We start from the raw sequence: 72,089 nt of genomic DNA on the forward strand, positions 1-72,089 counted from the left end.
TCTGGCGCGAAGTATAACATTAAACTCTTCCGTAGATGGATCCACAGAATGGTTCCGTATGTACATCTACAGAACAAAATAAACTTAAAAAAAAAAAGTGCTTCCGGAGATCCATCTACGGAAGCACGAGGGCAAATTTGTCAATTCGGTGGTGCGCCTAAATGCTATGGAGTGAGATGAGATATTCTTACTCCAAGAGTAAGTGTAGGAGACTTACTCCAAATCTTAACCATTGATTTTTAATAATCTAACGGCTTTAATTGATTAATTAAACTAATTATTTATGGAAATATTTTTCTATGTAAAAATTTAATTAAAGCCGTTAGATTAATGAAAATCAATGGTTAGTATTTGAAGTAACTCTTCTACACTTACTCTTGGAGTAAGAATATTGTTAACCATTAAATTGAGCAAAATTAATGGTCAAGATATGGAGTAAGTCTTGATAACTTATTCTTGAAGTAAAAATATCCGTCATATATATATATATATATATATATATATATATATATATATATATATATATATATATATATATATATATAAAGAGATAAAAAAATTTATAATAAAATTCGATACACACATCGATTTATCTATCATAATCAATACTTCCTCCGTCCCACAATGAGTGACTCATTTAGAATAAAATGATGTCCCAAAAGGGATGACCCATTTCGATTTCTAATACATTTTTTCCAATTTTACCCTCTAATTAATAAAAATTTCATTATTTTCAATACATAATAAGGATACTATAATAAAAATAATATCTTGTCTCTTATTTTTAACAACTTTTTTTTAATCCGTATGAAATGGTGTGTGAGTCACTCATTGTAAAACGGAATGAGTCTTTTCTTCTAAAATTTTTGCTCCACGTTTTTTTTCTTCTCCAACTACTGTTTGTTTTTTTTTTTATATGTCACTGTTGTAGTAACTTTACATACTAAAGATTCCAATAATAATAATATGCATGCAGACTCCACTAAACAACACATCCAACTTTTTTTTGTTTTTATTTTAAACCTTTTCTTTAATTATTTACTTAAAGTGACCCACCCAAGGATATGATACAAGGCTTTCTATCTTATGAAATCTATCTACTAACTTTGCAACCAATAACTTCCACTTCCCATTGTACCTAGAGTTATGATTCACGATCTTGAGTATTACGTGTCTTTTTCCATCCTCAGTAATATATTATGTGTGTGAATTTATGTCGGCTATGATTTAGATATTTTATGTTTCAATTGTTTGTGAAACAATGATTTATGTACATAATATTAGTTTGTTTCAACTTTTAAAAACTAGCTTTTTATTTTTAAAAGTAATTTTTATGAAAAATAATTCTAAAATGGTAAAAATTAATTCAAATTATTTTTTAATAAAAAATTTCATTCAGTAATATAAATGTATACTTTAAAGATTAAAGCATAGTAAAAATTATCTAATTGGTTAAAAATAAATTAAAAGTTATATAATTTTTTTTAAAATTTAAGTGATATTTTAAAATTTTAAAATTTATAACAAAAGAATAAAATATCTAACATGATATTTTGTGGAAAAATATTTAAATTATTTTTTTATTTAAAGCTTTTAAAAAAGCATTTTTAATATTTTAAATAAAAAATATATATTATAAAAATCATTTAAAAAAAGTCAAAACCAACAAGCTCTTCATGAAGTGGTCTACCTTCCTTACAAGAGAAGAAAAATACTAGAATAAGGGTCAGTTTGTTATAATTTTAAAATTTATATTAAAAAAAATTACTCTTATGAAAAAAATATTTAAAAAATAGCAAAAATAAATTGAAATTCACATTGAATAATTTAAAAAACTAATTTTTTTATCGGGTTTATTTCATTGTGTATAAAGAGATAATTCAAAGGGAAATAAGACACTCAGACCCTGGACGAGGACCAAGGTCGCATCATATTGTCGCCTAAAGTTAGGCTCCTAGTCTTCCACTGTTCGAAACGCTCACTTGTTGACTACACCACTCCATTTATAAAAACGTGGGAAATACGTGTCCTTACATAATAATTGTATGAGAAGGGCATTCAAAGAAGGAAGTCACGAATAATAGGGGAAATAATGACTCAACATTCCACGTTCTAAGAGAAGAATAAGGAAACCACTCTCTGTATAATTACATCTGATTGACAAATTTTTGTTGTCAACATGTTAAGCTAGATGTTCTAACAAAGTGCAAGACATTCTGTCTTGATTTATTTTTGGCCTACATAGTTGATCTGTTTGAATATTTTTATTTATTTTTGGCCCATGTATCTAATTTGTTTGAATATCGCTACAATGTTTTCGCTACAATATTTGAATAATATTGCGCTTTTTAAAAAAATATTTTATTCGGAATGCGTTTATTAAAGATATTGGAATTCTTATTATGTCAGATAAAGATTTAATTAGATTTGATTTCTTCAAGATTCATAATTGGATTTATGAAGAAGATTCATCTTGCGCTTTTTGGAAACTATCTGTTTTTATGTCAAAACCCTACTGAGCTTTTCTATTGGATGATATTGCTCTTTAAGGAGAGGTTTCTCCTTGTTTGAATTTTCGAACCTTGAAGAATTTAGTTTGTCATTCTCTTGTTTCCACTGAGTCTTTTTTTTTTGTAATACTCTATTCTTAAGTATCATTCTTTTTTTTTTTTTTGATAACCAGACCATTCATTTAAAACAGCAAAGCCGAATGGCGAATACAAGACGGACCATCACTCAAAGAGGGGATGACACCCAACCAAGTTTTGTTACCCAGGTTTCTACCTACACCCACCATATGGTGTGCCTCTGAATTACAGTTCCTATTCCAAAATAACACAGATGCAGAATTAAAATTACACAGAAGTGATCTACAATCAATCACTATAGGTTCCAAGTCCGCCGAAAAAGCGCACCCATTGATACAGTCGACTACAAATTGTGCATCAGAGAAAAACACAATGTTGTCAAGAGAGAGATCCGCAGCCATCTTCATTGCCCACTTTAAGGCTAGAGCTTCTGCCGTCGACACCGAGACCTGGATGAAGTCCTTCTTGCAGGCAGCAACCAGAATATTATCCTTTCCCTTTCTGATGACACAGCCCATGGCAGCAAAACCTTCCTCAAAGCATCCAGCATCGGTGGCAATAGTTACCGTCTCCGTACTTAAGTTAGAAGGATAAAGTGTTTTTTTTTTGTAATTGTGATTTATCACGCCTCATATTATTGTAATAGTGCAAACACATGGAAAAATGTTTGAGTGAAAGTGAGAGGAGTCTCAAATTCAAGGGGATCCTGGAACGAGATTCATGGGTAGTCTTGAGAAAATGACAATGGATTGTGAGACTTCAAATGATATTGTCATGCACTATTCACTATTGAATATTGAATTTCCTTTCACTAATATAATGCCCTTCGGACGCCAGTGACTTTGCACTCAAATGGATTAATAATTATATGTGTTATTTATTTCTTATTTGTTTATTGATTTTACCGCATCACATTGTCTCACGTATTGTCTCAACATTGTATTTGACATATTGTTACTAATTGAACATAATTTCAATTAGCATCAGAGCAGGCATCCTCTTCTAGTTGGGGGAGCTCAAGGGTTTTCTCTACATTTTATTCAAGATGTAAAATTCCAAAGAAGAAGGACTTGTGAATAAACCACCAATTTTTAATGGTACGAACTATGATAATTAGAAGCCTCGTACGATTTCCTTTCTCAAGTCAATGGACAATAAGACTCGGAAAACAATCATAAAAGGATGGACTCCTCCAAAGATCACATATGAATATAACACTGAAACTATGAAGTCTGAAAAGGATTGGCCAACAACTAAAGATGAAGAAATACTTGGAAACTCTCGTGCTCTAGTGTTATTTACAATGGATTTGACAAGAATATTTTGAGAATTATTAATACTTGCACCAGTGCCAAAGAAGCTTGGGAGACTCTTGAAATTACTCATGAAAGTACATCTAAAGTTCGTATGTCAAGACTTTAACTTCTCACAACAAAATTTGAAAACCTAAATATGAAGGAGGACAAAACCATCTCTAAATTCAATGTTTGATTTGGTAACATTGCTAACAAGTCATTTGCCCTTGGCGAAAAGAAGTCTGAAAAAAAGTTGGTAAGGAAAATCCTTATATCTATCCTAAAGTGGTTTTATATGAAGGTCATATCCATTAAAGAAGCCCAAGATGTATCCAAAATGAAAGTTGATGAGAAGATTGGATCTCTTCTCACCTTTGAAATAACCATTGATGACAAATCAAAGAAAAATAGTAAAGAGTTAAAGGTGTGACTAAATCTCATCTGAGGGATAATATCTCAGAGTTGAAGGAAGAAGTTTTCCATCTTAATTTCAAAATTGAAGGTATGATTAAATCTGTTTGTATATTGAATTATGGAATTGCAACCCTTAAGGAATTCTAGGGGTGGGCAAGACCGTAAAAGACTTTAAAGGAATTGGATTTACTTATGAGTCATCAAACTCAAAACAAATGTTTGTTGCAAATAGAAGATTGTACTTAACGATTCCGAGTAAAGATTTTGTCAGGATACGATATGTATAATGTGTACAAGTCAAGGGATCCAGATAGAAAACTTTCATATTTTTCAGCATTATTTGGATATTGTGATTGTACTAAATATCGTGTAATTTGTCATAAACTATATTAGAAGACCAAATTTTTAAAATGAATTAGTCTTAGTGTGGATGAGCCCATGGATACAAAGGGTGCTTACACCTTCCCTTTGGATAACCTACCCCCCGAACTCAATCTCTTTCAAAAGTCTTTCCTGTTCTTTTAGCCTTTCCAATTGGAAAACCTTGACATACGCACTTTGAATGTGCCTTCATGAGAAGTCTTGAGAACCTCCCAAGCCTTTTTTAGCTTTATTACATGTGTTGATTAGTTTGAATATGTTCTTTTCAACACCATTGAATATAGCATTCAAGGCTTTGTTGTTTCCAAGAGCTTCATCATCTTCATCTTTGGACCAATAAGCTCCAGGCTTTAAGCTTGTCGAACCATCTTAAGAAGTGATCACAGGGTGTTTTCAACCTTTAACCACAACCTTCCAAGTTTTGTTGTCTATGGATTTAAGAAAGGCAACCATCTTAGCTTTTCAATAATCATAGTTAGTGCCATCCAAAATAGGTGGTCTATTGATTGACCCTTCATCCTTAGTGTTGTCCATTTGAACAGAAAATATATTCCTAGAGCTCACCCAAAGAGAACAGGATTCTTGCTCTGATGCCAATTGTAATTTTGTTCCTCATTAGACATATGTTGGACCATATGTTTGGGAAAAATTGTCCAACTTGTTAGATCAGATTTAACACAATATGACAGCGACAATGGTTCAAAGTAAAAATAGTAAATAACACTAGAGAATTGGTAACCTAGTTCGACGCAATCACGCTACATATGCAGGGCTTCCAATCCAAGCAAGGAAATCCACTCTTCAATAGAATTAGTACAAAGTATCTTAGATGAACAAGCCCCTTATTTAATGTCCCTCTTCTCAATTCTACCCTAGTGTCTTTTTATTTAGGACTCCCCCTAAATATGAGAGCCCATCTCACTTTCTCTCAATCACTAACCTTGTCCATCAACATCAATAATCAAAATGATGAATGTTGAACTATAACTCAACTAAAAAATCAACAATTATGCCTTATGATATGAATGTAGATGCTAGTGTGGTATACAAGCATAACAATAAACAAAGACTCGAAACTATAAATCCTAACACAAAAATCTTCAATTAAGCCTGTAGTCTTGAATGTTAGAATGAGTCTCTTTAAATAGAAACTCATAGCCAGGCTTTTCTCCAATGGGCATTTGAATTGCAATCACCATATATGGTGGAGGTTTTGTAAAGATTTGTTTTTCAAAAAAGCTCCACTAATAGATTTGATTTGAATTTTAAATTTCAATCTCCATAGTTTAAATTTGTTCTTATTAAATTACCAAACAAATCTAACTAATTAGATTGCTAAAAGATAGCAACAAATCCGACAAGGGCCAGATGTTGCACAGAGTCTGGAACATCGTGTCCCACATGTGTCTCTTCTTCACCATAACATCTTGTATACTCAATGTTGTTTTGCATAATGCAACCAATCATATAGAATAACAATGTTTTTTTAAAGAAAAATATGGTATTTTGTTGCATTTTTACCATATATTTTAGAAAGATCTGGTATTTTGTTGTAGTTTTACCGGTTTTTTCAATTATGTCTTTTTTAGGAATTAGTTGTGTATTTACCGCAGGTTTTAAAAAATTTGGTACATTTCTAATAGATATTTCAAAATATCCGGGAAATATTGAAAAGTTCTGGATTTTTGGAAAAATCTTGTATACCGGATATTTCGCATACTTTAAAAAAAATATGGTAGTTCAGAATGCTTCAATTTTGTAATCCAGATCCTGATGGTTCCCCTGCAGATTTTATACAATTTTTCACCACTGACGATGTATGTTTTACTTACATGTTTGATTTTTAACTTATTTTAAAATTAATAGGCTTACGATATCTCTAACATTAATAATTTATTTTGTATATGTTGTAAATAACTGATATTTTCCTCCCTGGATGACGTGTTAGCATGTGCATAATCTGTTGGTAAATAACATAGTATTATTGTTGTTACTATTCATTATGATACCACAAATGGGATCAGAGGGAGGAGAGATAAATTGATTATGGGTTGTGAGAGAGGAGGAAACTACAAAAAGAAGAATTATTCTGATGGAAGTTATAGTATGAAAGTTAAATGTCCATTTATGTTGAGATCTGTGCCAAGTGGTAGCAGTTTGAAGGTTAAGGTTAGGTGTGGGTTTCACAATCATATACTAGTTAAGGACTTATATGGCCATGGCGTATTAGGTCGTTTAAAAGAGAATGAAAGACAGTTTGTGAATGACATGATCAAATACAATATGGTTCCCAGATACATAATAGCTGCTTTGAAATATAGAGATCCAAAAAACTTAACGAGCGTTATCCAGGTGTATATTGCAAGATATACATACAAGACGAACAAGAGAGGTTCGTTGACTAAAATGCAACATCTACTGAATCTTATTCGTGTAGAAACATGGACGATTCAAATATTGTTGTTGATATTTTTTGGATGCATCCTGATTCAGTGAAATTGTTGATTATGTTTCATTTGGTGTTGATTTTTGATTGTACATACAAAACAAACAGGTACTGCATGCTCAAATTGCTTCTATTTTCATTTATTTGATTCTAGCTTGGAAGCTGTTGATTATTTATTGTATATACAAAACAAACAGGTACCTGCTACCGCTACTTGACATTGTTGGTGTTACATCCACAAAGTTGACGTTTTCGGTTGGATTTTCCTACATGGAACATAAAAGGAAGAGAAACTTCACGTGGGCACTAGACAAGTTGAAAACTTTATTCGCTTTTGAGTGTTGTGTTTTCAAACTCAAATTATATATTGTGTCTGCTCTATATTTCAAAAAATGCTAGTATTAAGTGTAAGGAGTGTGTCAAATCACATATGCATGAGCATGTTGTGGGTCTATGAGATGTTGTGAACACCATGTTGAATTTGCAATTAGGTTCAATCAGAGTATCATTTAAAAAAAGTATTACCAACATTGAGCATCAATATAACACTCCATTTTACTCCAGATTGCATGACTTCGCTTCAGGACAGTGTATGCAACACGTTAGAAAGGAGCTAAAATGGGTAAAAATTTGTTGATTGTGACAAAGATACATATGGTTGCTTCATTAGAACAACACATCGGTTACCTTGTGCATGTGAACTTACAGGTCTTCAAATACAAGGTGAGCCTATTCTGTTAGAATCGATTCATGTGTTTTGGAAGAAATTATACATTGGAGAGAATGAGGTCACTCAAGAAGATAGTGAAACACAATTGGATTTAGAAGAATAGTGTGAAGAGTTAAAGAGGTATTTCAGTACTTGGATATAGTAGGCCAGAGGGTGATAAAGAAAAAATTTCGGGAACTAACACATCCATCCACAACTTTCATGTGTCCACCACCAGTGAAGAACAAGCCAAATAAGGGAAATAAAAAGAGTAAAAAGGGTCAAGAGATATGCATTGTGATCCTTCGTAGTAGGAGTGTGTTGAGGGCTCGCAGGGAAGTCAGACTACGATAAGCACCTAAACAACCAACTAAAAGTCAACCGTATAGTCAATCTTACAAATATCTTGTCTCAGTTTCCTGTTTTCTTACATTAGTACATTGATGAAATTATTGATGTGGATAAATATGGAAATTGCGGTTTATGTGCTATTGTAGCTTTACTTGGATGGGGAAAAGAGGCTTGGCTTTTGGTTAGAATGTAGTTAGATACTGATGTTTATCAACACCATCAAATGTATTTCAATGTGTTCTATGACACGGTACCGGAAGTTAGGAGTGTGTTGTGGGTAGTTAGCTTGGGTGTGCAGGGTCGTTAGAAGTGGATAACGATTTCAGATATGGGTTACCCTATTGCTTCTAGATACAATGTCATATTGGTCTCGTTGTCTAGGAACCTTAACATCACGTTCTTCCCATTAGTGATAGCTCCATGCAGCTTCGAGTAGACACAAAATTATTGCAGTTGGTTTTGTTGACAAGGTGTAGCGGGGAAAATCTGAGATCGAAGCCATTAATTGACTTGACTCAATATTTCATTTGAAATCGCCACCGCGCTTTATTGTTTCCAAAGGAAAAGGGAAAAGAACGTAAAACCCAAAGTTAAAAAAAAAAGAAAGAGATCTCAGGTATGGGTGTTGATTATACAAGGGGAAGGTTTTAAGCACCCCTCATACCTGTGGTATTCCACAGGAACCTTTTTGAAAATCTGTGTCGTGTGTGCTAAAAAAAGGGGTTTGTTTTATTTTTAAAATAAGCTCGGCAAAGCATTAAGCTTTGTGCCTACATACCTCTTCGGTGCAATGGAGAAGCCAGAGCTAATGTAGTTCTGCTTAAAAGGGAAAAACGTTTAAAAAAACGAATAAGCACTTTATCGTCGTCGGAGAGAAATACCCAGCCATTGATCTTGATCATGAGAACAAATGGCTTCTTTGCATCACAAATGAAAGAAGTGCTCCAACTCGGATTAAAATCAACGAGTATGCCACTAGCTCTCTCACGTGGAAAAGATTCCATTATATCAATTAATCTCAAAATCGTGGGGTATCGCAACTCACTACAACAATTAATCGTGTCTAAACTTTTTGAAGAAAAGCCACTAAGGGCAAAAGATATTTTTAAAGAAAGATATAAAAAAGGTTTTACAAACATAAGAAGATTTTTGAAAAAGGGAGAAGATTTTGAAAATCTAAGAAGGGGAGGAGATGAAGAGGTTAACTTAGTGCATAAAAATAAAAGCTAAGGAAAGAAACGGTCTAACCGAAATAAGAAGCCAACACTTGACATTAAGAGTCAAGATAGATTTCCCATCCTTTGGAATATCAATACTAAACCAACACATCACTTGGGGATCCAGAGGAACTTATTATCTTAGCACCACTTTGCATTAAGCACATTAAAATTCTGACGAAAATCGGGCACAGTAACGGCTGTTTTCGGGTAAAATCCTTATATCAATGCCTTGGAATTAACCATCAAGGACTTTCAAGGAAATACCTGCATACACAAACAGACAACAATCCAATGCCAGACAGACAGAACAACAACAGAGTAACAATGTCATAAGGGTCCAGAGGTACTAAGTCCATAAGTCCGAATCTCCAAAATGCTCGGGATAGTAACCAATAGTCCGAAAGAGAGCCTTATGTGTTTTTTAGATTTTTGTTGTTTATTAGTGTTTTAGCATAAAAATAAAGTATGGTCCAAGTGGACAAAAAGAAAATAGCGGAAACATAAACAATACGTCCAAATGGACAAAAAGAAAATAGCGGAATATAAACGTCTAAATGGACAAAGAGAAAATGGCAGAAACATAAACATGATGAAATGATAAAATAAAGCAATAAAGCGAGAAATGTAAAGAGCAATATAATAAAATGTGGAAATTAAAGTCAATTGTTAGATGTTAAAGATAACCATCTTGAAACTTGTCAAGTATGTTATCAAAGCTAGTAATGAAGATCGATGGTGAGTGAAGGATGTTCTCGGATTTAAATTCAATGGAAATTTATCAGAAGCTTGATAAAATCATAGCAACTACACGATAAACTTCCATAAGTCTTAAATCAACCGCATACAATTCTCTTCCATGTTTGATCTTTTTTATTCGGGACGCGAAATATTGCGCTATGTTAAGCAGATCGCCAAGTGATTTATATAGAAATCACCCTACAACGAGGCCGGTCAAAACTTTATGTGCTAATGCATGCGAGAGAAGCGATATGTAGATCACTCTCCGAAAGCAATACCGCACGAAAAGAAAATAGGTAACGATATAGTCTTTACCAAGAATCCATAAGAATTCTCAAGGTATTAAGACACTCATCGATCAAAAGAAAAAAGAGAAGAAGAAGAATAAAATGCATAAAATAAATCAACTCACACTATCATTAATATCATTCATCTAATATTATGGATTTGGTCATTTCAAACCTATCAACATCCTAGATCCAATGATGTTAATGAAGTGGAGGAAGAAGGAAGCCAAAACAAGCAAAAAAAAAGCAAAAAACACATTCTGTCCCAGGGGAAATCGATTTACCTCAGGAGGAAATCGATTTACTGAGTGCAGGTTTTCAAATCTGGCGCAAAAAACAGAGTGGAAATTGATTTCCCTCTGGAGGAAATCGATTTCCTGCGCACAGTTTAAAAAAAACAGCATTATAAACTATGAAACTTGATTTAAACAAACATACAAACACCTTATGATCACATATCAATTGGAGCACGAAATTTCCATCAATTCACCGTCAAATAGGACCAATGTAGCATCAAAGATGCATCAAACACAAGCACAAAAGAATCACATTATGATAGATGAAAAAGTATGAAGAAAATTACCAAATCTTGAACAAAACTTAGATCTACTCAAGAATCACCAACACAAATCTTGATCTCTCAACAATTGAAGAAAACAGAGTGAAATGGATGGTGGTTTAGCTCAAAATTTGTGAGGTTCAAGATGTAACTCACAAACTTTATGAAAGAAAAAGAGCTTTGGTGAATTTGGTAGGGATGAAGAGAGAAATTGCAAGGGTTTTGTTGGCTTTCCAAGCTTGTGAAATGAGAGAGTAGAGACCTCTATTTATAGGATTGGAGCAAGAGTAGTGGCAATTTGGTCTTTTAGCATTTGGTAATTAACTTGTGTTTAATTGGTGTTTAAATGGTAAAATGAGGTTAAAAAAGGTTAATGAAGGTAATTAATTGGATTTTTGATCAAAGAAAATTGGTGCCAAAATGATGTCATGCTTCCCTCCTTATTTTTTTGAATTTCTCCCTAGGGAAATCGATTTCCCTCATGGGTAAATCGATTTCCATAGTGAAATTTTCAAAAATCCATTTTCTTGCACTGCTTTGATTTTTGCCCGATCTTTTACCTGTAAAATATGAACAAAAGAGACAAAATACATATTTTTGGATTTTGGTTAGTATAAAACAAATAAAAAGCTAAAAGTGCTTGATGATTCCCCTCAGAGATGATCACAGTATCAAAGATAGAACTTCACAATAGTGCTCTTGATTGATGATTAAAATGCAATCAATGTATGATCTTAGGGTCAAAAATTGGGGTATGACACAAGGGTCATTGGGTTCAGGTGAAGTTGAAACTCAATTGTTTGTTTTCTCCCATCAGTGACTAATGGAGACCGAACTGTATCAAAACCATGAGAATCAGCATATGCGAGACGTATTAGGCATTGAGAAAAAGTTAGGAAGTCAACATAATTTGTTTTGTATTGATATTGTAGAATTTTTTGTATTATATGTATATATTTTATCGGGTAAAGTTTGTTAAAAATATCAAAAACTTCTGATTTTTCTAAAACTCACAATGGTTACCGGATTTTTCAAAATTCTCAAAAAATTTGGTATGTATGGAATTTTTCAAAATATCTAGTACTTATTATAAGTTATCGGATTTTTCTAAAAGAACTAGTATTTCAAAAATCAAAAATATATGCACCGGATTTTTCAAATAACCAATATTCCGTCCACAATTTTGCATATTTCCATGATTTTTTATCGACAATTTCGTAAATGTACGATATTTCATCAATTATTTGTGAAACAGTCGATATTTTTTTAAAAAAATCTAGTATTTTCATCCAAATGGAAAAATTTGCAAAAAATCCGATACAATAATGAAAATTTTGGTAACACCATTTACGGCCAAAATAACCGAACTTTTTCAGTAATGGCATAACTGCAATAGCAGCTTTTATGTGAAAGTGCCAATTCAGTATGGGATGGCAGGATAAAATCTCCTGAAATTTCATGAGATTAAAATCATCTATATATCTTTATGTTTATGAAGTGTTTACATTTTGGCTTTATTTTAAACGAGATTTTTTATATTGCATTCTTTGGATTTACCTTGTCACATACCCCAGAGTAACTTTTGCTTTAGGTATTATTTCACTAAACTAATCTTTTTTTAAAAGACACTGAATTTGAATCTTAAGTAGACACTTATTATATATGAGATTATTTTTCCTGCTATTTGTTAACATTCGTGTAACGTGTTCAATGTTTTTTTCTATTTTCCTGCTATTAGTTGAAAAAATTTAAAGTATATTCCGAGTAAAATCTCATTTTGTTATTTTAATTAATAAGAACCAACATATATGTTACAGATTATTGCTTTACAGAAGTTTGACATGGCAAACAAATGCAAAGCTTTATGCAAAGGAGAAAATATCTCACAATGTGCAAAGCAAAGAATCACTAATCTATACCTTTTTCTTTTCACATCTTATAATGAAATAAATCAAGGGACTCAAAATATGCATTCCAAGGATATATATTTAATCAATAAGTTCTGTGTGGCAAATTGCATTCATACACAGTTGGAGCTCCATATAACAGTGATAACAAAGTGCTGTGCAGTACATACAAACCACTGAAAACAATATGAACTAAAGTGAGGCAGGTGAATACAGCAGAAACACTTATGAACAACATGATGCAGCCCTAGATCCTTCGGCGGGTCTATCAACAAGAACCATCCCTGCTGGATTTTGAGCTGGCTGAGCCCTTGGTAATCTCTTGGCTGTTAACACAAGCAATTGTAAGTTACGAAATGTAATCAAAGTTCAGAAGTTTATCAAAAAAAAAAAAGCTGTTTAAAAGCATGGTATGAATATGATCTTAAATGTAAGGTTAATTTGTATGTTTTCTAGAACAGGAGCTTTAACAGAAATCAGCAATATAGAAAGAGTAATAACTGAATAAATATCATTTGACACGCCACAAACATAAAGCGGAAGCCTGCTGCAAGGCACAGAAGAAAAACAATACAACAATGTTGTAATGAAATTTAATAAGGATGCAAGGGAAAATATTTGGCAACATTAAAGAGACCAAAAGGGTACATATAGTGGACCGGAGACAATTTTCATGAACAATGTGTCTCACGAGAAAGTTCAGACAACTGTGACATGGCCTATAACCAATTAGAAAAGAATTTATGAATTATGAGAAGGCTCAGACAACTGTGCCATGAACTATAGCTGATTAAAGAAGATTTTATAATTTAACTTTGCCCGGTAATGAATACCATAGCAGTGTCTCGGATGTAAAGTGGAGACAGATATTTTCTAAATGAGAAATACTAGCGACACACTCTTTTCACACTCTCTCTAACACTCATTTTTTTATTGGTTGAAACATGTGTGGGTCCTACCACTTTATGTGGGATCCATTTCCAAAGTGAGGGACCCACACATGTTTCAACCAATAAAAAAGTGAGTGTTGAAGAGAATGTTGAAAAGAGTGTTGCTAGCACTTCTCTTTCTAAATTCCCTTAGGCTATGTTTGGGAGTTTGGAGGGGAGGGGAAGGCTTCCAAAAACAAAATTTTAAAAAAATGTAGTATTAGAGTAGCATAGTGGTGTGTGTTATGGACTGCCACCTGTCCTTTAGTGGTGTGTGTTATGGACTGCCACCTGTCCTTTGTATCTTCTTATCACCTGCTATTGCAGGTCACCTGTTACTAGTATAAGTAACAGGTGCCTCTCTCTATCATTGTATCAAAAACTCATCATAACAGAATAATAACTAATTCAGTTACAGCACCATGAAGTGCTTCTCTCTCTTCACTTTCTCTCTTTCTAACATGGTATCAGATTAAGCCTTCGATCCATCGTTCCTCTTGCTCCGATGTCGCAACCTTCCTCTCCGGAGCGATCGGCATCTCGTACGACGGCGGCGTCACCGCTTCCAGTCGTTGACGATTCGGATCGTCTTCATTTTTCGCTTAAGATTTCGCAGAAGTTAGACGAAAAGAATTTTCATCTCTGGCGCCAACAGATTGAACCGTATATCAATGCTCACGGTCTCACGGAGTTTGTTGTGTGTTCGCGAATTCCGTTGCAGTTTGTTGATGATGAAGCGCGTGCGAACGGCACCGTCAACCTTGAGTACACGCGCTGGCTACAGAAGGATCAGATGTTGCTATCGTGGTTGCAATCGACGCTTTCCAGTGAGATCCTCTCGCGTGTTCTTGGTTGCACGCACGCTCACGAACTTTGGGATCGTCTTTTCAGTTACTTTCAGAAGCAAACACGCGCGAAAGCTCGTCAACTACGTGTTGAACTCCGTGCGATTTCGCTTGATACTCTGTCAGTTCAGGAGTATTTACTCAAGATTCGTACCACTGTAGATGCTCTGGCTTCCATTGGAGATCCTATACCTGCTTCTCATCACATTGATGTGATTCTTGAAGGTCTTCCTTCAGATTTTTCACCTGTGGTTTCTGTGATTGAGAGCAAGTTTGGTGTCATGGATCTTGATGAAGTTGAGATCCTGCTTCTTGCACATGAATTGCGTTTAAACAAGTTCAAGAAGACTGCACCTCCAGATTTGGTTTCTCTCAACCTTACACACACTGCCTCTCCAACCACCAAACCTGATGAGAGCACTCCTGCGTCTTCTGAGGCTTCTACACAGGTGTCTACTCAGCATACTGAATCTGAAACTCAGTTCAATCGTGGTGGTCGTGCCTTCAGAGGAGGACGTACTGGTAGAGGCAGAGGAGGCAGATTTGGTTCATCTATGGTTCAGTGTCAAGTTTGCTCCAAAACTGGACACACGGCTCTGAATTGTTGGCACAGGTTCAATCAACAATTTCAACCTACCTATGGTGCTCAGTACAATCAGGCATGGACGGCTTCTCCTATGCCTATGGTTGCTCAAGGTGCAAATGTTTGGTCCAGACCTACTGCTCCTTATAGGCCTGCTCAAGCTGCTCCTGCACCTGGTGCCTATGTTGTTCAGGCTGTACCTAGTGCCTATATTGCTCAGACTGCACCTGCAGCCAATGCTACCACTGCCTAGTATCCTGATTCTGGTGCCTCCTACCATGTAACGAATGACTCCAGGAACTTACAACAAGCTGCACCTTATGAGGGACATGATCAGATTCTAATTGGTAACGGTCAAGGTCTGGATATACTTTCCACTGGCTCTAGTGTTTTTCAGTCTCCATCCAAGGCTCATACAACTCTCACTCTTAATAAACTGTTGCTCATTCCCTCTATTACTAAGAATCTAATTAGTGTTAGTCAGTTTTGTCGTGATAATTCTGTCTATTTCTTATTCAATTCTAACTCATGTCTTGTCAAATCCCAGGCCTCACATGAAGTGCTGCTAGAAGGTTCAGTAGGCTCTGATGGTCTCTATGTCTTTCCTCCTCTTAATCTGGCTGGCTCCAGCTCTGTGGCTTCTTCCAGTTCAAGTGCTTCTTCCTTTGTTCCTAGTTTAAACTCTGCTATTGCAGCTCCTTCTAGTCTTAAGTCTGGAGCTATGTCTCCCAATGTAACTAGTTTTAATACTTCAAATAAGTGGCACTTAAGGTTAGGGCATCCTAATCAGCAGACACTTAAACTTGTTCTTCAAAATTGTAACATTCCATTCAATAATAAAGAGTATTTTTCTTTCTGTACAGCTTGTTGTATGGGAAAGTCTCACAGACTTCCCTCTTCACCTTCACACACTGTCTACACTAAACCTCTAGAGTTGATATATGGTGATCTTTGGGGTCCCTCTCCCAATGTGTCCACTCTTGGGTTTAGGTACTATATGTCCTTTGTAGATGCTTACTCCAAGTTTACTTGGATTTATTTTCTCAAGAACAAGTCAGAAGCCTTGTCTATTTTTCAGCAGTTTAAGGTCATGGCTGAGCTGCAACTTAATACCTCTATTAAGGCTTTCCAATCTGACTGGGGGGGTGAATTTAGGCCCTTTAATAAGCTGTTATCTGAACTTGGTATTGTCCACAGAGTTGCCTGTCCTCATACCCATCACCAGAATGGTGTTATTGAGAGAAAACATAGGCATATAGTGGACACAGGGCTGACATTACTTAGTCAGGCATCCCTTCCCCTTATCTATTGGGATTTTGCCTTTTCTACTGCTGTTTACTTGATTAATAGGCTGCCTTCTGCTTCTGTCCAATCTCAGATTCCTTACTCCTTGCTGTTTGGAGTCACTCCTGATTATCATTTTCTTAGGGTGTTTGGTTGTGCTTGCTTCCCATTACTTAGACCTTACTCCACACACAAATTCAACTTTAGGTCTCAAGAGTGTCTTTTTTTAGGGTATTCCACCTCTCATAGAGGTTATAGGTGTCTCTCCCCTTGTGGCAAACTGTACATTTCAAAAGATGTCCTGTTCAATGAGACTAGGTTTCCTTATTTAGATCTGTTTGCCTCCACCAAACCTAAACTCAATTCAAATGCTTCTTCCTCCCTCTCTCTCTCTCTCCTTTACCCATGTTCTCAGTCTCCACTAACCCTACTACTACTGAGCCAAATTCATCTTCAGCAGCTTCCATACTTCCTCATTCTTCCAGTTCAGTACCTCTGAACATCAATAGTTCTGCTCAGTCTACTAATTCTTCTCACTCTGAGCACTCTCAAAGTGTCACTAATTCTCCTTCTCAAAGTTCTTCTAGTGGTTCTTCTCAAAATGTCTCTAGTGGTTCATCCAGTCACTCTGTTCCCAGCATTGCTTCCAGTGCAGCTAATTCTGCTGAGTCTGCTAGTATTATCCCTAATAAGGCTGTCCCTGTAGATGTTGTCCCTGTCAATCATCACTCCATGACTACCAGGGCCAAAGCTGGTTTCAGGCAGCCTAGACTTGAACCTAGAATCTTACTTACAGTTGCTGAGCCTAAGTCTGTCAAACAAGCTCTTGCTAATCCTAAGTGGCTGGCTGCTATGCAAGCAGAATTTAATGCTCTGTTACATAACAAAACTTGGACCCTTGTTCCTCTGCCACCTAACAGGCAGGCCATTGGAAGTAAATGGGTATTCAGGGTTAAGGAGAATCCTGATGGGTCTGTGAATAAGTATAAGGCCAGGCTGGTTGCCAAGGGTTTTCACCAAAGAGAAGGCTTTGACTTCAATGAGACATTCTCTCCTGTGGTGAAACCTATTACCATCAGGATCATACTCTCCATTGCTCTCTCCTACAATTGGTCAATTCAGCAACTAGATGTCAATAATGCCTTCCTGAATGGCTTACTTGATGAAGAGGTTTACATGGTGCAACCTCAAGGCTTTGAGCAGTCTGATTCCTCCCTTGTTTGCAAGCTGAACAAGGCTATTTATGGTCTCAAACAAGCTCCCAGACAATGGTTTGAGAGGCTGCAAACAGCTCTGATCCAGCTCCATTTTCAACCAAGTAAATGTGATCCTTCCCTTTTCACTTACTTTGAAGATGGTCATACTGTTTATATCCTAGTCTATGTTGATGATATTATCATCACTGGCAGCTCTAGTTCTCTACTGCAGAATATTATTACTAAGCTTAATGTTGCCTTTTCCCTAAAACACTTGGGTGATTTGGATTATTTCCTTGGTATTCAAGTTACTAAGGTTGCTCCTCAGGCTCTGCTGCTTACACAGTCCAAGTATATCAAAGATCTACTGCATAGAACTAATATGCTGGACTGCACACCTGTCACTACCCCTATGCAATCTACATGCAAGCTCACCAAGGTTGGCTCTCCTCCTCTCAGTGACCCTTACATGTATAGGTCAGTGGTTGGTGCCCTACAGTATGCTACTCTGACTAGGCCAGACATTGCCTATGCAGTTAACAAAGTTTGTCAGTTTATGGCTCTGCCTCTTGAAACACATTGGGTAGCTGTCAAAAGGATCTTAAGGTACCTAAAAGGCACAATTTCTCATGGGCTGCACATCTCTGCCTTACCCTTATCCACTGCACCTTCCATTAGACTTTTTTGTGATGCTGACTGGGCATCTGACCCAGATGATAGGAGAAGTACATCTGGGGCTGCTATCTACTTTGGGCCTAACTTGGTATCTTGGTGGTCTAAAAAGCAACATGTGGTGGCTAGGTCCAGCACTGAATCTGAATTTAGAAGCATGGCTCATGCTGCAGCTGATGTCCTGTGGATTCAAACTCTCCTTAAAGAGTTGTTCATTAACTGCCAAACTCCTCAAATTCTGTGTGACAATCAGTCTGCCGTGTTACTTGCTCATAATCCTGTTATGCACACCAAGACCAAGCATATGGAGATTGATCTCTTCTTTGTAAGGGAGAAGGTTCTCACCAAACAACTGCAAGTTCTTCACATTCCTGGGACTGATCAGTGGGCAGATGTGCTTACAAAACCCCTGGCTTCTACTGCTTTTCTGTCTCTTAGGCACAAACTCAGGGTTGTAACCTCCCCATGAGTTTGTGGGGGGGGGTATTAGAGTAGCATAGTGGTGTGTGTTATGGACTGCCACCTGTCCTTTAGTGGTGTGTGTTATGGACTGCCACCTGTCCTTTGTATCTTCTTATCACCTGCTATTGCAGGTCACCTGTTACTAGTATAAGTAACAGGTGCCTCTCTCTATCATTGTATCAAAAACTCATCATAACAGAATAATAACTAATTCAGTTACAGCACCATGAAGTGCTTCTCTCTCTTCACTTTCTCTCTTTCTAACATGTAGGAAAATATTTGACATTTTTTGAAAAAATGAATTTGTTTAGAATGATAAAAGAGTTATTATCATTACTAAATTTTTTATTTTCAAAATAGTATAACAACCTAAAAGATATTTGAAAAATTTATGTAAGCCCTTCAAAACCCTCCAAAATCCTCCTTCAATACAATTTTTGAGTTCCCCCATTTTATGGGGTTTTTGGTATTATGAATAAACTCAAACCCTCCAAAACCCTCCTACCCAAAATCTTTTTATCTTTTTTACCCAATTCCTCCTATTTTCCAAAGCCCTCCCCTCCCTTTCCCTCCAAACTCCCAAACATAGAATTCTAAGGGGTAATGTTCTCCTTAACAAAGAATTCTAAGGTATTCAATCAAAAATAAAATAAGAACCTAATTTGGGAGTCTAAAGTATATATAATAGGAATTGACTCACCAATTTCATAAAATACATCATTAACATTGGCTGCAGATTTGGCAGAGGTCTCCATGAAAAACAGACCATTTTCCTCTGCATATATACGTGCTTCCTGCAATACCAATGAATCAAAATGAGAATTCAGTAGGTCCAGGATATGCAATTATTGATCATAGGATCTTGATTCTACAAATTATGAAAGTACCAAACATGCTGCTATACATTATAGCATCTATTGTGTCAAAATTGAAGTTTTATGATAGTAGAAAATTAGCAAGGTGGTTTGTACAACTCCTACAGGACAAAATCAGTATCACTGTAGAACCAATATGCACTACCATTAAGAATAGTTATTTTAGGAAGATTGAAGCTTTGAATTCTACCCCCACATTTTTGTGTTAGAAAGATTACATCCCTCTCAAACACTTTTCAAAAGGAATGGAATTGTTAATCAATTAGTGAAATTTGACAATGGAGACAATGCATGTTAAGCCTGAGATTAATTTCTTTGCCAAAAATCATGCGTACATATCAATTAGTGAAATCGTTATTTAGAACCAGTATGTAAAAAATGTGGCATTGCTCTTATTTCTATACTTTGCACACACCATACAAAAATATTGTTAAGAGATTGTAATTCTTGATTACTAAAATGGCAAAAAGAAATGTTGGAGAACAATAAGACTTACTTCGGCTGTCACTTTTCTTTTGTCTTCCAAGTCAGATTTGTTGCCAGTAAGAGCCATTACCATGTTCGGATTACCTGCAACAACACGTAATTATAGCACTATTTGACAATCTAGTTATGCAATTAGTAAAGCTATCATAAACCCTGTATTATTACTAGAGAGAGTAAAATCAAAAGTAGTCCATGTTTGATGTGTGATACATCAGCAAAAACTCTCTAATCAAACTCTTAATTTTTCAACACGAGCATTAGTACATATTCTAAGCTGATCAAGAATGTACATCACTGATAGCTGAGTTCTTGTAGTGACATGTATGGTAAATAAATAACTAGACATTTATTCAAATAATTTAATATCATAGGTGAGTAGCTGCACTCAAAATTTTCATGCACATAATCACTCACTCAGGTATCATTATATGTGCAATTCATTCATATCTGTTAGTCCAAAATTGATAGCTAATAAAACATAATAAATAACATAAAGAACATTGAGTTGACAGATGCAGCAAAAATGCTTAACAAATAGGCAGCATCCAGAAGTTTGCAAATGGTTGTAAACATAGCTTAATCTCCTTGTCCAATACACCAATTCTATTCTTTCCGCGGAAAAAAACAAGAACAAAAAAGTTCCCAAACCAACAAGTTAATACCTTGCTTTTGAAGCTCTTGAACCCACTTTTTAGCTCGTGTAAATGAATCCTAACAATAGAAGATAGAAATAATCATTGATAAAGAAAATATATGTTTAAAAATCTAAAATGTTAAAGGAAGAATACTAGCCCCAGCCCAACCACAGAACAAAAGAAATAGCCCATCAGCATATTTGATCTCTTCCACATTTATGAAATACTAATAGGAATTCAAACAATGTTGTTGATCCATTATACATACAGTACTCAATTTTCAAAATTTTCCACGAACTATAGTTTGACAATCAGCATATTAACTCACAATCTACAAATACATTGTCAAATTTCACAGGATCATGGATAAGGTATGTCAGAAATGAAACCATCCATGACCCTGCCTCTTCAATATGGTAACAAATCATCCTTAACTAAGTGGTCAGGAGTTTAATCCCTGCCTCTTCCCCTCATGTCGAGTATTGTTGATAAAATACACAAACAAGAAAGAAACAGCGGCATTTACTTATCTACAAGTAAAAAACGATAGGATCCAAATAAAGTTATCATACTGAGCTAGTGATGTCATAGACAATGATAGCAGCAGCAGCGCCTCTGTAATACATGGGAGCCAAGCTATGGTATCTCTCTTGTCCCGCTGTGTCCCAAATCTCGAATTTCACCGTCGCGTCATTTACCGCCAATGTCTGCGAAAAGAATGCCGCTCCTATTGTTGATTCCTGAACCACAAAAAAACCATATAAACTCAGCAAAATCATCTACATGTTTCCACAAAAAATAACAGTGATCCCAAATCAGAACCCATAACCACTCACACATTCACATAACCAGTGTACAACAGTAATTGAAAATCGAATAATATAATTGAAAATAACCTGAAATTCAAGAAATTGGCCCTTGACAAACCGCAATACGAGGCTGGATTTACCGGCACCCATATCTCCAAGAAGAACCTAATGAAAAAAATACAGTTAGAAGGGTATAATCGGAATTATAAAAAAAAGGATAGATAGAAACAGAGGAAATACCAATTTTGCATTGAGATTGTTGTGTCCGATCGTAGCCATGGGAAGAAAATTGGATCGATCGGAAGCGAAGAGAGAAACGAGAACACAAAAGAAGAAAGATCAGAGCTTCGAATTTGAAATTTGAAACTTTCAAATTGAAAAGGATGGAATCGATGAGATGAGACAGAGAGAGAAGAGTCTCTGTCTGAATTGTATTGCTTTTCGATTACGGTGAGTTTCGTCGCTATAGCTTATAGCGTCTGCGTTTAAACGCTTTCGTTTTGTTTGTTTTGGTGTCGTTTTTGTCTCTTCTCTTGTTTTACTTTTTCTCTTTTATTTTTGTTATTGATGGCTTGTTTGTTACTAACACTCACAAACAAATTTGATGCGTAACTTTTTTTCCACTTTGTTTGTTAGGCATGTACATATGCATTGAGTGTTCTTATCTATGTCTCCTCTTATTGGGTAGATATGATGGTTCTTTTCTTTTTTCCTTCTTTTTACTCTTTTTTCTCTTTTCTTTGATTCTAGATGTGATCCTAATATGTCACATTTAAAAAAAAATTGATAATTAAATATGAAAATTTCTTTAGCCACCTCCCTATGGGGTCACCCCCAGCGAAAAACTCAAATTACCCCTGCTTCGGAAATAAACTTCCGAAGCATTTTTTTTTTAAAAAAATTTCCACAATTCGGAAGTGCATCTCCGAAAACACCTCATGGGGGGTGTTTTCGGAAATTAACTTCCGAAAACACCTTTGTTCAGATTTTGGGGGGTTTCGGAAATGAACTTCCGAATTATGCAGAAACTGTGTTTTTTTTATGTTTTTCTTAACAGTCTCGTATTTTTAATTAAAGGAAACCGAGAAATAAAATAAGCGACATATAAACAGAAAAAACTAATATGATAAAAAAAAGTAATATATACAAGCCGATACAAATCCAAATAAAAATAGTGTGCTAAAGATACAATCCGAAAACAAAAAAAAAATAAACCCGACCACTACTAGGTGTGCCTAACCCTCTCTCCCTGGGACCTCCTCTGCCGCCTGTATGTCGCCGCACGGCCCGCATCAGTGACGATCATCTCCATCACGGCGACTGCCTCTGGACCACCCTGATGAACGACACCTCGATCCAACGCGTCCCGCCCAAGCATCTCTATCCGTTGGCAGATCGGCATGAGATCAATGGCGTGGTCATCCTCGGCCTGCTGGTTCTCCAGGATCTCCTCGTGTGCTGGCCTAGGAGCGCCGGGAACGTCGGGTCTCAGCAGAGGATGTGACACCCGGTAGAACCATGTGACGTATCCCTCCACACTGTGCCAGTCCTGTGTGACCCGAGTGCGACGGTACTCCTGCGGTACCACATGATGCTGCCAGTCCTCCCATATGGTAGTGAGCTGCATTCGGGTCAGTGTGTCGGGAGCAGCCTCAAAGGGTGACCTGAGTATCTATTGCACGAATCCGAACTGACGCATGCACCGCTCAGGAAGATACCGGACCATGATGCCGGTCCCGCATGCCAACCAACCTGAATATAAAGCAATGTCGTCAAAGGGGACAACCTGAGCGTAGTCGCTGAACGGCCTCCAGGTGACGTCGTCGTGCATCGTGCGGTCCAGGTATCCACAGTATGGTCCCACCGCATTGTTCCCCCTCTGGAGAACGTATCTGGCGGCCCTGGGCATGGCGTCAACATACACAGGATCGATGTGGAAGTCGTGGATGCGGGAGAAGTAGGAGATGATCCAGCTCTGAAACAGAAACACGATAATGTATTATAAATAAATACGAAACATAAATAAATACGAAACAATTAAAATGAAACGTACCGTAAGTAGTGTGCAGAATCCGACCAACTGCCTCGTCCTCCAGTTGGAGGCCTCATTCAGCTTCTGGTAGAGGTATGCCAGAGTAGCTGCCCCCCAGTTCCACTGGTGAACGGTATCCAGGTCCATGAAGTAGCGGAGGTAGGTCACGTCGACGTACCTTGCACTCTTGTCCACAAAGCATGCAGCGCCTACCACATGCATGTACCAGCACCGGAGAGCGCAGCCGCGGTGATACTGTGTGAATAGATCGTCACCCGCCTCCTCGGCATCGGCCGCCGCGTCCAGGTGGTGCTCGAAATAGCGACTCAGTGTGGTGTACCGGATATGAGGCCCATTTGTCGTGATGCACTCGAAGTCAGCAACTTCGGGCTCCATGCCCAAATAGAGCGCCATCCACTGACTGGCCTCGACCCTCTGGATCCGGGAGTGGGTCAACAGCGGCCCCCTGATGGGCAGGTGGAGAAGACACTGCACATCATGCAAGGTGATCGTCATCTCCCCAACCGGCAAGTGGAAAGAAGACGTCTCCTTGTACCAGCGCTCCACAAATGCCCCCTGCATGTCGTGGCTGATGGTGGTGTACCCCGTCATGCAGAGCCCGATAAGCCCTGAACCTCGCACCGCGTCGTTAAACCACTCAGTTGCTGGTTTAAACAGACTGAAAATCTTCCGGGCGTGGTTCACCATTTTCAAAGGATCTCTCTCCTGTTACAAAAAAACAAATAAAAGCATATGTTAAATAGACCGTTAAGAAAATATCGAATAAACGTCTAAATTATAAAAACGGTTAAATTAAAAAAAATACCTCTCCCTCCCAGATACGCCGAGCGACGTGATCGCGGTAGCTAATCAGTACGGAAGTGTCAAAGGGCCCTCCCGGGTAGCTGTCCTCCTGCTCATCCTCCTCCCCGGGTGGAGGGTCAACATCCGGTACCCCCTCCGGCTCGTGGTATGGCACTGCCACCTCCTCCTCCTGCTCCTCCTCCTCCTCCTCCTCTCGCTGGCAGGAAGAAGATACCCGAGCCAGCCGACTCCTAGATCCAGATGAAGAGGTACCCTCTCCCACGTCCACGGGAACTCGCACACGTCGTCCCCGGCCCTGCCCCCGTCCCTGTGTCGACGCCATCTGCGTCGCCGCTCGCTCGTGTCTAGCCGACGCAGTCTGGGTCTCTCTACCCTGTCTGATGCGTGCTGGTTGGTTGCCTGACATGTTCCTGTAAACAATTGAAATCGATTAATATGCGAGACAAAAGAAAAAACTAAAAATTCGGAAGTTCATTTCCGAAACTGGGATGCAGGTGTTTTCGGAAATGAACTTCCGAAACACCCCTGCGCAGAACTTCTCTGCAACCTCCAATGGCAGACCCCAAAATCAAACTTCAAACCTATGTCTACACATTCTAAACATCCTAAATATCAGTACCAACCTAACCTAATACATTTTTTGCTATTTGTAAACACCCTAATATGAATTTTAATCATAGATCTAAAACTCAAAATGCTTACCGATTGAAGAGATTGGAGTGCTTTTTAATGTAGTATAGGAAGCTTATTGGAGCCTTTGATGTAGCCTTGGAAGTGTTTGCACAAAATTTCTCCTTTGGTTGTGTTTGATGTTGAATTAGGGTAAATGAATGGGGGAGGGGAGTGTTTTGCTAAATCTGCAAAACGCGCAGTATTTCGGAAATGAACTTCCGAAATGCTGTTTTCGGAAATGAACTTCCGAAATAAGACAATTTTTTCAAAAAAAAGGCGCTTTCGGAGATGCATCTCCGAAAACACCTTTTTCTTGCATTTCGAAAATGCATTTCCGAAGTCAGGGGTAGTTTGGATTTTTCACTAGAGGTGAACTAGAAGGTTGGGAGATGGCCAAAGAAATTTCCTTAAATACCCCTTATATATATATATATATATATATATATATATATATATATATATATATATATATATATATATATATATATATATATATATATATATATATATATATATATATATATATATATATATATATTGCACTTGGTATGAAATTATATATTTACCAATATTGATATAATGAAAAACTTATAGCAAAAAATAATTTAAAATGTTTTCTTAAATATAAGATGTTTTTGAAAAAAAATTCTCTTTTAATTAAACTTTTTCTAAAATTTTCTATTATATTGATTAACATACTCATATTAATATTACTTTACTTTTTAAGTCAAACAATTTACAAGTAATTCTGACAAATTTGTTAAATAATATCAGTTATTAACAAATATAATAGTATTAGAGATATATACTACTTTTATCCATTAAAAAAAAGTATGTTACTTTTATATAATGTTTGTCTCTCTAAAAATGTAACATGATTTTTTTGTCACTTTAACATATATTAAAAATTATAATTAATTTTTGAAAGAAAAAACAAATTATTTTCAAAAATTATTTTTTAATAAAATAATTAATATTTAAAAATATAATAAAAAATAACATTAATACTTTAGTAATATTATAAAATGATTTGTAATATATCAATACAAAAGAATTATAACTAACCAAGCCTTATACAACTCAAATTATCCGATCCATTTTTATATTTTATATAATTAAATATAAATAGATTTTAACTTCATTAGTATCACCTCATTAATTTATTAGATTATTTAAAGATAAGTTAGAGTGAGTAATAATAATGTTACAAGACTTCACCTCTTTAATTTATTTTAGATTATTTAAAGATAAGTCAGGTGAGTAATAATAAGGTTACAAGACTTCACCCGAAAGTGGTGACAGCGTATCCACTATCTATAGCCATTGATAGGGAACATTTTTTCAACTCCTAATGATATCTTAAAGGTACCGCATTAATTTAGTTGGGAACAAAACATCTCTTCTACTAATATTGATTTCTTTTTAAATGTTATTCTTAGATATAAATTTTACATGAGGACTCAAGTTTACATATATGAACATTTTTTAGTACCTAACTAATATTAATTTGATAAAAGAAGATTAAAAAGATGCCTTGAGAATAAGTAGATGCCAAACAGATGCTATATTAAGAACTCAAAATTAGAAATAGATGACTATCCAAAATAGTTATTGATTTTATTATTTCCCAAATGGCTACAACACTTTGTCTTTGCCATTTTGATGTGCAAATTCAAATAAAAGCTTTTATTTTCAAAAGCAAATGAAAACAAGTCATATCTGAAGAAGAAAATCTGTTCCTAATGAAAACAAGTCATATCCTCGATATCTGAAGAGGAAAATTTGTTCCTAATGTTTCATGTCTAACAGAAACTTGAGACAGGCTTTCTAAATTGCCTTGTTTTTCCCAAAGGTATCTCTGACAGTTTTCAGCAGCCATAACTCCAGCAGAGTAAGCTCCATGCACAGATCCTTGGTTGTCTAGGCTTACAGCTTCCCCGCCAAAGAATAGATTACCTAAAGGCGCACGAAGCTTGTCATACACATCCATTGATTTTCCAACCAAATCATAAGAGTAACAACCAAGAGAGTTTGGATCTGTTCCCCAATGCGACACAAGATACTGAACCTGCATTGATAAAACATAACAGAAGGTCAAGTTACTGCTGTTTGATGTGTACACACATGACATGATAAAGCAAACTTTAAAGATGTGAGGATTCGGAAGAGCGTAAGAGGTTAACTTACTGGCTCACAAGCATCAGGAAACATCTTCTTAAGCTGTAGCATTACAAAATTTGCAGCTGACTCATCAGATAGCTTCTCAAGGTCATAAGCAAACCTGCCAGCTGCCATATAAACAAGAACTGGATGGCCTGTTGCTTTATGGAGATTGAGAAAATAGCCACAGGCATATGAGGTAGGAGCAACAACGCCAAGAAGTTCTACGTTAGGCCAAAACACTTTGTCAAATCTTAGTGCAATTTTATTTTCATTGCCTACACCAAGATCTGAAATTGCCGAAACTTTCCAATCGGGAAGTCTTGGTTCAAACTCAATTAAGTTGGCTTTCAGAATTCCAATTGGAACAGTGATGATAGCAGCATCGGCAACAAAGTTCCTGCCATCCTCCAAGGTAACCATTACCTTATTGTAGCCATTGGATATCTTGGTCACCCTACACAGTGAGGTTTTACAAAAGGGTCAAAACCTCGCACCTTAAGTATCTAACCCACCATAAAGGGCGATAAAGGAAAAGTTGTGGAAGCAATCGTAGAAGAAACTAACAATAAATCAAATAAATTCATATGGCAACTATATATTTTCTTCTTTATTTATTGCATTTTCTGTCATAAATCATGAAAAATGACCATGCAGTTAAGTCATGAATATTATTTTGCAGGCATACCTGTGGTTTAGGCGTATATCAATATCTTTTGCAAGAGCATTTATAACAGGATTATATCCTTGGACCATGAGTCCGTGACCACCAGATAGGACATGTTCCTGCAGTTAGAAACCACAGCAATGTAAACAATACTTCAGAGATTATCATTCTCTACAAAAACACTATCTCAAAATATGTGGAAGATTTCTCTATTTTTCTCTCTACTCTCGTCCCCCAAAAGCCCTCATTTTCCCTTCCCTACAAAACTCCCAAACTAGTACATTGACACTTGCCTGATCCCAGCTTTTCAGTGAAATCATATCTGCATCAGCAGCAAACCAAGCTTCCATTCTGCATATAAACCATTGCAGCACTTCATGTGCAAGTCCTTGTTTCCTGTAATAAACATTGTCAATTACACTCATAGATTTGAAAATCAAGCCTCAATGATTGTACAACTACTCTTCTTAATCAGATACCTTAGTTGTGGATGCCTATCCAGCACAATTGAAATCGCTTCAGAAACTGAAATGTCTTCAGGATGCTCATCCCTTACTTTACCCGTCTGTAGGTATGGAAAAAAAGAGTAAAGATGTAGTCAAACAAATGTGCAGTGAAAGTATTGTATGAAGCCCAAATATGTGAAAGTGATTGAGTGGCTATATAAAGCAATAAATAATTAAGAACATTTAACAGCACCCCTTTAGGTTTGTTTTTCATTTAACAATGTAATCTCATTTGCTTTTTCACTATCTTTGAGGAGAAGTGCTTAAAGAAAAGTACAAAAGATAATAAAACTACAAGACATCAAATCATATAATTCATATTTATAGTGATACCAGTAGCGCTGATTCATAGCACGTAAATGGAACTAAGCCATTTGTGATTGTGACTCATCCAATGATTTTAATTGCTATCAACTCGTATCAAACCAAGTGAATCTAGTTGTGAATTGTAAAATATTTAATAACTATGCATCTTACCTCTTCCAGAATTCTCTTGAAAGTTTCTCCAACTTCAACAACCGTCTGTTGCTGAACTTTATTGCCATCAATGTCAAAAAGCATACAACTGGAAACACAAAATGCAGTTACTTTACTATGAAATACTACTAGTGGAATTGCAAAAGATCAAGTAGTTTTAATGTTTTGAACATAACAGTAAATCATATACAAGTCAGTTTTATTTAAAAAGTAGCATACTGAACCTTCAAATGCAAAAGTGTAATGGAATTGCAAACACGTGATGACTGATGGATTATTACCTTTCCAAATCATGGTCATATAAGACAGAGTCGTCACCACTGGTACGATACAGTGTAAGCCCTAGGCAACGTATCAATGGAGCCAAAGGATTCTCATTACAAACTCCATGTAGCCTGAAAAGTACTCAACAAAGAAATAGTCATATTAATTTCTCTCATTCCACTAACTTGTAAGTTCGTGAGTAAAGTACACAAACTCTGCTCATTTCATCTATATGTGCAATAAAAACAAATTCAACAGAGCAAACTGAATTTACCATGAGGCTCCCATGTCAACTGGACAACCGAACGAGTAGTCGGTATGAATGCGGCCACCGAGCCTATCGCGTGACTCCAATAGGGTGACCTGATCAAATGATGAAAACAAATTACAGAAAGCAAGAAAAATATTTCCTCTGACATAATTCCAGAAAATATAAAGATTAAACAAAGAGAAAAGCTGATCATAACGATAGGACACCTTAAAAGATGCATCGTGGAGAATACGTGCTGCAGCAATCCCTGATATTCCAGCACCAATAACTATAACTGACGGAGCTGGTCTTTGTTGGTTATCAATGAGTGATGTAATAGTGCCTGACCATTATACACAAAAATCAGAAGGGGAACAATCCCCACACATCAAGAAAAAGACAAGTTCAATCAAAAATCACATCCCATTATATATCATGAAAGAAAACACTTCTTAAATATACTTGGGCTATGTGGTCAATTCCAAGACCTCCCAAGAACAAATTTAGAGTAATCACTACAAAAATTAATAAATGAATTTTTTATTTAAAAAGGGTAATATACACAGATTTGAAATGAAACCAATTAATTATTTTTCAGTGCTGCCAGTATCAAATTTTAGGACATATCATTTGATACAAATTAATACTGTAACATAAACAGAGGGTGTAACATGACCATGTGAGGAAAAAACATCTTGTCATTTCTTTGACCAAAAAACAAAAACAACAGATTGGCAGTTGTCAGAGATCTGCCTTTTCCAAATCAAAACATCAAACCCTTATGATTAATAATCTAATCAATACTAACACCCAACTCAATCATTCAGCACCCATGACCTCAGAAAAAATAAAACAAAATATCCAAATCTAATAGTGAAAAAATCAGTGCCATACCATCCAGATTCCAGATCAATACTATTATAAAATTCCAGCCATAAGCAACTACTAATACAGCAATAAAAAAAATCATAAACATGAATCATAAACAGTCCCTTAAATTGATCCTATAAATAATAGTAGGACAAGTCAACAACAAACCAAAAAAAAAAATTTGTCCCACTACATGGGGTCAGCTACATCAATAAAACAAACACTAAAATACCCCCATTAGAACCTGATTCAAATCATAAATATATCCACCTACTTTGCACCATAATCAACACCTCAATCATTCCAAAATCATACAAAATCCGCTCTTAATTAAAAAAAATCCTAAATCCCAAACATAAAGCAACAAAATCAGATGTAAAAAAAAAAAATTAATTAATTTTTCAACTAAATATATAAAAATAAAACCAACAAACAACACAGTAACAAAAAAAATTGTAACAATATTAAAAAGGGGAAAAGTAAAGAAAAACTAACCATCGAGAAAATTGTTAGGGAAAAAGAGTTTAGGGTCCATGAACGATGACGTCAAACTTGAATGAATAATGTGAGATTCGAATGAAAGTTGAATTGAATTGAAATCGAAATCAAAATCAAAATCGAAAGAATATGGATGATTCAAAACGGGTGTATAGGATTAGGGAAATTAGAAACCAACTGGAACGAATTACAAAAAATCAAAAGAAGGATGCCGGCAATGAAGCGGCTAAGATAAGGAGAGAAACTGAGCTTCTCAAACAATATCATAAGGTAAGATGGATTTGGTTTAATGGAAGGATGAAGATGGGAGTGTATCCACCGGAGATCGCCGGAGATTCGACGATTTCTGCATGTGGTGGTGGATTCACAGGATTGTGAATGGGAAAGAAGAACGAATTCGCTTTCTCTCTCCGCCGGGTATTTGAATGATGTGAGTAACGCAATGCGATGCTCTATTTTTGCCGAATGCGCTATTTATATTTCGTGTTGAGCTTCGTTGGTGGATGACCCTACTTTTTTTTATTTTAGGCTTAATTGCAACTTTGGTCTCTCTATTTAGACATTTTTTTGATTTTGATCCCCCAACTTTAAAAACCACTATCTTAGTCCCTTTTTTAAGTTTCCTAATCAATTTTGGTCCCTCTTCAAATCTGGGAATATTTTTTAATGAGGTGGCGTTATTAAGTTTCCTAATCAATTTTGTAAATTAATTTTATACTTTCGATTAATAATTATTTTATATTTTATTAAATGAGATTGAAATTTTTAAATTATTTATAAGGGATGTGAGAATAATATATTTTTATTTGACAAAAGTGTAAAATTATTTTTTATTGTTAATACATATCTATTAAATTCTAAACGCAAACCCATTAGATATTTTACTAGCCGATATAGAGTTTAGCTTGCAATGCTATGAATGGTTTCAAAGAGGGGAATTTGTTTTTCCATCTCTATAGATTTTCTTTAATTTTTTGCAAAAAAATAAAAAAAAAATTTAGTTTTCGGAAATGTATCTCTTGACGCAATATTTTTCTACTAAATAAGTGCAATTGTGGTGCATATTTAAACTCTATTTATTAAAAAAAAATTGTTGAATGATAGGTTGACTGATAGCATATAACTTATGGCTGGTGACTAATAATTTATAACTTATAAGTAATAGTTCAATTAACTGATAATTATAAAATGGCATAAAAAATATTTTTAATTAATAATCAAATGTATATTTAAGATACCTAAAATTTAGTAGATATATCTTTTATTAAATTAATTTTTATTTGCTAAAATTTTATTTTAAATTTATTTCTATTTTTATTTTAAATTTTATAAAAGAAGTAATGTTATTTCTCTCTCCTTTTCTTAGAAAGAACTTATATTTGGTATTCTTTGCAATTAATACCTAATTGTTTTATTTTAAATTAAAATAAATTATGAAGTGTAAAATGAATTTTAATTAAAATAATAAAGATAAAAGTAGAAGAAGAAATATTTTTATAAGGTATAATGTAATATTTTAAAATCTGGATCGGTCATCGACTCGGTTAAGCTATTAGATCAGTGGGTTAATAGTCAGACTAGTGAATCATCGGTCGGACCACATGAATTCTAATAATGTGAAACTATAGTTTTGTTTGGTTTTATAACTTGATTTTTTAAGACTTTAGTTATGATAAAGTTAGGGGTGGGAATAGGCCAGGCCGGCCTACAGGGGCCTATAGCCTAGCCTACTTAAGGTCAGGCCAGGCCAGACCTATTTGATAAAAAGGTCAGGCTTGGGCTTTTTTAAAAGCCTATTTAATAAAATAGGCCAGGCCTAGGCTATTAAAAAAGCCTATAAATCCTTGTAGGCCGGCCTATATTTTCATATATATTAAAATTAGTCTAAATAGGTTGGCCTATATATGCATATATATTAGAAAAAGTGTTAAATAGATTGGTCTATATATGCATATATATTAGAAAAAAATGCTAAATAGGTCGGTCTAAATGTTCATATATATGCGACCTATAAGGCTTCTTAAGTAATATGAATTAATTGAAAATATTTATAAGAAAGAGGCTTTTAAATAGGCTTTCAGGCCAGGCCAGGCTTTTAAAAAGGCCAGGCCAGGCTGAAAAAACGAGCCTATAGTAGGCCATAGGCCAGGCTCAGGCCTTGTAAGTTTATCATAGGCCAGGCCCAGGCCTTATAAAGCCTAGCCTAGCCTAGCCTATTCTCACCCCTAGTTAAAGTATTATTATATCGTATAATTTTTTTAATATTTTAAATTTAATATATTTTTATATTGTATGATTAATAATAAATAAATTTAATGATTTATGAGGCAGTTGATAAAACTATCATCCTAATAATTTTGAAAGGTAACTGATTCTTAAAGTTTGACAATTTTTATTTTAATAATTTTTATATTATTTAGTTATTATATAAAATTTATATAATTATAAATATTAATAAAATCGGATTTTAAAATAGAGGCACCAAAACTTAAGAAAATGAAAATAGGGATTAAAATTATAATTAAGCTAGAAAATAATAAATATAAAATTATTAATCCGCCGGATCAAGAAATCCATTGGTTCACTGATCTGGCCAGTGAATCGGTCGGATCATACCAGTTTTTACTGGGTCAATTGCAACAATGGCCTAAAGACCTTACCGGACCGCTTTACCCTCTGGTTCACGGTCTAACCGGTCTGACCAGCCGGAACGGTCTGGGTTTTTAAATATTAATTTATATGTTTTGATATTTATTGTGACAACATTATTTGAACATGCGATTTTCATTCTGGTAAAGAGACTGGGGGAGTATTTTAATATAAAATTTAATATGATGAAGGATTTTCTTTAAATGTGTTGATAACTTAAAAAGACATATGTTGACAATGTGTTATTCGACATATGGTCGATGTTTGGTGTCTATACCTGACATGTCTGAGAAGGTCCAGGCGAACAAGTCAACTTTTCTTCTGAGTCGGTCGACTAGCTCGTGCTCCTCCCATGCAGACAAGGAAGTGTCTATCTTTGTAACCTGATGGACGTGAGATCCTATTTGGAGTTCCTTCAAATTCTCCATGGGCGTGAGCCATTCTGTAACACTCCAATTTAGGTTATATCTTTGTTTTAGAATTTTTATGAATTTTGTGTGATTTATTTAATTGATAAATATTGATAATTAAATTATTTTGGATGGTTGGGGTGTGTGGCCTTGAGGTAGAGGGGTGTGGAGAGTAATTAAAGATGAGTGGAGTAATTTAAAACTATTAGAACTATTTAATAATTAAATAAAAATTATTTTTTTTGTGACTTATTTAATTAAAATAGGAGAATAGAATAGAGAGACAAGGGATAAAGTTGGCAAGTGGGAAAAGAATGAGGAAAAAATAAAGAGTTAGAGGAATAAGTGAGGGTAAAAGGGGAAAAGCCCAATTGGAGAGTGGTTATTATAAATAGAAAATTTAGGGAATTATAGGAGATTTTCTGTCAGTACGTAAAAAGTTGGAAGAGAAGAAAGAAAGGTTAAGGCAAGAGGAAGGAGAAAAAGGGCTTAGGAGAAATCAAGGATTCTCTCATCTTTGTTGGAAAAACCAGGTAAGGGTGGGAATTCTGTTTAGTAATAGGGGTATGGATTGACAGATAGAATATGATTTAAGGCTCTGTTTGGTAAAACTAGCTGATAGCTGGTAGCTTTTAGCTGGTAGCTGGTAGCTTTTAGCTGGTAGCTGGTAGCTGATAGCTGGAAGCTGATAGTTGATAAGCTAATGTGAGTGTTTGGTAAATTAGCTGTTTCATTAGCTGATAGATACAAAATGACATTAATGACATTTTAATTAATGAGGGTAATAATATATTTTAGTTAAAATAATAAGGGTATTAATGGAAGAAAAACTCACAAGCTAAAAGCTACAAGCTCAAAAGCTACTTCAAATAGCTTTTGAAAAAAAAGCTAAAAGCTAGTAAAAAAGCTACAAGCTAAAAGCTAAAATAGAGTTACCAAACAGAGCTTTTTTATTAATACGAGCTGAAAAGCTAAAAGCTAAAAGCTCTTTTTTTTGTCTTACCAAACAGACTCTAAGTTTTTTTTTAATTGATGATGATTGTTGATGTTTGATGAATACACTTTAGATTTTCTTTACGGTGTTCATGTATATTCTCCATTGATGAGTTTCGAAGGTTTTAGGATGAATACAATATGTGTAGGTTCTTGAGTTTAATTGTAAAATTGATTATAATTGATGAATACATGATGAAATTAGGATATTAATTTGATTCACTGTGTTAGGAACTTGAAATAAGCTAATTAGATATTAGCTATTTGATTCACTCTATTAGGAACTTGAAATGAGCAATTTGGTAGATTCAACATGAGAGATACGATTGAAATTTGCACCGTCCACTACAGATTAAACTAGTGGGAAACCCGTGCGTCCGCACGGGTTCTGGTGTGGGTTGGATCGGGTTTATCAGATAAGTTCTTTTATATCAAATTGAAATATAGAATTTTTAATGTTTAAACCAAAATATTAAATTGATAAAAAAATAATTTTTATTTATAGAATATGGTATAATATTAATAAGAAAATAAGATATGAAATAGTAGTATTGTTTAAATTCAAATATTGTACAAACACTTATTTAAACAAATTAAAAATAAATTCCATGAAAGTGGATACTTGTGCGTCCGCATGGTACTGCTCCACTAAAAGAAAAAGAAATATTTATAAAAGATAAAATAAAATTGTTTCATCAAAATTATTTTAATCAAATTGTTATAAAAAATATTTATAAAAAATATAATAAAATTGTTTTTTTTTCATATATACACATATTTTAATCAATCCGATTTTTTTTCGCATATAAATATTTTTTTTTTACAATATTTAAAAAAATATTGAATCAATAATAAATTTGTTCCCGTAGATAATTTAAATTTTTTTTTTTTAAATCTATCCATAAGGTATATTTAAAAATAATAATCAAACATCTTAAAATCAATTATACATCTTTAGAAATAAACATTATGTAAAGTTGTATGAAATCATAAAAAATTGAGAATAGTTTAATTGTACTAAAGTTCATACAAAAATAAAAACAAAAAAAATTGTTTAACCAAAAAAACATTTTAAATGATAACTATAATTGTTTTAGTATTAAAAAACACCATAAATTTTTTTCCGTACATAAAAAATATTTTTAGTTTGATATATTCAATTTTATTCTACTGATGCTCATGTTTCCACCTGGTATCAAATCCTACGGCTACTTATAACAATGGTATATGCCCACATATGCATTGTGTGTTTGATGAGAATGAGATATTATGACTCATTTTCTTTGACAAAAAATACTCCAACTTATAATCTATTCTAGAAATATATCAAGACAATTGAATTCTTAATTCAACACTTATTATATTAAATATTTGTCTGATAGTATAATTGTCTTTTGGTGATATTAGTTTGCACATGTATGAAAATAATGTATAGTCCCTTAATTTTGTGACATAACACATAATCAACAGGGTGCCACAGTGGACAAAAACATAAATAATCCATTAATCACATCAGGATTCAGATTTCTCATCCATAGAATATTAATAGTAGCATACTGCATGATCTTTAATGGTAGACCAATTGACAAAAGTTTGGATCGTGAACCTCCATGCTGTGCCACAACCAAAATAATCGCAGGTGGAGGCTCAGATTGGCATCCAGTGAAAAATATAGGCCTCTCAAATCGATCACGAGAAATTTCAAGAAACCCACAAATGTCGCCAACAAAGAAAGTTTTCTCTCTCATTCAACAAAACTAAATGTCTCCAAATGTTCAGGACATCCACTTAGTTTATTCTTTGCGAGCAAGTAGTTGATTGGGAAATAACAGTCAGTCAAGTCTTCAGTAAACATGTGGGATTTCTTTTGAGACCATCTGATAAACCATACAACATATTAGTATCAAATTGAATCAAACTATCGGCTCTAATATAAAACAGAACTGATTATGAATTGGAGTTTACCTGAAAGACACTGAATTTATGCAAAAAAAGACACCAAATTTTCCTGAAAGAGAAAAAAGTTCAGCATTTAAGAACTTGTGTTAGAACTTCCTGCAAATGTCCATTGAAATCAGTGCTTGTGTGTCACTTGCAAGCAAATGGATTGTTCAACTTGTCAAGATTTCATGATTGCAGGAATGTTCTACATTTCATCAAGGTAAGGTACTAAGACTGGCAGGTAAAAGAAAATTAATTAATTAACTTCTATCACAATAATCATGTTCCCCCAACCTCAAGGCACTTGCTGCTGTGAACAATTTTCTTTAAGCTCCACCTGAATCAGGAACATGTTGTACCTGTGTGAATTACAACAAAGCTCCAAACTGGTGACAAATTGAATGCAAAATCTATACAAACCTATACCCGTGCGGACTCCGGATTCTTGGACCGAGCGACTGAAACAAACAAAGAAAAATATTATTAGTACTAATGTAATCATTCAGATGTTGCAATGGTGGTTGTGATGCTTGTGCGAAGACATCTAAGGCCACTTTATTTCAACCGTAATTGCAATTGCAGATCGAGAATTGTGGAAAATATGATATGATGACTCAAACATATTTATCATTATTTGGGAGTTCAGACACAAGTTCACTCAAATTTCATTTCATTCCTTATCCTGCACCTGGCCATATGATCCCTCTTTGCGACATAGTTACGCTTTTCGCCTCATGCCGGCACCATGTCACTATCATTACAACTCCTTCTAATACTAAAATCCTTCTCAAATCCATCCCTTCCCACCAGCGTACCAGTCTTCATACTGTTCAATTTCCTTCCCACCAAGTAGGCCTGCCGCTCGGCGTTCAAATCTTCGCTGCTATTAACAATGTTGAAGAAAATCTATGATGTACAAAAATCAGACTAATTATATTAAAATATCGCACCACTAACATAAGTGAAATAATAAGACTGCTACTGAATTAAAAAGTGCATAAGAATAACTATGGCTTCTCACAATCATACACAAAGTGGCTACCTGTTTAGCTTCTGTTTCAATGGACATTTTGGATCTGTTTTGCATCCTGCTGTTGTTATAATTGGTTGTTGAATGTGGAATAGCAATGGAGTTAGATTCAATACCTTGAAGCAATGCAACCAAAATTCTGAAATATAAAAACATACAATTACCCCAAAATAGTACAGTTTGTGGTCAGTTAATACATGTGCATCTAAAGATGTTCATGTTAATTACAGAGCCAACTCCAGTGCCCGAAATTCAAAGGGAAAATCATCTATTCAAAAACAGAAACACGGTAAGCAATTCTATACAGTAATTACCTCGATCAAAACACTTTACAATTATACAGCAAAAAAGGAAGAATCCTTACCCGACTTTTCTTTCCAGAGTCGATTGCATAACTGTGACCTGTACCGACCGACAATACCATCCAGTGACTTCATGAGAATCACTTCATCCGTAGTAATTATTCACCTGCTTTGCTCAAGATTGACAACAATCTCCATCTCCCTTCCTAATATGGAAGAAGGATAAATAAAGATGATATTATAGTCAGCAAAGTTGGGCTCCATAAATAATGGAACTCCCATATGATCCTTGAAGAAGGTCTAAATTGCAATTACATGAAACCTGTCATAATTTAATCCTATCATGCGCTAACAGATTTCAAAAAAAACTGACACCGTTCATGAATCTTTCCATAGTTCATTCAAACTCAATTCAACTCAGAAATCCAGACCAATTCCCATTTCCAAGCCAGCATCATACGGTTCATTCACATATAGATTTCCTGCACATCACATACATACAAACTCAAATCAGATCCAATTCCCATTAAAACCCTCACAAACAGATTCCAGTTATACATATCCAAGCCAACCATGCATACACACATATATTTGCATACAAACACACACTGCATTTTAAATATCAAAATGGATATAGCAACTGCAACAGCTCCTTTTGCATTTCCTAGTAACTGGAAAAGTCAAAGCACTTTCATGTAAAAGATGCACACTATCATGTTCAGTTACTTGTAGGAATATATTTTTCATAATAAACTCAGTATTCTGATTTCCTAATGCAGTATATAGGAAATAAAATAACACATCTGTTTCATGATTACCTGAAGTGTTAATACACTGGTGTGCTTTGTTATTCATGTCATAATACAAATTCACTTCCAATACGATAAGAAGCCATCACTTCATACACAATCCTACACACACAAAAAAAATCCAGTTCAAGCCAAATCAGTGAAAACCAAAGGCATGTGCTCACATGTAATTCAAGTTAGGCTATTCAAAGACCGAAATCACCATATATTTGTCATCTTTGTCAATAGAACCACTTTTCTTATAGGCCTTGAAAAACAATCAGCAATCAAATCCCGAGATCTTCATTTTAAATACAATATTGGAAGAAGTTGAAGGATATACTTGACTAAAAAGTGGTCTAAATGGATATGTGTAAATCTTGTGAAACAAAGACAAGAAGTTTAAACTTAACAATACCTCTGGTTAAAGCTCTCTCATTATCTCGTACATGTCGAGAAGAATAAGCAGTTTTTCAGGTGACCTATTGCTTCTGGCAACAACCTCTCCAAAACTAAGAAGCATTGCCATACTGCAGAAACAAAAACAATAAAACTAAGGAAGTGATGAACCATATCGAATATGTATGTATAGAAGCAATAATAAAAAAACTGCATCAAATAGAAGAACATTAAAATACGATTCTACACCATTAATCAATAATTCCACATATACCTGGAAAAAGCTCACTTGTTGGGTCAATTGAAAGAGTAAACACCATAATAGTTTCCATCGACCAGTATATTCTTTGTATAAATCATAAAGTGAAGATGAAGCAATGCCACTACACTCATTGGTAGGAATCTTTAAAGATCAGGTGAACAACAAATGCATAATAGTAAAGCTACAACACAAACTATCTATATAGATAAGATATTACCTCTCCACCAACAAATAGAAGTGTCATATCGAGAGGATCCTGAGATTTCTTCCCTTTTCACTATCCAACCAATATGATAAGGGTAATAGAAAATTCAGCAGCAGTAACAATGATAGAAAAACATATAAAATCCAACAGTGGTACACATAATGTGAAAGTTCATAGAAGCATTTTGTCAAACATTGAGGGTGCAAAAGTAAGGAAAATCTGATTCATCAAGATGAAAAAGATGAAAATTAAGCCACTCACCATGTGACATGACAAATCTCTTACTCACGACGCCAAGGTATAGGTTTATGATGATTGACCGATGTTGCTCTTTTTCGTCTTCTACCATTTAACCTCTTTATCTCCAAGATCTTTCATGCACAAAAAATGCAGAGAAATAAATCCAGTTATGCTCAATCTTCTTCCCGTGTGCATAATCTAACCGAAAAATTAAACAAAAATCATTGCCAAAAATCTCCTTCAGCTCTTATTTTGCACGATGCTTAACTCAGATCCAAAAAATCTACACATGAGACACACAAAATCCATTCAAAACCAAAGATTCACAGGGAGAAGAAAAGAGATTGGAAACTAATGCATAAAGAAAAAAAATAAACTTACTGAAAAATAAACTTTTCGTTCCCGTCGGCTCTTCCATCAACAACAGCAATAACTCCTCCATTATAGTTGCTCACAAAAAAGCATCTTCCCCACCTTTCTCAACCTTTATAAACACCAAAAAATGAAGAGTTTTCTAACGTAATTACAGGGTTAAGTTCTGAAGAATGAGAAGAAGAGAACACTACCCTTTTCCTTCTCTTAGCAACTCCATTAATAGCAGATATTTGGTTGAGAGTGAGAATGAGAAATCACCATAACTCAGTGGTAAAACTCGATCCAGTCTATATCCTGAAAAACAAACCACAAAATCATCAAATAAACCACTAAAACCCTAACTACAAATTCAAAACCCTAACTTTTAAACCCATTCGCACAGTATGAAACCCTAAAAAAATCTCAATCGAACTGATTCGCGTTGATCGATTCAAACACCATTATTATTTCGGATAACAAAAGAGGAAAAAGGGAGAAGAAGAGAAAAAGGAAGATGGAGATGGAAGCAAGAAAGAAAAAAGGAGAGAGACAGAGAGAGACCGAGAGAGAGAGAGAGAGAGAGAGAGAGAGAGAGAGAGAGTTTTGGATGTTTTGAAGAGTGTATAGGACACTTTGGAAAGTTTGAAAGCCAAAGTTACTTTAGAAGGACCCAATAGTAAGATGAAAAGCAAAATAGAGCATTTTCATTGGACCAAAGCAATAATGTGTCATAAAAAGTAATTTTTGGACATCAAATAACCTTGAAATCAATAGGTGTTAAATTTAGAGCAAAGGGCAGAATTGGATTTTCCAGGTACTTGTGTTTTCTTATTTTATAGATACAAAACACAACCTTGTAGTCTTTCTTCTTCGAATCCTTATGAATTGTCCTCTGAGCCTCGATTGCATTGAGGGATATCAGGGACACCATTTATAACTACTTCAAGGGTTTCATGGAAGCCAAATAAGGACTTTATCTGCTTTTGCCACCGAGTCCAATTTTTGCCATCAAGAATTGGGAAGAGAGTTGGGAAGACCATTGCTACCATTCATCTTTGTAGATAATGTGATTCACAATCTTTGGAAACACGACCACCAGTGTACAAATCTTGAATGAGAATCAAGAAGAATGAACAAACAGGCTTTAGATCTTTATTTGTTAGTGCTATTGCACTTAGTTGAGAAAGAATACGAGTATTTGCAAGAGAGAAAAGAAGAGTTAGTAAAATGAATTTTATATAATGAGGTGAGAAAAATTAATGTGCTATTTTGGAGTAAGACAATATAAATATAAATATTTTTTTTAAAATTATAATTATACAGGCCTAATGGGCCACCCACGACCCAGATGAGCTAGCCCTAATGGGTAGCGGGCTTTTCAGGGTTGGGCTAAAAAAACCCTGAAAAATATGAGCTCTAATTTTAAGGCCCAAGCCCTATGAATTTTTGGGTCTGACAGACCGACCCATCAGGGTTAGCCCATTTTGACATCTCTACATGTATCTATAGTATTGAGTATACTTACTTGTAATACAAGTAACAACTTAACCACAATGTGATTGTATTATATTACCAGAAGGACCAATTCTTGATTTTTTTTTTTTGAAATTTTTAAAGACTAAAAATTAATCTTTATTTTGAGTTTCAAAATTTTAAAGTGATGTTCCATAGTGGTCAAAGTGGTGTCCACAAGATGGTTGGCGGTGACTAAAGCAGTGGTTGACAATAGTAAGAGTTGTAATTTTATTAGAGATCACGAGTGGTAAAATGACAATCGAGGATGGTGGTTATAAGTGGTCAAAATGGTTGTTGAATATGGTCGTAATGGTGATCAAAATAATGCTCTGGGTGACAACCAACGAGATCAATGGTGATTTGTGGTTGTTATTGAAGAACAACAATATTAATAACTTCCCCGAAGCTGGTCGGGAAAAGCTGCACAATTTGTGAGTTATTTCTAATCGAATGATTACCCTTTTTATGGATTTCTCTCTAATGCTTCTTTATAGTTCTTATCACAAACAAAATGATAATGAAATATTAGTGGCCATAATAGCTTTTGTTTCCTTGTCGAATTGGAAGTCATAAAGGACATTGAATTCTTATTGATGAGGGTGTTCCTTGCATTGTTGGGGGACTTGGTAGGTAATACAGGCTTGGGCGAATTAGTATGCGATATGGGTTTGGGCGACTTGGTAGGTAATCTGGGTTTGGACGACTTGATAGGCGATCCAGACCAAACATCCTGGATGTGCGCAAAGGATCAAAGTACTCTAATTTTCTAGCGACTTGGTATGCTATCCGGGCTAGACACCCTGGATATACAATGGTGGTCACTGGTGATTAGAGGAGGTGTTATATGCCATCCTTTTGCACTTAAAGAGGAGATTCCCTCTAACAAATATCTGGAGCAGATTACAACAAACATGGCATTGAATGATCGTCATAGGCCATAAGTAGACTGTTCAAAATAAGTATGCTTCTACCATTCCTTCAAGATACAAGGATGTCCTTCAATCCTTTCAAAAATAAATGTTCCATCATGTCAGGACACCACATAACTGAAACTCAAGCTTACAGTGAACCCTCCCATACTAATGAGAGGGAGAAAATAATCATATTTCCTTTCTTAAGAACCATAATCCTTTGGTCCCTAAAAGTATACCAACTCCTCCTTTCTCCAGATAAATTTTGAAATGCTCATCCTAGGGGATTTGGATGACACTCCAACAATAAACAAACACTAATCAATCACTTAGGTTGATACATCTTTACTGCATACAATCCCTTGGATGACTTTTCCAAAATAACAGAACAAGAGTTCCATGCTCTCATAGACTTAATAAGAATACCAAGTTTGAGTAAATAACTTTCATCCTGTTTATGAACAAACACCAGCCAGACATATTGAGAAAAATAAATTCCCATCACAAAGATGTCAAGACATTATATCTGATATTTCATCAAGGTCTTCCACCTCTAGAACAGCAGGGACTCCCCCTCAATAACTTCTAAGTTCGTGGTTAGTGCACACATATTACTCCCCTTGTACCAACTTAATGAAAACCTGCTCCATTTGAACAAGATTACACAAATCTGGCTCCTTTGATCAGAAAGACCTTACAAATGCCAGGGAGAGTGTCTTTGACAATTGAGCTCAACATCCATATACAAAGGACCTGGTTGAGATTCCTAAAAAAAATTCTCCACTCAAACTTAGAGCTCAGCCTCTGCACTCCTACGTACTTTGATCAGAATAAACTAACCTCGGGAGTAAATAACATGTTGATTATTTCTTGATTAACACAATTATCTAGGATGTGTTTCCTGGATAGAAACTTCTTAGATACACAACCCAAATGCCTCATCTTCCAAATCAGGAGAAGGTTATAAACATGTGTGATCAACACACATTTGTTTAGCACCCAAAGCATCTCCTATGCAACAGAAATCTGCACACGTGCTGATATAATGTTCCAACATCCAGTAGAACATCAGTTCCCTTCTCACGGAACACAATACAATCCTTGATCACCTTCAAGGTCTTCAATGTAAATACATCTTCCAACAATAATAAGGTCAGGATCACTTTCCTAATTTAGTCACACACTAAGAATATCTATATAGATGTATATGATCACTATTGATCAACTTCTCTTCAGACTCTCATCAAACTTATTGATAAGTGCCTTTATGAGTGGACTTGAGATGAACCTCGAGTATCTTTGGCAACTCTAATAAGTTGGTTTAAAAAGTCTTTTATGTATCACAACATTATAGGATACACCTTCAGAGAAGAAAAAACCTTTCCACAACCTCAACACCAGAGACACACAAACCACAAGGAGTTTTCTATCAGATGGAGCGGAATAAACAAAAACTCATCAACAGCCTTTAGGCACGGCTTGATCATCCTTGCAAATAAACACCATAATCCAAGTATCAATAGAACAACATAGGTTTGAAAATAACTCAAACTAAAAAATAACAGCTCTCTACTAAAGCTACAAGCTTGATAACAACAGACATGCACATGACACACCCTGTCACAGATAATCAATGATCCTTCTCAGAGGGTCATTCAAACAATAGTATGAATTATCCACATTCATACACCTTTTCAATAAAACCTCCTTCCTTTCCCAAAGTACCAGAAAGTATCTTCCCATGATCTCACCCAGAACAGAACAAGACGCCTGCTCTGATACCAATTAAAATTTTGGTATATCAGACTTCAAATGTCCCATGACATGTCAAGACATTTGATCTGAATAAAACACATAGGCAAGGTATAAACATACATACACAATACTGAAAAAGTAAATAACACACCAGAATTGTTAACCCAGTTTGGTGTACAACAACGCCTACTCTGGGGGCTACCAAGCCAGGAAGAAAATCCACTATTAGTAGTACCAATTCGAAGCTAAACAACCTCTGGTTTACAACTTCTCCCTTAATCCCTATATAATGTAACTTCTACCTATAAACCTCCTAGATATGAGAAACTTCTCTCACTTCTAATCACCGCAGTGATGTCTCATAATAACAATCCCAGTTACTGATATAAACAACCCTTTACCTCAATCTTCAATTACAAGAAATACTAGATTAAGAACCTCTTAATCAAGAATAATTGATCTTGCTTAAAAGCTTTGATCAATAACAATAATAGAGAATTACAACTCTATAACATCAGTCCTACTCTCATATCAACGTGATATTCAAGAGGCTCGCACATACCAACTCTCCTAGAGAGTGGCTTACAAACTCATCTCTAATATTATGAAACTTTACATTTTCGGCTAGTTACTTTCCTAGGCTACAATGCTTCTATTTATAATCTTTTTCCCAACTGGATTTGGGCTTTAAGCGCATTAGCTGCTACAACTCTGCAAAAACTTCTGCATAAAAACAGATCTTCAATCATAACCTTCTTAATTTATCTCCATAATTAGAAAGTGCGTATTCTTCTTGATTCTCACTTGAATCTTTCAAACCTTTAAAAATAGTGCCACATAGGACTGCATAATATTCCCAGAATATTTTGCATCTATTAAATCTTGAATCGATCCAACAGCCCAGCCCAAACAGTCACGATGTCGAATGACTCTGCATATGACATCTTGTCAGACATGTTACTCCAGGTGATGAAACATTTCATGTTAACATGTTTCTTCATAAAATAGGACTTCTTGCTCAATATGTTCTTCTTAGCAAGTTAGCACATCCTATTTAACATATTACTGCTATATTTGTTTTACTAAAATTAATGTCAATCAACAAAATAGAGAACTAACTTATATGTTCAAGTTAAATGAGCTTTTAAATAACCTATTAAATCAATCAAAAAATATTGTATTCATATTTAAAAACTTATCTACGAGAGACTATAAATTATGTTTAGACTTCAGTTGTTTTAACAGAAAATTCTTAACTTTGACAATACATATATTGGCTTGGTTTATTTCTACCTTCAATGATGGTTATAAGAGTAGCTAGAGTAGTTATAATATTTTCAAACTTTAGTAAAAATTTCTTTTATATTAAATATAAAATCAAAGTAAAATATTTATTTTCGTCCCTCAATTATATTTTTAAGTTTAGATTGGTCATTTAATTTTTTTCGTGTCATCTTGGTCCTTTAACTTCTAAAACGTTTCATTTTAGTTTTTTTTTTGTCAAATTAGAGATGGATTTAGCGACCGATTTCAAAAAAAATTGTCGTTTATTAGATAAAAAAGATTAAAGTGAAATATTTTAAAAGTTAAGAGACGAATGTGAAAAAAATATTAAAAGACCAATTTGAACTCATAAATATAATTAAAAGACCAAAATATTTATTTTGCCTAAAATCAAATCCCTGTATTTTTGCCAAAAGAGATTTAAAATAATCTTTTAAAATCAAAAGCCAATAACTTCCGACTACACCATAGAAGCCTTAAATTTTCAAACACCATCATCCACCACACATTGAATTTGACGTGGTTGTTACGGTAGTTCTAAACATATGCATAAATACAAATAATACTCCAAATATAATTTTTAATAAACCAATTTATAAAAATTGACTAATTTCTGTTTTCAATACAAAAATTAACTAATTTCATCATAAAAGTGTTTAATTCATTCGTAATTATGTTTAAAAAGTCACAAGTACACATTAAGCGACCATAAAATTTCATGTTAATGTCTTTTCATATTTAAATGAAACCTAAAAGCAAAACATGTGTTTTTGCACTCTCTCTTTTATGGTGTCCCTCATTTAACTCATTCTAAACAAAGGATAATAAGTTAATAACTACAATATAACATGTTCAACTAAAGAGGAAAGATGGTCAACAAAGCTTCTTAATTACGCGTTCAATGATCGTTACAACTACTAGTACTATTATTTTTGTTTTATTTATATTTAGTGGAGAGGTTTTTGTCCTTTATGTTGGGGACAATGACCTAACTAACTTGGCCCATTTCATATCCAATTGCCTAGTCAATTGCTAGGGACTGATTTGGTTTTACAAAAGGATATTCCCTTTTTTCATTACGTGATTGATATGAAAACATAATCCTTCTATGTCGGTTGTGCATTTTATGTGTTTATGTTTATCGGTATTTCTTTTCCACACCTATGAGACAATAAAATATTCATTTTAAAATAATATTTAACTAAATAATAAGAAAAATATTATGACAAGATAAATATTTTCATCCACACATTCGATTTCTTCCGTTAACTTTCTCTAATAGAATCTGAAGTTGAAAGACAACGGACTAAAATTTGAAATTTTAGTTAAAATGATGGCTAGAGTGAAATTTATTGGGTTAAATTATTTTTACAATATTATTACCTATTTATTTTAATTTAAAATAGTCATTAAATTACTTTTATACTCATCACCTCCAAGTTATGATACCCTAACCCATTATCTCTTCCCCAAATTTTCTTTCATGTTAAACACAAAAATGAAGAAATCGAATAAGCCCAACCACCTATTCGTTTCACAATTCTAATGATAGCTAAACATTTTCAATATCATCTTCTAAGACAAACTAAATCAAAGTTGCTTTCATGTGTTTCTCATTTGTAAAAAGTCAAGCTGAAAGACTGTGTGAAGTATAGGTGTTCGTGGTTCATAAACTACACTGAATTGAATTAAATTAATGGTTCAATTCAGTTTTTGAAAACAATTTTAATAAAAAATCAATTAACTATTCACACATAGGGACGTATCAAATAAGAACTTTAATTATTACGAGAATTGAGAATTTTTAATAATAACCATACAATTTAAAATCAATGTCTCAAATTTTACTCAAAATTTAAGAGATGATAATTAATAAATAGATTATGGTTTAAATACATATCACATAAATGAGATATGAGACATTAATTTTAAATCGTATGATTATTATTAAAAGTTCTCAGTTCTCATTTGATACGTCATATATATATATATATATAAAATTGATATTCAGTGGAATAGTGATCTTTAACTGTAGTATATAAATATAAATTATATGTAAAAATAATTACTACTGTCATTAATATTTTATTTATCACGTGAAATTTGTTTGTTAATTATAACACACAAGCTGAATTTCAATTACGTTTTTCATTGGTTCCAGTTTGTAAAGTGGATTTTTTACGGTTTTGCAAGCAACATGTAGGGTGTGGGCAATAGTTTATGTGTTGATAAATACTTTCGCAATAAACTTCTTCCGGATATGAATTCATTTTTTTAATTGGAGCAGGTTTCTTCTTAACTTCTCCTAGTTGGTGATACTAGATTTTCTAAATGGATATTAAATGTGAGCATTTTCTTGATTGTTGGGTCTTATTATCGTTAATTCAACTAAATAATTGTACAATTTTAAATGTAATGTAAATTAATCATCTATATTTTTATGTATCACATTTGTCGTATTTTACCATTTTCGTGGACCAGTAATTGAAATATGGTAGCATTATTTTTAAACTTAATTTTCAAAAAAAAATCAAATTTTTTTAATGAAGAAGTTTTTTTTATGTTTTTAAAAACAATTAGTTAAATAGTTTAAACTAATTTTTAACTTAAATTTGATTAGCTGGATTGTTTATAATATATGGTTCAGTTCATTAATCATTTAAATGGTTCAAGTTTTTTGTAGTTCAATACAATTCAGATTAGGAATATGGTTCTGTTAACCATATTTTTGCACCCCTTAGTGTGAAAGCAGCGATGGTAGAACTCTATTGTCTAAAATGAGAGCTATTAATCGATCTCAGACAAATCAACGTCAAAATCCATATAGTTTTCATTTACTTCAAATTATGCAACATCAACATAACTAGCAAAATCAAACATCGTCATTTTTGAAAGTTGAATTGAAACACTTCACTCTTTCTATTCTCGATGACTATATTGTTAGTCGTGTTTGAAGGATAGAAAAACACTTAGAAAGGGGGGTTTGAATAAGTGTAGATTTTAAAACTTGTAAGATAAAAACAATTTGCACAATGATTTTTATCCTGGTTCGTTGTTAACTAAACTACTCCAGTCCACCCCCTTGGAGTGATTTACCTCACCTGAGGATTTAATCCACTAATCACACAAGATTACAATGGTTTTTCACTTAGACAACTTCTAAGTCTTCTAGAGTATACTGATCACAACCTGATCACTCTAGGAACCAACTACTTAGATACCCTCTAAGACTTTCTAGAGTATTCTGATCAACAACCTGATCACTCTAGTTCTTACAATTAAATGTAAACAAATTCTTTTAAGAGTTACAATGCTTCTAATAAAGCTATTATCACAACTGTGATTTTCTCATAAGTTTAAGCTTAATCTCACTAATATATTACAACAGCAATGTAGTGAGGTTGAAGATGAAGTTTGAGAGCTTTTTGAATTTGACAGCGTTTCTGTATATTTGCGCAAGTGTTGTATTCAGCTTCTCATCAGAACTTCTATTTATAGGCGTTTGAGAAGATGACCGTTGGGAGCATTTAATGCTTTGCGTGATCCGTACAGCATTGCATTTAATGTTTCACTCTTTTGTCAACTACCTCGAGCCTTGCTTTCGCTGTGTCTACTGACGTTGCCTTTAATAGCTACTAACGTTCCTTTTGTCAGTCAGCGTAGCCTGCCATCTTGTACTTGCTTCTGATTTGATGTTTGTGTAAACAACGTTTGAATATCATCAGAGTCAAACAGCTTGGTGCAGAGCATCTTCTTGTCTTCTGACCTTGAAGTGCTTCTTAGCGTGATACCATGAGAACTTCAGTGCTTCTGCTTCTGATCTCAAGTCCTTCTGATGCTTCCATAGACCATGTTCTGATTCTGCTTGACCATCTTCTGATGTCTTGCCAGACCATGTTCTGATGTTGCATGCTGAACCTTCTGAGTCAGTGCTTCTTGCGCTGATTTTGTGCATACTCTTTATATAATTCCTGAAATGGAAATTGCATAGTATTAGAGTACCACATTATCTCATACAAAATTCATATGCATTGTTATCATCAAAACTAAGAATATTGATCAGAACAAATCTTGTTCTAACAATCTCCCCCTTTTTGATGATGACAAAAACATATATAAATGATATGAATTTGCAATCAGAATATCAGACGGCTAAAGACAATTACACAGTTATAGCATAAGCATATAAACATAGTGTGTGAATATGTCTCCCCCTGAGATTAACAATCTCCCCCTGAGATAAATAATCTCCCCCTGAAATAAATACTGGAAGAAATTTATAAATAAAGGACTTCCCTGAGTATTTTCCATTTCAGTTGAGACGATCACATATGCTTAGATCTTCAGAACATTCATAGCTTCTGCTTCTTGCTTCCATAGGACAGCTTCAGAGCTTGAATTTCTTCTTGAATCATTGCATGCTAGATTGTATCAGAACATTGTTGAATGTACCAGAGCATCATCAAAGCATCTCTACATCCTGAAATGTTACAAAACAAACTACACGACAAAAGTCAGAGCATGAATGAATCAGAACATAAAATATGTATCAGAACATATAATATGTATCAGAGCATAAACAATAATGTTTTAGAGCATATTTAGAACAAAAACATGCATCAGAACATTTAAGGGATAAGAATGAGTTAGAGCATATTCTATCATCAGAATATCATAACATTCTTCCTTCTTGCTTATGATCTTGAAGCTTCACAGCACTCAGCTTGCTTCAATTTCCATGAGCTTGTTTCCATACAGAATTGCGTTTCCCATGTCTTTGCTTCTCATGTTGAGCTTTTAAGATTGTCTTCAATCCTGCAAAACACTTAAAGACACATAACTTGCAAATTCTTGTTAGAAATGTGGAGACTTTCTCCCAGCAACTGATAATATAAATCAGATCATTTATCATATTTTCTCCCCCTTTTTGTCATAACATCAAAAACACAAAAGATTCAGATGAAAGACAAAACAATATGAGAGAAAAGAAGATAATTTTCATTGATAGCAAAAGAGAATTATCAGAAGGTACAAGGAAGATGCATAGAAGATAGATGCAAGAAACAAAGAAACAACTAAGACACAAAGACTAAAACGACCCTAGCTTTGACATAATCTTGGCCAACATGTCATGAATCCCAGCATTGCTCTCAGTTTGGCTCTCCATAAAAGAGCGGAACTCAGCATTGGTGTCTTCTTGCTTGTCCATACGAGAAGCTAGCTCAGCTTGGTTCTTCTGAATAACCTCTAGAGTCTTCACCAGAAGAGAGGGTTCACCAGAAGAAGCTTCACAACTTCTGTTCAGAGGGACAACAATCTCAACAGCAGCTTCCATTGTCAGATCATCATCATGATTTTCCTCAACAGGAATAGTCTCAGCAGGATGATCTTCAGCATCAGCTTCTCCCATATCAGCATCTTCTTCATACTCAGGAGCAGGAAGATCAGAATCTCCATTCTCAAGAGCTTGAAGAATGGCAGCAAGATTCCTTGGAGCAGAAGGACCTTCAACTTCTGGAGGATCAACAACTTCTGGAATAACCAAATTGGGGTCCTCCTCAGAAGGATTTTCCCTCAGAAAGTTAAACAATGACTTGAAGTCTCCAGTCAGAACTGGATACTTAGGTCTCCAGACCACAATATCCCTGCAAAGGTTGGCTTCCATTTCCGCAGAAATTCGCGCTTCTACAAGTTCATCAATGAATTTCTTCTCTTCAAAGCAATATCTCCCTCCAAGACGACTGAACCAGAAGTCTTCATAATTCCTCAGAATTCCACAGGATCGTGGAGCAAGTTCTACACAAATTTCCTGAAGTTCTTCAAAATAAGCATCTGCTTTTTTTCGGAAGATTCTCCCTAATTTTCGCATAGCAACATCATTTAATCCAGCATGTTCAACTATTCTGAGAGTATCAAAGATTCTTCTGATATTCCTCTTTACCATTTCATAGATTACACCAATAGGATATGCTCGGCGGGATTTGATTTTGGTTATGGGAGAGTCTGGTTTTAGAACAAGGTAGGGTTGAGGTTCTCTATCCAAACGAAAAGATGATTCTGCTTCATTCTCAGAATCTAACACTACCAGTTCAGCTTCAGGACGAGGCCTGGGAGTGTAATTGCAGTCACGGAGCAATTGCTCATGTGATGCAGAATCTGGAAGATATGATACAGAAGGATTATTTTGAGAGGTGGAAGGAAGGGGTTCATAGTTTGCATGAGGTGGGGGTTGAGAAGTGGATATATTTGTGTGAGGTGGAAAGAGAGTTTGAATGGGTTGAATATCAAGAACAGGGTTTTCAAGGACCTGGTCAGAAACAATGTTGGTTGTGGATGGAGAGGGAGGAATGAGAACATTTGTGATGGGTGAATGAGAAGGGGTAAGAGTATTGGTTATAGGAGAAGAAGGGGTGTGGGAACATGGATATTTATGGGTGATTCTGATGGGGCTTTTTCTGGTTGATTTACTGGTTCAGGGGTTTGAGCAACATTTATTGGTGCAACTTCTGAACGTAAAGCAGGAGCAGAATCAGGTTCAGAGAGATGTATACCTTTGGACACCTTCTGAATAGCCTCAAACACAGCCTCAAGCTTCCTCTGCTTCTTATTCTTCTGCTCTTCCACAATCTTTGCCTTTCCAAGAGAAATTTCTCTTCTTCTGGAAGATTCCAGTTTCTCCTTCTCATTATCAACAGCCTTCTGACCTTCAACTACTTGAGCTGTTGGTCCTTGAATCATTCCTTCTGGCCGATTCAAAGCTTTTTGAGCTTCTTCTTCTTCATCCGAATCTTCAATGATCAATTTTCTTTTTCTTGTCTTCTTCTTTTCAGCAGCCTTTTCATTTTCCACATTCTTATTTTTCATTTTTCTCTTCTTCTTCTTCTTCTTCTTCTTCTCAGCAGTCTCTTTTTCACTATCTTTATTTTCAACTACAACTTCCTGAACTTCTTCAGCAACAACTTCTTCTTGAGCAACTTTATCAACAACAACAGTAGCAGCAGCTACACTTTGGACTACCTTCTCCTGGTTAACAGAAGGATGATCAAATTTTTGCTTTGTCCTTCTTTCCTTCTTGACAACAGCATCAGGTGCCGCTTCTGAAACATCTTCTGAAGCAGCAGGCCTGGAAGTGGAAACTTTCTTGCGACCACCTTTAGAAGGAGCAACTTTGTCTTTTTCTTCCTTGAGTGAGTTCATATATTTAGTTCTGACTCCTGGCAGCTCACTTCTGAAGAAGGACTCAAAGTCAGCAAGAACAGGATCTCTTCTGCTTCTTGCTCCAGGAAGAGGTTGAGGGGTTTGTATGATAACATCAATAATACTCATCTTTCTCAAGGTGAGAGAATTCAAGCAACTTCCAGTATCAACAACAAGATCTTTGATGGTCCCTTGAGCTTCCAAGTCTTCAACAATCTTGGAATGAACCAGAAGATTTGTAATAATTCTTCCAAAAGGAATAATAGTACACTTCTTTGTTCTGAAGGCATTTCTGGAATCCCTCACAGCATTCCACATGTGGTTGAAGATTATGTAGATAACATCAACCTTCTTCTGAGTGGCAATGCAATACAGAATGTTTTCTGCTCATTGTTGACAAAATCTGCAGAATGAGTTGCTTTCCTGTGATAGAAACACCCCAGAAGAATCTTGGTCCAGATTTTGTAGAGATCCTTCATGCCCTTGACACGATCGGTTTTCTTCACGTCTTTATAGAGAGTAGCCAACACCTCATCCCAATCAGCCCTTAGATCAATTTCATGAGCACCCTCAGGGTTTCTTAGATCAAACATCATTCTCAGGATGTTTTCAGTAACGACCACAAACTTCCCATGAACAAAAGACAGAATAGATTTAGGAGCTACAACAGCGTGCACCTAAAATTCTTTTACAAGATCTGGATAAACCGGTCCACAGAACTCAGCAAATAATGAAGTCCATCCTTGAAATATGATATCTTATTTAAGATGAAACTCATGTTCTTCAAGACTATCAAAGTCTACCATAAGTTCACAGATAACTTCCAACTCCTTTTGGGGAATAGAGCAGGAGATAACCGGAACAATTTGTTGATCTTCTTCTTGAAGATGGAGAGGAGCAGATGAACCAGCGTTGAGAGATGATGAAGCAGCCATTGAAACAGTACTGAGATTGCAAGAAATATTTCTAGGTTTACGCTTAGGGTTAGAGAAAAGGGCAAAGAGGTTACAAAAATGCATGCACAAGGAGAGAGAGAATGGGAGCGAAAAAGATAAACGTTATGATTTGAAATATATTTATAGAGGCGGATTTGAAAAAGAATGCAATAAAATTATGAGAATGAACAGTTACAGAATCATATGAAATCAACTGCATTAAATGATGAGTGACGTTAGGTGAGAGAATGTGGTAATTGAAGTGATTTACACAGTTACCTAGGGCGGCGTCCCATCAAATTCACTCACGCTTTTACCATCCGTGCAAACACGTGTTCACCATCAGAAAACACTTGATGACAGCTGTGTTGCATTGTATTTGCTTCTGATGATGAATAGAGCTTTTTCATCTTCTGATTCTGGTTACTGATTCTGACAACCATTCTTTAGAAATGATCTAGTTCTGATAGGATCATCTTTCTTTCCAAGAATCACATCTTCTGAGTGAGCTAAGGTGAGTCTAGAAGATCTTCTGATGGTTGACTCTTTAGAAATTCTGAGATTCTCTAAAGATGCAGCAACTTGATCTTCTGATTCTTTGCTTCTGAGATTTTCAGCTTATGAAACTTTGCTTCTTGGTTCTACAGCTTCTGATATATCAATATCTATATCTGCAAAATTCTCAAACTGCTTTGGCTTTTCAAGACCAAGCTTATCATCAAATCTGATATTGATTGATTCTTCTACAACCAATGTTTCAGTATTGTATACTCTGTAGCCTTTAGAGCGTTCAGAATATCCAAGAAGGAAACATTTTTGTGCCTTAGAATCAAACTTACCAAGATGATCTTTAGTATTCAGAATAAAACAAACATATCCAAAAGGATGAAAATATGAAATGTTGGGCTTTCTGTTCTTCCACAATTCATAAGGAGTCTTATTTAGAATATGTCTTATAGAGATTCTATTCTGAATATAACATGCAGTGTTTATTGCTTCTGCCCAGAAGTGCTTAGCCATATTGGTTTCATTGATCATGGTTCTGGCCATTTCTTGTAGAGTCCTATTCTTTCGCTCTACAACTCCATTTTGCTGTGGAGTTCTAGGGCAAGAGAAATCATGGGCAATACCATTTTCTTTGAAGAACTCCTCAAAGAATCTGTTCTCAAATTCACCACCATGATCACTTCTGACCTTTATGATTTTGCACTCCTTCTCAGATTGAATCTGAGTGCAGAATTCAAAGAACACTGAATGAGACTCATCCTTGTGTTTTAAGAACTTTACCCATGTCCAGCGGCTATAATCATCTACGATGACTAATCCATATTTCTTCCCCCTGACAGATGTTGTTTTGACTGGTCCAAACAGATCAATGTGCAGAAGTTCTAACGGCCTTGAGGAAGAGACAACATTCTTAGATTTGAATGCAGGTTTGGAGAACTTGCCCTTCTGACATGCTTCACAAAGAGCATCTGATTTGTATTTCAGATTTGGGAGTCCTCTGACCATATTTAGTTTGTTAATCTAAGAAATCTTTCTCAAACTAGCATGACCTAATCTTCTTTGCCAGACCCATTGCTCTTCAAAAACAAACATAAGGCAAGTCACCTTCTGCTTCTCAAGATCTGAAAGATCAATCTTATAAATGTTGTTCTTTCTTTTGCCTGTAAATAGGATTGAGCCATCCTTCTGACTTACAGCCTTGCAAGACTTTTGATTGAAGATTATGTCATAACCATTGTCACTTAATTGACTTATGGACAATAAGTTATGCGCTAATCCTTCTACAAGAAGTACATTAGTTATGGAAGGAGAGTTACCAATACTTATGGTTCCAGAGCCAATAATTTCACCCTTCTGATCTCCTCTAAACTTGACTTCTCCACCAGATTTAAGCACCAGGTCTTGGAACATAGACCTTCTTCCCGTCATGTGTCGCAAGCATCCAGAGTCCAGGTACCATGACATTTTGTGCTTTGTCTTCTTTGCTGCTAAGGATATCTGCAACAGAAATTATCTTCTCCTTAGGTACCCACAGTTTCTTGGGTCCTTTCTTGTTAGTTTTCCTCAAGTTCTGATTGAACTTGGGTTTAGCATGATAAGTAACAGGAGGAACATCATGATATTCTTTAGGTTTGGTAGCCTGATATTTTTTAGGTTGTGTCACATGCTTCTTGGTGTGTGAAGTGTTAAAACTTTTGGCATGTGAAGTGAGCCTAATATCATGTGAGTGGCCATATTTGAACTGATCATACAATGGCTTGTATGTGATTTTCAAATCATCTACAGGTTCAAATTTACGTGGGATATCACCCTCATAGCCAACGCCAATCCTTTTGTTTCCAGAAACACCATATATCATAGAAGCAAGGTGACTTCTGCCAATACTTCTAGATAGAAACTTTTTGAAGCTCGAGTCATATTCTTTCAGAATATGATTGAGGCTAGGAATGGATTTTTCTAATTCAGAAGGAGATCCAATGTCTTTGGATAATTTTAAAACTTTTTCCTTCAGTTCAGAATTTTCCACTTCCAGCTTCTTAGTTTCAGATTCAAATAGCTTTTTCAGCTTTTTGTATTTGATACTAAGATGAGCCTTGAGTTCCAGAAGTTCAGTTAAACTGGAAACTAACTCTTCTCTAGATAGTTCAGAAAATACCTCTTCAGAATCTGATTCTGATGTAGATTCTGATCCGTCATCCACTGTGGCCATCAGTGCAAGGTTTGCCTGCTCGCCTTCAGAGTCTGATTCTGATTCTGATTTTGAATCATCCCATGTTGCCATAAGACCTTTCTTCTTATGAAAATTCTTCTTGGGATTCTCCTTCTGAAGTTTTGGACATTCATTCTTAAAGTGTCCAGGCTCATTGCATTCATAGCAGATGACTTCTTCTTGTCAGATCTTCTGCCTCCAGAAGATTATCCTCTTTCAGGCTTCTTTGAACTTCTGAAGCTCTTGAACTTCCTTTGCTTGCTCTTCTAGAGATGGTTTACCCTTCTGGAGATCATGGACAGTTCATCATCTTCTTCTGATTCTGATTCTTCAGAATCTACTTCTTCAGCCTGAAAAGCGTTAGTGCATTTTTTATAATTAGATTTTAACGCAATAGACTTACCTTTCTTCTGAGGTTCATTAGCATCCAGCTCAATTTCATGACTCCTCAGAGCACTGATCAATTCTTCAAGAGAGACTTCATTCAGATTCTTGGCAATTTTGAAAGCAGTCACCATAGGACCCCATCTTCTTGGCAATGTTCTGATGATCTTCTTGACATGATCAGCCCTTGTGTATCCCTTGTCAAGAACTCTCAATCCAGCAGTTAGCGTTTGAAATCTTGAGAACATCTTCTCAATATTTTCATCATCCTCCATCTTGAAGGCTTCATATTTCTGGATCAAGGCAAGAGCTTTAGTCTCCTTGACTTGGGCATTTCCTTCATGGGTCATTTTCAATGACTCATATATATCAAAGGCAGTTTCCCTGTTAGATATCTTCTCATATTCAGCATGAGAGATAGCATTCAGCAAAACAGTCCTACACTTATGATGATTTTTGAATTGCTTCTTTTGATCATCATTCATTTCTTGTCTTGTAAGCTTTACACCAGAAGCTTTCACTAGATGTTTGTAACCATCCATCAGCAGATCCCATAAGTCACCATCTAGACCAAGGAAGTAACTTTCAAGTTTATATTTCCAGTATTCAAAGTTTTCACCATCAAATACTGGTGGTCTAGTATAACCATTGTTACCATTTCCATTGTATTGCTCAGCAGAGCCAGATGTAAATGTATTTGTTGGATCTTCACCAGCCATCTTGACTTAAGCGTTTTTCTCTTCCTGAATCTTTTCTAAACACGGTTAAGTGCTTGCACCTTAAAACCGGCGCTCTGATGCCAATTGAAGGATAGAAAAACACTTAGAAAGGGGGGGGGGTTTGAATAAGTGTAGCTTTTAAAACTTGTAAGATAAAAACAATTTGCACAATGATTTTTATCCTGGTTCGCTGTTAACTAAACTACTCCAGTCCACCCCCTTGGAGTGATTTACCTCACCTGAGGATTTAATCCACTAATCACACAAGATTACAATTGTTTTCCACTTAGACAACTTCTAAGTTTTATAGAGTATACTGATCACAACCTGATCACTCTAGGAACCAATTGCTTAGATACCCTCTAAGACTTTCTAGAGTATTCTGATCAACAACCTGATCACTCTAGTTCTTACAATTAAATGTAAACAAATTCTTTTAAAAGTTACAATGCTTCTTATAAAGCTATTATCACAACTGTGATTTTCTCTTAAGTTTAAGCTTAATCTCACTAATATATTACAACAGCAATGTAGTGAGGTTGAAGATGAAGTTTGAGAGCTTTTTGAATTTGACAGCGTTTCTGTATATTTGCGCAAGTGTTGTATTCAGCTTCTCATCAGAACTTCTATTTATAGGCGTTTGAGAAGATAACCATTGGGAGTATTTAATGCTTTGCATGATCCGTACAGCATTGCATTTAATGTTTCACTCTTTTGTCAACTACCTCGAGCCTTGCTTTTGCTGTGTCTACTGACGTTGCCTTTAATAGCTACTAACGTTCCTTTTGTCAGTCAGCGTAGCCTGCCATCTTGTACTTGCTTCTGATTTGATGTTTGTGTAAACAACGTTTGAATATCATCAGAGTCAAACAGCTTGGTGCAGAGCATCTTCTTGTCTTCTGACCTTGAAGTGCTTCTTAGCGTGATACCATGAGAACTTCAGTGCTTCTGCTTCTGATCCCAAGTCCTTCTGATGCTTCCATAGACCATGTTCTGATTCTGCTTGACCATCTTCTGATGTCTTGCCAGACCATGTTCTGATGTTGCATGCTGAACCTTCTGAGTCAGTGCTTCTTGCGCTGATTTTGTGCATACTCTTTATATAATTCCTGAAATGGAAATTGCATAGTATTAGAGTACCACATTATCTCATACAAAATTCATCTGCATTGTTATCATCAAAACTAAGAATATTGATCAGAACAAATCTTGTTCTAACAGTGTTTTTGTTGAAGCGGGTTTTCGTAGATATGATATTAAACTCGTTTTGCTTCAATCTCCATTACCTTCTAGATTCTTCCAGCTCCCATCTCCTCCAGTTTTTCTCTATAATATTGAACTGGAATCAGTCGATGACAAATCCATAGGGATTTTTGAGGTTATTGCTTGGAAGAGTTAGAGTCAAAGTCAAAGTAAAATGAGTCTTTTTTTTTTGATGGGGTGCATGCTAAAACCGCTCTTAAATGTTTATAAAGTTTGTTCAAAGTGGAAATATTGGTTTTTTTACCTAGTGAGCTTGATTGGTTGAGTGTGGTTTCTATTGAGAAGGAAATTTTTGAGTTTATTGTTGGTGGTGGGAGTGAGAAGAATATGGGGTTGAGTTTTTATGAGGTGGGTCATTTGGTGGATAAATGTTTGGGTGCTGGTGTTGTTGTAAGCTTCAGAGAGATTGAAGTTTTTGTGAAGATAAATAACGATGATGATGATGATGATGATGATGTTCCTGGTGATGTTATTGTGTTGGTTGCTTCATGATCGACAAGGTTGTTGGAAGTTTATGGTAGAAAGGTTTGGTTTGTAAGGATAGCGGAAACTTGTGTTGGTTGTTTTTGTGAAGATGAATAATGATGGTGACGATATTGCTGGAACAAAATAATTTAACGCAGTAAATTCCATTATAGCCATCATTTTAATTGCTTTCAAATTTAAGCTAGTTGTCTTGACACGTCAGTAGGACACGTTAACGGAGGAACAAAATGTAAAAATGAAAAATATTAGGAGGATCACAATTTGTAAAAATAAATTAAGAACTAAAAATAAAGTTTAAGACATCTAAGAAGATCACAAACATACTTAACCTTTTTATTAATGACAAATATGCATATTGTGTTTTAAATATGCTTTTTAATGACAAATTATTCTCTTTTGTCTCATATATATATAGGGACTTGGTGAAAATTGGCTGAGTACTTGTTGTGTTGGAAAAACTTTGCTAATTTTTCTCGATTGAAGTCAAGAATTGGAATGATGATCAGATAACAAAATTATTGAATGGTGATGTTCATTTGTTATTGTTGCAGTTTTCTGTTTGAAATGTATAGTTGCAAGCAAGTTACTTGAGGACAAGCAACAGATTAAGTTTGAGGTTGTGATGACACTTTCTCATTACATATATTTTATTGAAGAATTAGAGAAAAATCAACCAAAGAAAAGAGGAGCAAATATGTAGTATAAATGCCAAAGAATGATGCAAAAATGACTAAGTATGAAGAAATAGGGACTTGGTGAAAATTGGCTGAAAAAGGGAGCAAAAAGGACAAAGTTACTGGAGTAATCACACGCAGCATCGCGTGCATGATCTCTCAGAACACGCAGCATCGCACGCGAGATACAGTCCATGACGCGCACGACGACCCATTTTTATGGGCTTGTTCTGACGCATTCTAACTGCTTTAAAAGGGGATTTTTGACATCTTTTCAAGGGTTCTGTGAATTTAGACTGAAGGTGACAAAAAGAGTACCAGGAGTGTGATTTTGAGAGCATTGGAGGCCATATCTTCAAGGATTTTCCATGCAATCTTCATCTTATTACTTGGTATTAATTTGTATCAATACGAGTAGCTAAACACTCATAGGTTAGGTATTATTTCATGAACTTATTTTGAATCTGTTGGGACATATGTTTAATTTGTAAGTGCATGATTAATCGAAGTTATATTTTTATTTAATTGTCTTTTGTGTTTAATGCTTTTTATTTGATATACTTTGTTAATCTGATTATGGGTGCATAGGTATTACTGACCATTACTCTATACGTTGGAACTAGGGCAATTATTTTACTTGCGCTGGTTGAATAGGGATAAGAGACATGTAGTAGTGGAATTTGAATTAACGTACTATTTTATAGCCTAATTTCCCTTACGCTAGTTGAAGAAGGATAAAAGACCTCTAGTTGAAATTAGTGAGCTATACACCAAGGGATTGAGTATATTGGTTTTATTAATTCGTCGTGAAAATATATGACTTTATCATTCGTATAGTGCATTAAACATCAACGGGGGATAAATAAGAGATTATATGCAAAACCTGACCGCTTTCGCATTATTTTCAGAATAAATTTTAATTTTCAAGTCCCTGTGGATACAATCTTATTTCATTACTTCGACATTATCGGTGCACTAGTCGAGAAGTCATTACAGTTGCAAACCTTATTGAGAATAACAAGTGTGAGTAATGTGGGGAAGTCCCACATTTGTTAGAAATGTGGAGACTTAAGCATTTATAAGTGGGAGAACCCACAAACCTATCACCTTAAGGATTTGGGTGAGTATGTGGTGTGTCTCTCACAAAGGTGTGTTGCTCAAAAGGAAAGTCCCCAAGTGTATAAATGTTCCGTCGTATTGACCCCTCGATTGTTGCACCAACAAATGGTATCATGAGCCTTTGGTTCGAGCGAAGAGACCGACTTACTTGTATCGAAATTCCGTAGGAGGTGTCTCGTTGAAAAGTGTCAACGGTGGTACAAGTGTATGTGGATAAAAAAGAAGCTTCCACTGGTGTGGGATCATTGTGGGTGTACTCACAAAGAAGCTTCCACTTGAGGGGGAGCATTGTTGATAGACTCACACTTGAGGGAGGTGTTGAGAATAACGAGTCTCAGTAGTGTGAGGAATTTCCAGTGTGAGTAGTGTGGGGAATTCTCACATTGGTTAGAATTGTGGAGACTTGAACATTTATAAGTGGGAGAACTCACACCCATCACCTTAAGATTTTCAGTGAGTATGTGGTGTTTCTCTCACAAATGTGTTGCTAAAAAGAAAATCCCCAAGTATATAAATGCTCCCTCGTGTTGATCCTTATGAATTGTTCCAACAAACCTTAGGAGAGGACCCCGTTTAACTCGCGATATTTAACTATTCAAATTTACTATTTTTTATGCATATTAATGAATTTACATTTTTGAATATATATATATATATATATATATATATATATATATATATATATATATATATATATATATATATATATATTATAAGAATGTCATTTTTATGTGAGAACATAAATATAAATATGAATTAATTAGTGTGCGTGTGTGGTCAAGTGTTGAAAGCTTAACTCTTGAAGATGTGCTCGATTCAAATCCTACCTGACACAAATTGAAAGAACATAATTTTTTTTTTTGCCGTGACTTGTATGTATTGTTTGATGGTGAAAGTGACAAGCACTAATCATTGCGTGAGAAGAAGTTGGAACTAATCAAGATTTAAAATACTTTGAACCTTAAAAATACTTTTCCATTAGCTTGAATATGAATCCCCTATAATGTTGTGGCCTAATTTGTACGCTGTCCTTTTCTCGTCTTTTTTGACAATAATAAGAATATGGTTATTGGTTAAACAGCGTTAAGACACGCTTTTTCCTAGTGACCCACTTTTGATGTTGCTATGTTAGGTTGTTTACTTTTAAATATCATAAATATTTACTACAACTTGTGTCATGTGTTCCACCCTGGAAATTGTCTCCTTTCTCTGTATTGCTAATGCTGACCCTACCACCGGCCACCATTAAGACCAAGTGACCAACTGGTCCAGCTTAAGGCTGCTTTCATTTTCTTTGTCTTTTTTGGGGTACCATTTGCCCATTTGCATGCATTCTTTAATAACATGATATGGACTTTATCAGATTCTCTTGTTCGTGAATCTTTGTTGGACCAGATCATGATGTGTGCTACTTCATGCACAGTTAAGGAGTACTGCTGTGCTCATCAGGTCCATATAAATGTAATACATATTATACTAATTTTTAATAAAAGAGATGATAATTTATATTGATTGTTATTTTATTTGTTAAGAAAATCTTTATTATTTTCTTTATTATTATTTTTTAAAACATTCATATTACAAAGAGTTATTTTATATTGTACATGTGAATAGTTTACTATATGTGACCTTACTTGTAGTGAATAAACAAACATAAGTGTATAAGTAATTATTTTTTTGTTACCTTGTTAGGCGTATACAGTAGAAACTCTTTATATTAATACTCGATAAATTAATAAACTCTCTAAAATAATAAATTCGTTTGGTCCCGACTTAGGCCAATGTAAAAAATTGAAAAATTTGATAAAATAATAAGATAATAAATTTTCGGGAGATCCCTTTATAATTTTCGGTCCCAAGAAAATCATAAATTAATAATTCATAGAAACTGAAAGAAATATATTACACTCTATTGAAATATGATTCAATAGTTGTCTATTTTCCTTTAAGAATACATTGAACACATATGTTCCTCTTGTTTACATTTACTATACTTCAAAAGTCATTATTGATTTCCAATGCATATGAACACAGTAGTTACTAATTTACGTTGAGTCACAAGGTTCGCTGCAACGTAATTCTAAGAGGCATAGACTAATTTTACTTTTTCTTTGGTATGTACAGTATAATTACTTAAAAACTCTTTAAATTAATAATTATTAATTTATCGATAAATTAATAACTCTTTAAATTAATAAATTTCTCCGGTCCTGACATTATTAATTTAAAGAGTTTCTACTGTATATAGTTTTTCTTCTTTCCTAGAGTCTTTATGTCCTTTTGACGGTTATGTATGTTGTCTTTTGTCTCTCATGTACGTTACTATATTATTGTTATTAATTGTTTAGTGGTTCTTGTGATTTCTATATGAATCTATTACATGACTCAAGATTGGGTCAGTTTCTTGACTTGAGGTCGAGTCGACTTCGTGATACGATGGCCTTGTCTACCAAGCATGTTATGGTAAGTTGGCCCACGTGAATCGAAAACTGTTTCATCTCGTCTATTCTGATTTATATGGTCTCTGATGGTTTTCCGTATCCTAAAGCGAATGGGTTGAGGTTTTCTAATGCTAGATGGACTCGGGTTATTATAGATATAATAGCTTACACTCCCTTAAGCATGAAGTATGTAAGACTATGAACAACGGTTTATAAATTCAACACCCTCCTTTTTCACTTCTTATATTCCATATCATTTTCTCTTTCTTCCACCTAATAATTCAACACATGTTCAATTTTTACTCACTTCATTGGTTTTATTTAATAAAATTCAACACTCTACTCCACCACCATTCATAACACACTAAAAATCTAAATATTCACAAAAACCAATAAGAATTTGTAAAATATTTTATGTGGCCCCACTCTCTCCTCATTCAACATGTTGAATGTTTTCAACATCAATTAATCCACCTCACTTTCAACACTCAATTCAATACCTCATTGCAAGCATTCAACTATTGAAAAATTATTCAACACCTCCATTGTACATAGCCTAAGGGAAAAGTGATTAAAGAAAAGTAAAATGATTCACAATCCTTCAAGCACGATACATGTAAAAGCGAAATGATTAAGGAGGATTTAATGGTTCACAATCTCTCAAGTGCGAGACCTGTAAGGGAGAAGTGATTAAGTGAGATGTGATACTCATAGGTGATAGTGCTCTTATCAAATTGTTAATTCTATATAGTATGCATGACCAGTTTTTCTAATTATGTGGTTTTATTGAATATCTGTCATTAATAGTGGAAATGATTAAAAACATCTTGGAAATGACCAACTAATATGAGATTTCATTTTCTGGCATGCTTAAGAGTGGAGCCTTTAATGCTTTGTTCAATTATATTGTCGACTATTTAGGCTAAATGAGGCTTTTTCCATCTTATAAATACTGAATCAAGTGTTTTTCTTTTCTCATTGCTCTCCCTATCTAATAATCTTTCTGTCTTGCAAAAATATTGGAAATTTCTTTACCCACCTCCTAACTTTCTTGGTCACCTCTGGTGAATTTACCAAAATACCCCCTGTTTCGGAAATACATTTCCGAAAACGTGCTTTTATTGATAAAAAAGGTGTTTTCAGAAATGTATTCCCGAAAACGTGTTTTTTTTTATGAAAAACACTGATTTCAGAAATGTATTTCCGAAATAAAGTTGTTTTCCAGAAAATTGGTGTATTCGGAAGTTCATCTCCGAATTCACCCCCTTGGAAGAATTCAGAAATGTACTTCCAAAATAAGGTCTGGACAAAAGAAAAATAACAAACAACAACAATTTGCTTTATTTAATCGGATGAAGATTACATCGATCACATTGCATAAGATTAAAGTTACATATTGTTAAACACGGGTAGGTGAGGATGAGTCAACATTTTGATAATATCGTCCCCCGATCTTTGAAGTTTCGCGTCCAACTCGATCGGAACCTTCGAAGAAAATCGGTCGAAAGTTGTCCACAAAACCGCTAAATCTTCGTCGTTCTTGATCTCAAAAGGTGTGAACTCAACGTCTCCGTCGTCGTTAAGCGATGGCGAGCGGTACTCGAGCTTGACAACCTTTCGATTTTCCGGATATTGCAATAGCGTGTTGAGCAACGTTATCAACTCCGCAAATGACGTGTCGCGCGAGAAGCGGAATTGGAACGGCATCGGGTAGCCAGTGGTGAAGTAGACGAATGCTAGGTGGGGGTAGGTTTGTGTCATTTGTGTTTTCTTATGTGAAGAGGACGAAGAAGAGTGTGTTGTATTTATAGACTTATTGGGGCAATGATGGCCTAACAAACCTTATCCTACATTCAGTGGTATTTTCGGAAATGAACTTCCGAAATTTGGCTGAAAACAGGTATATTTCGGAAGTTCATTTTCGAATTATGCAGAAACAGAGGTGAATTTTGCATTTTGTGCATTGCTGAGTGTTTTGTGTAAACAATACCAAAAGCATTCAAAATAGACATAAATTAGACAATGATGACATAAAACATACTTATATTATATATGTATTGAATCGGTCCGATTTTACATGGTAAACGACAATACATACAAAAACGGTCATTACAAACAAAAAACTATCCGGTACAAACTAAAACTCACCGAACCAATCGGTGGCTCCTAAATCTAAAATAGGTATGTTCTTCGACCACTCTCAATTTTCCTCACGCTCTTGGCTCATCATTTCTTCAAACTCCGTCATTCTTGAAACGAAAGGATCCGGCCAAGTCTCCGCCTCATTTGAATGATGTGCCATCCATTGACAAGAAGTAGCCGGTATAGGACACCCCGGTTTCAAGAACACTTGAACGAAGTGCCGCGATCTTAGATACCCGATGCATATGATGCGGCTCGACGCGTCCAATGGCGGTCGACTATGAAGTGGAAAGAAAGTCTCACTTAGTCCAAATCTCGTCAAATCGACACACACCCGATCATATGCACTTGCTATTAGATGACCCATCTCGGGGAATGACATCCACTTCGAAACCGGAGCGATACCGGTAAGTGATGGAACAAGTGAATCATGAAGTTTCTCAAACTTTTCTTGATTCTCATATAGTCGGGCGTAGATGTCCCGATGTAAAGTCAACTTCGAAAGAAGTTCCCGTCGAACTAAAGTGTGATTTTCTTCCCCTTTACCGAGCAAACTCGCAACGGCCCGATATCCACAATTGCCGTCGCCTCCAACATCAATTATGTTATCGATATATATGTGCATAAAAAGTGGCATCTCATCAATGTATATAACAGGGGATTTTTTGATCGGTGGTGTGCGAGGTGGCTTTGAAATACGGGCTCCTTTGTTACCACTACACTTGGATTTTGGAGTCGGTGAATACGGGAACAATGCATCAACATGTCCAAAGTAGGAAGGAGATCTTTTTGTTGATGTGTCTTCTTGTGTATTTTTGGACTTTTTCGGTGCACCTTTCGCTTTAACTGGTTGAGATGGCGGTTTCAAATCGGTGGTCTCCGGAAATGCAATTTTTCGTAATTGTTCTTTTATGTGCATTTTCATTGTTTCATCCGCATTAGCAAACTTCTCCATTATCACTTCCAACTCGTCGGAGATGGTGATTTTGGAGTCATTTTCTTTCGGCGGGTCAAAATCATCAAAACGAAGCTTCTTCCAATGGTCGATTACCTCATCCATGCGTATCGGTGAATTCAACTTCATTTTTTTTGAAAGTATACAAGCACATGGAAGGCCGTATGTCTTTCTAATGGTGCACCCACATAAAGAACTATCCGGACCCGTGGTCTCCGCCCGCTTCGCCTCATGAAACATAAAATTCAAACCCGAACGGGATATGTTGTAAATCAATTGGGAGAATAGAATTTGGCCCTTAAATCGATGTTCCATAATCGTCTTGCTCCGACCGAACGATGTTTGAATTTCATTGTGTTGATTTTGGAGCATTTGGTTCACGGTGTCCCATCCCCGACACAAATCTCCCTTGCTAGAACGGTTGGAAATGTGTTGAACAATTTGATACTTTCGGGATGAGTCCAAAAAATATCACGCACCGTAACTCTGTCCTCGGACGTTCGGAAGCTTGACACGTATTGGTTATCGCCTAATAGTTTCAAAAGTTGTTGCATTTCCGACCGAGGGCCCATTTTCAAAACTTTAAGATTGTGTCGTTCATTGTAAACTTGCTTGATATTTGAAACGTTATCCGGTTTTTTCCGTTTCAAATCGGCAAGTATGTTGCGAGGCGCCACTTTAACTATCGATAAATCTGAAATCACAATCTTCTCTTCACGAGACAAACGACACGCCATTGGATGCCTGTGTAACTTGGCATCCAAGGCATGATTATGAATTCCACAAATGACGCTTAAACGCCCGGATAAATCTGAAATCATCAACCCTCAGAGTCGCGCGCAACTTAAACGGACACCCGCACTTTCTCGATCCCGTGTCTTCGTGTTTTAACACCCGGTTTGATTGTACATAACTCCCACCCCGTTCGCAATTCAAAACAACGAAAGCTTTCCTCCTACTATTTCCATTGTCGGACCTTAAAATAACAATTCCAAATCCAAGTTTACTAGCTTCGTTACGAACCCAATCAATCAATTGTTCGCGACTAGCGAAGCTCCGATCATTTGTGTATTGTTGTCGAACATCAGCCGCATCGATCATCGATTTAACGTCGATACCCGAATCGCTACTAACGTTAGATACTACGTCATCGTGCACAATGTTGTCCGGATGCACCATACCTAACATATGCAAAAATTAGCAAAATTGGCCAAAACTGTTTTTTTTACTGCCAGGTCTGTGAATACAAGATTACACTCAAAGATGTTTTTGATTCATGGCAAACTCAAATAAGCATTCAAACAACAAGACGGAAGCAGAAAACTTAAAGAAAAGCAAGCATTGATCACTCATAGGTCAACCCATTATGTTTATATGTTTATAGGTTGCCTCAACACAAGCAAAACAAGAAGAATGCAGAAAAACAGCAGTTAGGTCGACCTACCATCAACCCAGGTCGACCTAAAATGGAGAAAAATTCATATATCCCTGCTAGGTCGACTCACACATCATTTAGGTCGACCTAAATTGATGAATTCTACATACCAGCCTGTTAGGTCGACCTACACATCAACTAGGTCGACCTAATCTGTGAAAATGTCCCTAGAATGCATCAGAAGAGGATTCTGGTCGACCTACTCCTTCAACAGGTCGACTTAACTGGGAGCAAAATTCTGCAAGCTCTGTTAGGTCGACCTAAGCACTACAAGTGGTCGACCTAACTGATCAAGAAAGTTCAAAAAATCAGTTTTTCTTGGTTCTAACTGTTATGCAATCATATATATTGTGCAAGGGTAATTATTCAAGGAACACCAACGACTGAAAGATACACAAACGCTTCTCATCTTCGTTCTTCATCATCTCCAACACAATTACACATAATCATTCTTGCGTTGCGGGTTAGTGATGAGTTCGATAACGTCCATGGAACGGAATTGAAGATTCCTAGTGGGTGAAGGTTTGTGGGGTTTGTTGGTGAATAAAATCTGCGGGTTTTGTCCTCCACGACGGGTGGTTCTTGGGGGTTTTTATCAAGAGGCGTTCATTGAGGATTCGGCTGAGTGTAACGATTGAGGAACGGGGAGTTCAAGGAATCAAGACACTGCAGAAGGGAATCAAAGTGAAGCTCTTGGATAACCTTGATCTGGCTCAAGATTAAGGGGGAAGAAGATTCAAAGGATCGACATAATTGGTTTATCGTTTATCGCTTTGTTATCTTCTTTGTATATACTACTTTCAACATTAATGAAAGATTACCCAATTTCAATTTGGAATTGGGGGCAGACGTAGTCGTAGCGAGGACGATCGACGAACTGCCTAAACAAATATCGTGTTCTTGTCGCTTTTACTTTCTCTTTTACTTTCTGTTCATAATTGGTTATAAGTGCAAAATTGATCAACGATTCAAGTGTTAAAATTGTGAATTAAAGTTCTGCACAAACATCACAATTCACCACAACTTGAATCACTATCAATTTGAACGTATCACCAAGTGTTTGTGTTTTTGCTTAATCCAATCTTACTGCATTGCAAATCAAAGTTGTCAATCTAGGAGTTAATTGGTTTTCAGTTGTTAAACGTATTGGTTAGCCATCATATTACTTCACCATCAATTCCACTTACTTTTTGGTTTTGAAACACATACGACCTTTGCAATAGCGGTCCGGAATAGACGCAAGTCGATTCAGAACCGCTTTCGCTCGAGTCAGTAGAAAAATCCGTAAAAACTTAGTGAGATCTATTCACCCCCCCTCTAGATCTTTAGGCCAGTGTCTAACAAGTGGTATCAGAGCTCTGGTTTATTCCGTGCTACGTGAAACACTTATTGGAAAGATGGCTTCCGGACCTAAAGGGGCTCATAATAGAGCTCCAGTTTTCAACGGAGAAAACTACGGCTATTGGAAGGATTGTATGTGTGTCCATATCAATGCGATTGATAGGAACATCTTGACAGCTATTGTCAATGGTCCATTTCAGATCACCATGACAAATGCAGCTGGTGCAGTTGTTCCAAAACCAGAAGATACTTGGAATGCTGAAGATGAAAAGAAATATGCATACGATTGGAAAGCGAGAAACATTCTAATCTCAGCTCTAGGAGTTGATGAATACTATCGCGTTTCCCATTGTAGATCAGCTAAAGCTATGTGGGACACATTGCAAGTTGCCCACGAGGGAACGGATGATGTCAAACTAGCTAGGATCAATACGTTAACTCAAGAGTTCGAACTTTTCCACATGGAAGATGGTGAAACCATCGAAAGCATGCAGAAAAGATTCGTTCACCTGAAAAATCGATTAAATTCTCTTGATAGACCTGTTTCCAATGCAGTTGCTACTAACAAAATCTTAAGGTGTTTGAACAGGGAATGGCAGCCCAAAGTTACAGCAATTAAGGAAGCAAATGATCTCAACACTTTAGACATTACCACTCTCTTTGGTAAACTAGAGGAACATGAACAGCATCTTAAATGCCTTGACATGCATGAGAAGAGGACAAAGAAAGAAAAGAACATGGAGAAAGAGGTAGAGAAGAAGTCAATAGCTCTAAAAGCTTCGAGCTCCAAGACCTCAAAACGAGAGCCAAAGGATAGTGACACAAGTGATGACGAAGACTCCGATGATGAGGAAATGGGACTGTTTGTGCGAAGATACAACAAATATCTAAAGAAAAATGGAGCAAAACATTCCGACAAAGGATTGGTCAACTATAGAAAGCAATCAAACATGTTCAAACAAGATGACGACAACAAAGGAAAGATCAAAGGTCTTTGCTTCAATTATGGGAAAGCCGGTCACTACAAACCGGATTGTCCATATCTTAAGAAAGAAAAGGAGAAGAACCAAAGCAAAGGTCATAACAAATCTAAAAGAGCTTACATAGCATGGGAAAGTGATTCATCTAGTGAAAGCTCGTCAAGCGATGAAGAAGAATCAGCAAACCTATGCTTCATGACTCATCAAAACAAGAAAAAGAAAGCTGTAAGTCATCTTAAACCTGAACTAGTAGATAAGGTATCTCATTCTCAACTAAAACTTGCTTTTGAAGAATTACATAGAGATGCAATTAAAGCTTTCAAACTTTTGGCCTCAAATAAGAAAATATTTTCATATCTTGAATCAAAAGTTGAGAAAACCGAAAGGGATATGGAAGCTTTAAAACAATCTATGCTAGACATTCAAAAGGACAAAGTTGAAATAGATCCTACATCATGGTTTGGTTGTGAGACATGTCACATTTGGCAAAAAGAAGTGAGAGATCTAAAAGCCAAGTTAGACAAGGCTCTACAACCAAAAGTGACTTTTGCGGTTGATCCAAACAAGTTCAAAAGATCGTATACTCCTTTATATAGTAAATACACTTTTGTACCAAAAGTATCAACTAGCAAAACTCCATATTCTCATCATATTACCTGTCATTATTGTTGCAAAAAGGGACATACCATTGAAAAATGCAAATTTAGGAGAATTTTAGTTCCTAAAGGAGTATTTCAATGGTTTCCTAAGTGCAACAAATTGTGTACTCACCATCCAGGACCCAATGAAGATTGGGGACCTTCCACTCTAATTTAATCTCGCAGGAAAAGTGTCTTGACATCGCCGAACGGTGGTAGTTCCTTGACAGCTGGTGCTCAAGACACATATAGGTAGACATACCAATTTTGGTATGTCATCTATGAAGACAGTTTGAAGAATCATACTTGGCAAAGGAAATGTAGGTGTTCTAGCCATCGCAAATGTATGAGATACATTACAAATACAGATATTCCGAAAAACACTTAGGACGCAGTACTTGATGTGCAAATTGGCAAGTTGCATTGCAAAGAGATTTTAAACTTATTCTTAGCAGAATATTGTTTGGGACTATGGCCCGCATCCGGGAGAACATCGAGTAATCGATACTAGATACGTTTTTCGCAAAAATCAACCTGTGAAACATTCCATCAAAACAATTCATTATCAAATCTAGGAGTATGGCACTCTGACAAGAAGACTCCACACAATGATGACAAAACACCTACATATTGAGAAAGCGGTAACATGTTTATTGTTCACTTCCAAAAATTTTATTGATGCTATAATATGCTATCAATTAACATGCTTATAGTGACTTCATGTGCTCTTATCT

General features: G+C 35.4%; 3 protein-coding genes and 1 long non-coding RNA gene across 8 annotated transcripts; 1 reads left to right on the forward strand and 3 right to left on the reverse strand.

The window, feature by feature from the left end:
* The first annotated feature begins 6,724 nt into the window (after positions 1-6,724).
* Positions 6,725-8,377, forward strand: LOC131658444 (uncharacterized). Its single transcript, XM_058927736.1, has 4 exons — positions 6,725-7,070; positions 7,172-7,232; positions 7,322-7,469; positions 8,270-8,377. The coding sequence occupies exons 1-4, from the start codon at positions 6,725-6,727 to the stop codon at positions 8,375-8,377; spliced, it is 663 nt and encodes a 220-aa protein (XP_058783719.1).
* A 4,579-nt stretch (positions 8,378-12,956) lies between these two features.
* LOC131662100 (ras-related protein RHN1) lies at positions 12,957-22,222 on the reverse strand. The gene is made up of 7 exons (XM_058931793.1): positions 21,912-22,222; positions 21,759-21,836; positions 21,435-21,602; positions 20,890-20,938; positions 20,238-20,311; positions 19,567-19,660; positions 12,957-13,221 (listed from the first exon to the last, which is right to left on the reverse strand). The coding sequence occupies exons 1-7, from the start codon at positions 21,948-21,950 to the stop codon at positions 13,121-13,123; spliced, it is 603 nt and encodes a 200-aa protein (XP_058787776.1). The 5' UTR covers positions 21,951-22,222; the 3' UTR covers positions 12,957-13,120.
* Positions 22,223-26,792: 4,570 nt separating this feature from the next.
* On the reverse strand, positions 26,793-31,351 carry LOC131662101 (probable polyamine oxidase 4). The gene is made up of 10 exons (XM_058931794.1): positions 30,890-31,351; positions 29,752-29,867; positions 29,549-29,637; positions 29,292-29,405; positions 29,011-29,098; positions 28,507-28,592; positions 28,321-28,423; positions 28,049-28,146; positions 27,388-27,817; positions 26,793-27,268 (listed from the first exon to the last, which is right to left on the reverse strand). Exons 1-10 carry the CDS (start codon positions 30,927-30,929, stop codon positions 26,954-26,956), a joined length of 1,479 nt encoding a protein of 492 aa, XP_058787777.1. The 5' UTR covers positions 30,930-31,351; the 3' UTR covers positions 26,793-26,953.
* A 5,053-nt stretch (positions 31,352-36,404) lies between these two features.
* Positions 36,405-39,549, reverse strand: LOC131656245 (uncharacterized). 5 transcript variants are annotated; one of them, XR_009300036.1, is made up of 9 exons: positions 39,424-39,549; positions 39,036-39,128; positions 38,540-38,699; positions 38,280-38,423; positions 37,928-38,054; positions 37,574-37,791; positions 37,180-37,343; positions 36,910-36,952; positions 36,405-36,821 (listed from the first exon to the last, which is right to left on the reverse strand). It is a non-coding gene; the product is annotated as an uncharacterized LOC131656245 (long non-coding RNA). The 5 variants fall into 5 exon arrangements; XR_009300038.1 differs by having other exon boundaries at positions 37,574-37,765; positions 38,280-38,699; XR_009300035.1 differs by having other exon boundaries at positions 37,574-37,768; positions 38,280-38,699.
* Between the last annotated feature and the right edge of the window lie 32,540 nt (positions 39,550-72,089).

Source organism: Vicia villosa, linkage group LG3 (assembly GCF_029867415.1).
Source record: "Vicia villosa cultivar HV-30 ecotype Madison, WI linkage group LG3, Vvil1.0, whole genome shotgun sequence".
Taxonomy (NCBI): domain Eukaryota; kingdom Viridiplantae; phylum Streptophyta; class Magnoliopsida; order Fabales; family Fabaceae; genus Vicia; species Vicia villosa.

Excerpts from the sequence above, each read along its gene's own strand:
- LOC131658444 (XM_058927736.1), top strand. The coding sequence starts at position 6,725 with ATGGGTTGTGAGAGAGGAGGAAACTACAAAAAGAAGAATTATTCTGAT. Across the intron at positions 7,233-7,321 it reads TGTACATACAAAACAAACAG|GTACCTGCTACCGCTACTTG; the intron begins GTACTGCATGCT and ends CAAAACAAACAG. Across the intron at positions 7,470-8,269 it reads TATTCGCTTTTGAGTGTTGT|TACATTGATGAAATTATTGA; the intron begins GTTTTCAAACTC and ends TTCTTACATTAG.
- LOC131662101 (XM_058931794.1), bottom strand. The coding sequence starts at position 30,929 with ATGGACCCTAAACTCTTTTTCCCTAACAATTTTCTCGATG. Across the intron at positions 28,593-29,010 it reads TCAAGAGAATTCTGGAAGAG|ACGGGTAAAGTAAGGGATGA; the intron begins GTAAGATGCATA and ends CCATACCTACAG. Across the intron at positions 27,818-28,048 it reads GATATACGCCTAAACCACAG|GGTGACCAAGATATCCAATG; the intron begins GTATGCCTGCAA and ends CTCACTGTGTAG.
- LOC131662100 (XM_058931793.1), bottom strand. The coding sequence starts at position 21,950 with ATGGCTACGATCGGACACAACAATCTCAATGCAAAATTG. Across the intron at positions 19,661-20,237 it reads AAAGAAAAGTGACAGCCGAA|GAAGCACGTATATATGCAGA; the intron begins GTAAGTCTTATT and ends TTGGTATTGCAG. Across the intron at positions 13,222-19,566 it reads TGATGTATTTTATGAAATTG|CCAAGAGATTACCAAGGGCT; the intron begins GTGAGTCAATTC and ends TTGTGTTAACAG.